This window comes from Oncorhynchus clarkii, chromosome 19 (genome assembly GCF_045791955.1).
Source record: "Oncorhynchus clarkii lewisi isolate Uvic-CL-2024 chromosome 19, UVic_Ocla_1.0, whole genome shotgun sequence".
Lineage (NCBI taxonomy): Eukaryota > Metazoa > Chordata > Actinopteri > Salmoniformes > Salmonidae > Oncorhynchus > Oncorhynchus clarkii.
Window position 1 is genome coordinate 57,520,788 of NC_092165.1, and position 62,436 is coordinate 57,583,223.

The 62,436-nt window shown below is 41.9% G+C and overlaps 2 protein-coding genes across 3 annotated transcripts; both read left to right on the top strand.

Annotated features, from left to right (window-relative positions):
• Positions 1-2,609: 2,609 nt before the first annotated feature.
• Positions 2,610-8,498, top strand: LOC139374365 (coiled-coil domain-containing protein 32-like). Of its 2 annotated transcripts, none has more exons than XM_071115403.1 (4): positions 2,610-2,904; positions 4,639-4,914; positions 6,825-6,978; positions 7,153-8,498. In XM_071115403.1, the coding sequence occupies exons 2-4, from the start codon at positions 4,653-4,655 to the stop codon at positions 7,334-7,336; spliced, it is 600 nt and encodes a 199-aa protein (XP_070971504.1). In that variant the 5' UTR covers positions 2,610-2,904; positions 4,639-4,652; the 3' UTR covers positions 7,337-8,498. The 2 variants fall into 2 exon arrangements, with proteins under 2 accessions (XP_070971504.1, XP_070971503.1); XM_071115402.1 differs by lacking the exon at positions 2,610-2,904 and adding an exon at positions 3,057-3,362.
• A 4,456-nt stretch (positions 8,499-12,954) lies between these two features.
• On the top strand, positions 12,955-14,175 carry LOC139374367 (prolactin releasing hormone 2 receptor). Its single transcript, XM_071115404.1, has one exon. The coding sequence runs from the start codon at positions 12,955-12,957 to the stop codon at positions 14,173-14,175; it is 1,221 nt and encodes a 406-aa protein (XP_070971505.1).
• The last annotated feature ends 48,261 nt before the right edge of the window (positions 14,176-62,436 follow it).

Sequence of the window (62,436 nt, forward strand, 5' to 3'; positions counted from 1 at the left end):
GATAGAAGCTGTTTTTCAGTCTCTCGGTCCCAGCTTTGATGCACCTGTACTGACCTCGCCTTCTGGATGATAGCGGGGTGAACAGGCGGTGGCTCGGGTGGTTGATGTCCTTGATGATCTTTATGGCCTTCCTGTGACATCGGGTGGTGTAGGTGTCCTGGAGGGCAGGTAGTTTGCCCCCGGTGATGCGTTGTGCAGACCTCACTACCCTCTGGAGAGCCTTACGGTTGAGGGCGGTGCAGTTGCCATACCAGGCGGTGATACAGCCCGCCAGGATGCTCTCGATTGTGCATCTGTAGAAGTTAGTGAGTGCTTTTGGTGACAAGCCGAATTTCTTCAGCCTCCTGAGGTTGAAGAGGCGCTGCTGCGCCTTCTTCACGATGCTGTCTGTGTGAGTGGACCAATTCAGTTTGTCTGTGATGTGTATGCCGAGGAACTTAAAACTTGCTACCCTCTCCACTACTGTTCCATCGATGTGGATAGGGGGGTGTTCCCTCTGCTGTTTCCTGAAGTCCACAATCATCTCCTTAGTTTTGTTGACGTTGAGTGTGAGGTTATTTTCCTGACACCACACTCCGAGGGCCCTCACCTCCTCCCTGTAGGCCGCCTCGTCGTTGTTGGTAATCAAGCCTACCACTGTTGTGTCGTCCGCAAACTTGATGATTGAGTTGGAGGCGTGCGTGGCCACGCAGTCGTGGGTGAACAGGGAGTACAGGAGAGGGCTCAGAACGCACCCTTGTGGGGCCCCAGTGTTGAGGATCAGCGGGGAGGAGATGTTGTTGCCTACCCTCACCACCTGGGGGCGGCCCGTCAGGAAGTCCAGTACCCAGTTGCACAGGGCGGGGTCGAGACCCAGGGTCTCGAGCTTGATGACGAGCTTGGAGGGTACTATGGTGTTGAATGCCGAGCTGTAGTCGATGAACAGCATTCTCACATAGGTATTCCTCTTGTCCAGATGGGTTAGGGCAGTGTGCAGTGTGGTTGAGATTGCATCGTCTGTGGACCTATTTGGGCGGTAAGCAAATTGGAGTGGGTCTAGGGTGTCAGGTAGGGTGGAGGTGATATGGTCCTTGACTAGTCTCTCAAAGCACTTCATGATGACGGATGTGAGTGCTACGGGGCGGTAGTCGTTTAGCTCAGTTACCTTAGCTTTCTTGGGAACAGGAACAATGGTGGCCCTCTTGAAGCATGTGGGAACAGCAGACTGGTATAGGGATTGATTGAATATGTCCGTAAACACACCGGCCAGCTGGTCTGCGCATGCTCTGAGGGCGCGGCTGGGGATGCCGTCTGGGCCTGCAGCCTTGCGAGGGTTAAGTCGTAGAGTTCCCAGTTGTTTTGAACAACGCATTACCATTAGGCAGAAGAGGCAATTGCCTCACAGACCTCACATCATCAAGGGGCCTCGTGAGCTTTTGGGTGATAAAACCTAAAGAGCATTCCAGAGCATGAGTTAGTGTTTCTGTTCTATACGGGACCAGGGAGAGATGGTTCCAGTTTGGAGTTGGAGGGACAGACAATAAAAACTGTTGACACAGCAGATACTGTCTGCTATGTATTATAGGTATCTTTCATACAAATCTTAACTATGTGACCCAATCTTTATATCTGTTGTTCGTCATGTAGGTTGAAAGGGGTGTATCTTGGCTATAAAAGACCTTTGTACTTTTGTCTCGCCGCTCTCAACGGATCATCAGAAACTATGATTCGTCGACCAGCCATTGATATTGCAAAGCTCTCACTATTAAAGATTTAGTTTAAGTATAACTCTGACTTGTGTGATAAGTTTGTCTCTCCTCATTTGATAGTAAAGAAATGAACCACCACAGTGGTTAGTACCTGTCACCTGACCAGAATGGATAAGGGAAGAAGGTATTTTGGTTATTTATTTTTATATACAAAGAACACCTCCCTATGCATTTAAATATATATAAGGTGCCACAGGAGGGGTATATAAGGTAAAACAGGAGGAGTATATAAGGTACCACAGGAGGGGTGTATAAGGTACCATAGGAGGGGTATATAAGGTAAAACAGGATGGGTATATAAGGTACCACAGGAGGGATTTATAAGGTACCACAGGAGATTGGTGGCATCTTAATTGGGAAGGACAGGCTTGTGGTAATGGATGGAGCAGAATTGGTGGAAGGGTATCAAATACACATTAAACACATGATTTCAATTCCATTCACCATTATTACGATCCGTCCTCCCCTCAGCAGACTCCGCTGTAAGGTACGGAGTAAGACCATTCGTCCCCAAAATACTACAATGTAAAAAAAGTGTAAAGAATTTGGCAGTGTGGCAAATGTGTATGCAGAAGATTGGAGTGAAGAAGGTCAGTGCTGCAATTGTGGAGTAGAGGATGATGATCCAGAGTTCCTGTAAGGGTGAAGGAAGTCGAGGTGGGGAAAGTCAGGACGTTCTATCGGATCTCCTATGTGGAGGTAAAAGGATGATGTGCCGCCCTCAGGCTCCTTGAAGGTTTTGTTTTATTTTTGCGATCTTTTTGTTTTCATCCCGCACAGTAGGTGGCGGCAATTTACCTTTTGGGGTATAGTCTGCCAATGAAGATTGAAGGAGAAAAAATAATAATAATAATAAGAAGAAGAAGAAGATGGAAAAGGAAGAAGATGATGATGATTTCATTTCGCATCAGCTGTAGCATAGATATTAGAGAAAGGCATATCTGGCTGTAGGCCAGACAAACCTAATCACACTGATAACCTTATTTTTGTGATCTTTTTGTTTTCATAAGTAAGTTGTGGCAATTCACCCTTTGGAGTGTCGTCTGCCAATAAACCTTGAAGGGGAAGAAGAAGAAGATAAAGAAGATAAAGATGATTTAATTTGGCCTCAGCTGATGCAGAGATATTACAGAAATGTATCTCTGGCTGTAGGACGGTAAAACCTAACCCTAACCACAACGCTAACCTTATGCCTAAGCCTAACCATAAATTAAGACCAAAAGGCTTTCTTTTTTTAAACGATTTAACCTATTTTGACTTTGTGGCTGTAGTAACTAGAGACAACCATGTAGGACCCAGCTGCAGGACACACTTCCTGGTCCCCACAGAGCTGGCCAATAACATTGGGATTACATAAATCAAAGCCAATAAGCATCCATAGAACCTCATAATGACTTGACAGGCATCCATAGAACCTCATAATGACTTGACAGGCAGTTAGTTACCTTATCTAGTCAGATCACTCAAAACACGCCAAAGAAGGATTGCCTTGTTTGGATTTTGTTTGGGATTCTTCCAGCTAGAGGAGCAGGCTAACTAGCTAACGTTAACAAATTAAAGTCCTAGATACTACCTGGTAAAATACAGTTTAGCTGCTCTAAATTGAAGTCGAAGGTAAGACACCAATAAACATATTTAGCTAGCAGAGTGAATGTTTACCATTTATTATTATAAATTCCAATGACAAGGTGATTATTTTAGTTGCAGCTAGCTAACTAAATTGGCGTTAGCATTAACTAGCTAGCTACATCTAAAGTACGGTAATATCCTAGCTAACAAATAGGAACATTGATTCATTGTTGCAGCTTATCTCATTTCTAATTTGGTGGACAGTTTACCAACACCTTGGGTTTGGTATACCTTCAAACTTAATTGCATTGCTCTTTCTAGCTGTAATTTAATGTATTATTTTGCTTGCTATTAGTAGTTCATAACTTTTTTCCATGGTAGAAAAAGTACTAAATTGTCATACTTGAGTAAAAGTAAAGCTACCTTAATAGAAAATGACTCAAGTGAAAGTCACCCAGTAAAATCTCAAAATATTTGGTTTTAAATATACTTAAGTACCAAAAGTAAATGGAATTGCTAAAATATATTAAGTATCAACAGTATAAATAATTTTAAATGCCTTATATTAAGCAAACCAGACGGCACAATTTTATAATTTTTTTAATGTATTTACGGATAGCCAGGGGCACACTCCAACACTCAGACATTTACAAATTAAGCATTTGTGTTTAGTGAGTGCACCCGATCAGAGGCAGTAGAGGGATGACAAGGGATGTTCTCTTTATAAGTGTTAATTGGAACATTTTCCTGTAAACATGTAGTGAGTACTTTTGTGTGCGAGGTAAAATGTATGGAGTAAAAAGTACATTATTTTCTTTAGGAATGTAGTAAAGTAAAAGTTGGCAGAAATATAAATAATAAAGTCATGTACAGATACTTTAAAGTACTACTTAAGTATTTTTTTGGAGTATTTTTACCTAAGTACTTACTTACTTACTGACTTTATTGTCCCCATGGGGAAATGTTGTTGCAGTGTCATGTACACATTTAAAGTGGTGTTTAAATACAAAACAAGATTGACAATACAACTTTAACAGTTACATACCAATAAAACTAATAATAGTAAGAAATAAGAATAGTTTTTTTTTTTTTAAAGAAGAAAAGACTAGCCTGCTGGCCTTACGGGGTCAATGGGAACATTCGCCCGAGCTATTTAGGAGGGATATCACACCTGGCACAAATTGTCTCGTTCTGTTTTTCCTGCTGAGGGGTGCCCTATACCTGCGCCCAGAGGGGAGTAATTCAAAGTCCAGGTACATGGGGTGGCTTGGGTCTAAAATGACAACACTGACTATATTGTTGATGATGCTTGTCTCAACAGATCACTGTATCTACATGAAGATGATTGACGATTTCGAGAGTCATAAGGCCCGGTCCAGCAGAGATCTGTGGTCAGAGATCTGCTGGAGCCTGCCTGACGTGCAGGTGCAGGAGGAAGATCAAGGCCGAGGAGAGGATAATGCTGCTCTGTTCAAAGATTCATTCCAACCTTCACATGTTGGCAATGACCTGCAATCTAATGGCATGTCTATGAGTTTCTCCTCTCACAGCTTCTGGGAACCTATGGAAGACTCGGATGTCTACATTGCTAGTTTAGGTAAAGTCGACCTTCTGTTTTGACTCACCCTTATCTATGGCCCAGTTGATGCCATCAATAGGGCTGTGGCGGTCATTACATTTTGTCAGCCTGTTATTGTCATGCATAAGGCTGGCAGTCTCACGGTAATTGATCATTAATTAACAGAAACATGTTTAGCAAATGCACTATAATTGTAGGCTAAATCTGAATTTGTTTATTTTAGGATAGACAAATTATTTACCAAATATCGTAAATCAGTATTTTGTTTAATGTTTTTCTGCCATGTGTAATTATGCGGTTGGCTATGTATTGTATAATGGCACAATCATTATTTTAATTCAGCTTTTGAGGGGGCTTGGGCTCATATATAGACTTGTGCTTATGCATTACCTCTAATATGCATATGGCAGTTTTGAATTAATCATCACCTTAGAAAGCGCTGACCACTTCGTGGTCAGGCTTTGAAACAACATCCACAAGTACCATGTTTTCCACTCATGTCAGAGTGGTTAGCAGGACAATAGAGCCCTGAGTAACCAGGCCATTAGCGACCTGATGATCGTTAGCGAATTGGGTAGGCTACTACTAATGCATGTCCAGAATGCATAAAACGAGATTTCCGTGACTCAACTGTCATGTAGAATTTTACTGCAGCCGTTGTGATAATAGAGTCACCGTTAACAGTGCTAGTCATGACTCATGACTGCAGGTGTGGAGGTAATATAGTCACCGTAACAGCCCTAGCCATCAACCCTGGTCCTTGCTAGTATGGAACAAAAGCCTGTATACCCAACAGCTACCTAGGACCAGTGTTGGTGACCATCACTGCTTTACTGTAGTTAAGAGGGTCAGTCTTCTTTCCATTCTTGATGTTGGATTGACTCTGTACCGGTACCCCCTGTATATAGCCTCCACATTGACTCTGTACCAGTACCCCCTGTATATAGCCTCCACATTGACTCTGTACCAGTACCCCCTGTATATAGCCTCCACATTGACTCTGTACCGGTACCCCCTGTATATAGTCTCCACATTGACTCTGTACCGGTACCCCCTGTATATAGCCTCCACATTGACTCTGTACCAGTACCCCCTGTATATAGCCTCCACATTGACTCTGTACCGGTACCCCCTGTATATAGCCTCCACATTGACTCTGTACCGGTACCCCCTGTATATAGCCTCCACATTGACTCTGTACCGGTACCCCCTGTATATAGCCTCCACATTGACTCTGTACCGGTACCCCCTGTATATAGCCTCCACATTGACTCTGTACCGGTACCCCCTGTATATAGCCTCCACATTGACTCTGTACTGGTACCCCCTGTATATAGCCTCCACATTGACTCTGTACCGGTACCCCCTGTATATAGCCTCCACATTGACTCTGTACTGGTACCCCCTGTATATAGCCTCCACATTGACTCTGTACCAGTACCCCCTGTATATAGCCTCCACATTGACTCTGTACCGGTACCCCCTGTATATAGCCTCCACATTGACTCTGTACCGGTACCCCCTGTATATAGCCTCCACATTGACTCTGTACTGGTACCCCCTGTATATAGCCTCCTTATTGTTATTTTGTGTTACTTAATTTTTTTTATTTAGTTTGTTTGGTAAATATTTTCTTATCTCTTGAACTGCATCGTTGGTTAAGGGCTCTGAAGTAAACATTTCACGGTAAGGTCTACACCTGTTGTATTCAGCGCATGTGACAAATAATTTGATTTGATTTGATAGGTGTAAGCTGTAGTTCATGCAGAATATTTTATGTCCAGAAAGATAATGAATTGGGAAAGTATCCAAACACAGGTTTTACTGTTAATCCTGGTCTCCCCTTGGCTATTTGGAATGATTGTGAGTTAGCCAGAAATCAAGGTCCCATATTACTAATGAAATTCATTCTAAATCCTGTCTTTCAGAGAATCGTCTGAAGAGAATAAAGGGCCAGTGTACTGAGGTGACGTCCAGGGAGATGCTGCGCTCCCTATCTCAGGCCAAAACAGAATGCTGGGATAGATTCTTGCACGACGCTCAGAGCTCGGAAATCTTTCAGGAGGACGAGCTAGATCAGAGGTGAGTAGAAGAGCATCATTTGTTGTACAGGCAGAAGTAAGTCTATAAAACTCACTATCACTGAGCAGCTTTGAAGGCTGAGCTTGTAAAGTTTATTACAGGCCCACTGATTGTTCTGTTGTCAACCTTGCCTCTTTGTGTAATGATAGGATGTGTGATAACTTTCCTTCACAGTACCCTGGAGCATCTAAAGCGTTGGCTGGTACCTGAGAAAGTGGCCATCAGCGCTGAGGAGCTGGAGTGTCTCCTCCTGCCGTCACTGAGCCGAGAGCAGACCTCCATGGACCAATCACAGAGCAGACCAGAGGCAGCCGCTCGGAACCCTGAAGAGGACAAGAGTCCCATACCTGAGAAATAGCTTCCTGTTCACCGCAGACATTTTTGTACGTTATCATGTGTTATTCATGTTCAGAAACATGATTGAATTTCCTGTACTGTCATTATTAGGTTATGTGTATTTGTCTTTATTATTGAGGAGAAAGAATTCGGTGACATATCGTTGCAAATATTGGATCGGTCCATTTTTTTGTCATGTTACTCCCATCAAATGTTGTTGATTTTATGATATGGTTAGAATAAAAAGCAGTTAATTGTTGGGGTAATATCCCGAAACCACACCGGTTGCATTTTTGTTAGGCTACTACCCTATGTTGGTCTATAATGTTGTAACGAGCTTTGCCACTGCTTTAAGATACCAGTCCAATCAAGAGTATTAATAGCTCAGATGAAATCATTATAAATGTAGCTACTATATGTTCATTACCATGTATGATAAATATACTTATTTCATTATTATGTATGGTAAATATATACTTTCATTTTAATGTATGATAAATATACTACGTTCATTATTACAATGTATGATAAATATACTACGTTCATTATAATGTATGATAAATATACTATGTTAATTATTAGCATGTATGATAAATATACTACGTTCATGACCATGTATGATAAATATACTACGTTCATTATTACTATGTATGATAAATTTACACGTTCATTATTACCATGTATGATAAATATACTACATTCATGACCATGTATGATAAATATACTACGTTCATGACCATGTATGGTAAATATACTACATTATAATGAAAGTATATATTTACCATACATAATAATGAAGGTAGTATATTTATCATATATATATTTATATTATTACCATGTATGATAAATATACTACGTTCATTATTACCATGTATGGTAAATATACTACGTTCATTATTATGTATGAAAAATATACTACATTCATTACCACGTGTGATAAATATACTATGTTCATTACCGTGTGTGATAAATATACTACGTTCATTACCATGTATGATAAATATACTACGTTCATTACCACGTGTGATTAATATACTACGTTCCTTACCATGTATGATAAATATACTACGTTCATTATCATGTGTAATGTACTGTGCTAGATATTTTAGATTCTGTAAGTTGGATGAGAGATTCATTTTTATTACGGAAGCATTTGAAACAAAGCTAATGAACTTGAAAAAAGTATTTCTCTACTTGTCTTTCTTTCAAGTTCAGAAAATACTCCCAAAAATCACTGGACATGCACACTACATGATACTCTATAGCCTCCACTGTATATCCTCTACTGTATAGCCTCTACTGTATATCCTTTACTGTATATCCTCTACTGTATAGCCTCTACTGTATAGCCTCTACTGTATATCCTCTACTGTATAGCCTCTACTGTATATCCTCTACTGTATATCCTCTACTCTATAGTCTACTGTATATCCTCTACTGTATATCCTCTACTGTATAGCCTCTACTGTATATCCTCTACTGTATAGCCTCTACTGTATATCCTCTACTGTATATCCTCTACTCTATAGTCTACTGTATATCCTCTACTGTATATCCTCTACTGTATAGCCTCTACTGTATATCCTCTACTGTATATCCTCTACTGTATAGCCTCTACTGTATATCCTCTACTGTATAGCGTCTGCTGTATATCCTCTACTGTATATCCTCTACTGTATAGCCACCCCTAGATGGCAGCATTGTGATCCACAAAATAACTTAGACGTAAATAAATCCGCACAGCCAAATAATATGTTGACTGAGAACTAGTAGTGAGTGACATTCAGAATTATATAAACTTTCTTATGTACTTCATTTAATAATAGTCAGCAGTGGCGACTCGAGCAAATGAAATCATACGTCTGTGGAGCCCCCCCCCCCCCCCCCCCTAGCAGTCAGATTGCTCCTTATTCAGATGCAGCAGTGAAAAGGTGGACTACTTGAAGGGAGACATTGACGGAGGGAGCTGTGCAGATATCCTTCTCACAAGAGTTGCTTTGAAGAATCTCTCTTGGATCTCTGTTGAAGTTGCTCAACTACAACAACAAAAAAGGTCAATATATATTCAATGTGTTTTTGTTATATATTTATAGAAATGCTGCTTCCGAAGGGAAATGAAAGAATATAGGATATTTCAAACGTGGATTGTAAAATAAGTTGGGATTTTTCTTTGACATTAAGTGTGCATGCTTTTGCGTAATATAATTATTGCATTTTTTACTAGATGATATTAATTCTGGAATACATTTATTTCACACTATGACCATGGACTGTAGTTGATTTGATACAAGACCACTATACAGTATGATACAGAAAACATCTTGTTTGCATGTCAACTGATTTAAATGTTTGAAATTTAAGCCAATTTATTAGTCAGGTGAGTGAGCATTAACATTTTTCCACAATGGAACAACAACTATAGGCAAAGGCACCGACTTTATGGTTTATACAGTCTTCCTAGACTAGTGGCTATGTTAGTAGACAAGTATGCATGGACAGTAACTCTAGTCGTGAAGAGCTACGGGTCTAAAACTTAATTAATTAAACCATTCATTCATCCAACAATTTATTCATCCATCCATCTCTTCATTAATTAAACCATTCATTCATCCAACCATTTATTCATCCATCCATCCATCTCTTCATTAATTAACCACTCATTCATCCAACCATTTATTCATCCATCCGTCCATCTCTTCATTAATTAAACCATTAATTCATCCAACCATTTATTCATCCATCCATCCATCTCTTCATTAATTAAACCATTCATCCAACAATTTATTCATCCATCCATCTCTTCATTAATTAAACCATTCATTCATCCAACCATTTATTCATCCATCCATCCATCTCTTCATTAATTAAACCATTCATCCAACCATTTATTCATCCATCCATCTCTTCATTAATTAAACCATTCATTCATCCAACCATTTATTCATCCATCCATCCATCTCTTCATTAATTAAACCATTCACCCAACCATTTATCCATCCATCCATCTCTTCATTAATTAAACCATTCATTCATCCATCCATCCATCTCTTCATTAATTAAACCATTCATTCATCCAACCATTTATTCATCCATCCATCTCTTCATTAATTAAACCCTTCATTCATCCAACCATTTATTCATCCATCCATCTTTTCATTAATTAAACCACTCATTCATCCAACCCTTTATTCATCCATCCATCTCTTAATTAATTAAACCATTCATTCATCCAACCATTTATTCATCCATCCATCTTTTCATTAATTAAACCACTCATTCATCCAACCATTTATTCATCCATCCATCTCTTAATTAATTAAACCATTCATTCATCCAACCATGTATTCATCCATCCATCTCTTCATTAATTAAACCACTCATTCATCCAACCATTTATTTGTCCATCCATCCATCTCTTCATTATTTAAACCATTCATTCATTCATCCATCCATTTATTCATTCATCCATCTATCTCTTCATTGATTCATTAATTAATTCATGATACATTTTCCTGAGATATCATACTCTTGAGTCCCGTACAGCCCTGATAAATATGAAATCATGAATGATATGGTTCTCCTTCACAGATGCATTTATTATGTAAAGGACTTACCTGATTTATGTCTCTATCTGTCTTTTTGAAAATGGATTAGGCTAACATGATGAATTTTCTTCAAGTTTACCCATGGTCCAGTTCACACCAAGGTCCCCCTGTGGTCCACACAGAAACACAGTCACCTCAGACTCGTGTTTTCTCTGCACCAAGCTCAGAAATACAGTTTGACTCATATCTATGAACACATTGAGCTTTCCCACTTTTATTATTGACCCATATTGTCATTTGGAGAATCTGTTTAGCCATGACCTAAATACACACATTGTGGTCTATCCGTGTCAAATCTGAACATGATTTAATCGTATTATTTAATAGTCCAGATCAGATTCAGAACGTTTGCTAATACCATTTGGAACTTGCCTTGTCCCCCCCCCTCACCCCCCACCCCTCACCCAACATTAAATTGAATGTAGCTGTGGACTTTTGAATGGAACATGTTTATTTTTGTAATGGCGGGCATGTTCTCTCTGCCCAACAATAGCAAAGGATAGAGGGGGAAATGTAGAAAGCAACAGAGTTCTGAATGTATTACTACATAAGACTGATATTGTCCAGGGCAAAGTGCACCTCATTGTCAGCTCAGGTCAATCCAAACGGGGCAGCAGGTAGCCTAGCAGTTAACAGCGTTATGCCAGTAACCGAAAAGTTGCTGATTCAAATGCCAGTGCTGACAGGTAAAAAAAAATCTGCCGAGGTGCCATTGAGCAAGGCCCTTAACCCTAATTGCTCTGGATAAAAGCGTCTGCTAAAATGTAGAAAATGCAAATAACCTCTATTCAGAAAAACTCTCTGAATACCAACAAGTCTCAATCATTTCACATTTCAACTATAGACTAATCACATAGCCTGCAAATGAGAGGCAAAGTGTTGAAGAGGCATAGTTCATTTTCAAAGGTTATCCCGACTGATATTTCCGTAGGTGTTGTTGAATATGGAAGATGATAATTAGCCTTTTAAATATCATTATTCAGAACTTTACCACGCTATGAGAGACTATGATGAGGTGATGAAATAGACAATGAATGAGATATCACAATTACACCATTGATAATATGCGATTTGACAGCCAAAGTACCCCTTAACATTAATTCAAGGGTAAAATTTGGTTTCTCTTTTTACTGACCTGCATTTCTTTATTGTAGTACGATTTAGCCCTGATGATGTTTTCTCTGATGATGTTTTCTCTGATGATGTTTTCCCCGATGGTGTTTTTTCTGATGTTTTATCTGATGATGTTTTCCATGATGATGTTTTCTCTGATGATGTTTTCCCTGATGTTGTTTTCCCTGATGATGTTTTCCCTGATGTTGTTTTCTCTGATGATGTTTTCCCTGATGTTGTTTTCCATGATGATGTTTTCCCTGATGTTGTTTTCTCTGATGATGTTTTCCCTGATGTTGTTTTCCATGATGATGTTTTTTCTGATGATGTTTTCTCTGATGATATTTTCCCTGATTATGTTTTCTCTGATGATGTTTTCCTCGATGGTGTTTTTTCTGATGTTTTCCCTGATGTTGTTTTCCCTGATGATGTTTTCTCTGATGATGTTTTCCCTGATGATGTTTTCCCTGATGATTATTTCCCTGATGATGTTTTCTCTGAGTTTGTTTTCCCTGATGATGTTTTCCCTGATGATGATTTCCCTGATGATGATTTCTCTGATTATGATTTCTCTGATTATGTTTTCTCTGATGTTGTTTTCCCTGCTGTTGTTTTCTCTGATGTTGTTTTCTCTGATGATGTTTTCCCCGATTATGTTTTCCCCGATGATGTTTTCCCTGATGATGTTTTCTCTGAGTTTGTTTTCCCTGATGATTATTTCCCTGATGATTATTTCCCTGATGATGGTTTCTCTGATGATTATTTCCCTGATGATGGTTTCTCTGATGTTGTTTTCCCTGATGTTGTTTTCCCTGATGTTGTTTTCCCTGATGTTGGTTTCTCTGATGTTGGTTTCTCTGATGTTGGTTTCTCTGATGTTGGTTTCTCTGATGTATTCCCTGTTCTGTTGTGTTTTACAGGGATGGACAACAGGGAGTTTTCTCTGAACTGCTCTTGGGTAGAGAACACATCTCTCCCTGCCTACTCCTCATCGTCCTCCTCCTCCTTCACTGGGTTGGATCTCCTATTTGACCTGAAGCCCCTATTCATCCCTCTCTACTCCATGGTGATCCTGGTCGCCTGCTCTGGCAACCTCCTGCTGCTCTTCCTCATCGGGTTTAACAAGAAGAGACACAACACCACCAACTTCCTGATCGGCAACTTGGCGCTAGTCGATTTGGTCATGTGCATCTTCTGCGTGCCCCTGACGGCCTCCTATGCCTTCGACAAGCGAGGGTGGCTCTTCGGACGCTTCATGTGCCACTTTGTCACCTTGATGCAGTCGGCGACGGTTTTCGCAGCCGTCTTGTCACTCACAGCCATTGCAGTGGACCGGTACGTCGTTGTGGCCTATCCCATTCGCAGACGGTTGGGTTGCCAGTTTTGCTGGGGTTTGGTGGCTGCCATCTGGTTGTGTAGCCTTGCGTTCTCCACTCCCACGGCTCTCCACATTGGCTACCTGGACCTGAGCGCCACCGGTCTCCACATGGTCGTCTGTGAGGAGTTCTGGCATGGCCAGGAGCGGGGACGCCTTGTCTACTCCTGCTTTGTCCTGCTCTTCTCTTATTTTGTGCCACTCGCCGCTGTGTCTGCATCCTACCTCGCTATCTCCTACCACTTGAGACAAAGGAACATTTCTGGTTTGATGGCGGCGGGTCCTGTTTCCAATCAAATGAACTGGGGGCGAAAGAGAAGAAAGACTTTCTGCCTCCTCCTTGTGTCGGTGCTCTGCTTCGCCTTCTCCTGGCTCCCTCTTCAGGTGGTCAATCTCATCCGCGACCTGGATACTGACTTCACCATCCTGGGCAAGAGCCACGTCAACGTGATCCAAGTGTCGTGTCACCTGTTAGCTATGAGCTCGGCGTGCTACAACCCATTTATCTACGCGTCGCTGCACGACAAGTTCCTGTCCTGCCTGTGTCATCGCGACCTCTTCCCCCGTCACAGAGGAGTGGGGGGTCGAGGGCCAAGGGGAAACAGCAGCAGCTTCATGACATCCCACCGACTGCACCGTGTGAACACCTTCTCCACCCTGGGCGACATCCCGGTGGTTCTGGGGAACAAGATGCCACAGGAGAGCTGGCCGTTGCGGCAGGCACATAAGTCCTCAACCACTACAATAATTGACCATAATTACATGTAGTTGGAGTTTGAATAAGGAAGCACCTTATGGCACATGGGCCAGAGCACTGAAAGCGAAGGATGTATCTGAAAGATCAATTTCCTCCCCTTTGACCTCATCCTCTAATTAATTCTGAGAAGGACGCCAGGAGAGAGTAATCAAGAAAATACTATTGAGATAGAGTCCCTATCGCTGAGAAGTCAACCAACAAAACATTTGGAAATCAGGTGGGATGAGGTTGGCACCAATGTAGCTGACAGCTGCACCTGAACGAGCACGGATCCATGACAAAACAATATATTTCTGAGCTTACAGTCAATGGTAGTCATTGGTAGAAGATAACTGCCAAAATAAAGGAAACACCAACATAAAGCGTTGGGCAACCACCAGCCAGAACAGCTTCAATGCACCTTGGCATATATTCTACAAGTGTCTAGAGCTGTATGGGAGGAATGCGACACCATTTTTCTATAAGAAATTCCATAATTTGGTGTTTTGTTGATGATGGTGGAAAGCACCGTCTCAGGCGTCGCTCCAGAATCTCCCATAAGTGTTCAATTGGGTTGAAATATGGTGACTGAGACAGCCATGGAATATGGTTTACATAATTTCATGCTCATCCAACCATTCAGTGACTACTAATGCCCTGTGGGTGGGGGCATTGTCATCCTAAAAGGGGCTAGCAAAATAATGGCCTGCCCAGCATTTTTCATACATGACACTAAGCATGATGGGATGTTAATTGCTTAATTAACTTAATTAAGCACCTGCTTTCAATATACTTTGTATCCTTCATTTACTCAAGTGTTTCCATTATTTTGTCAGTTACCTGTATATCTATGAAAATAAAATTTATGCAGAATTATTTTTAAACAGTTTTGTTGGCCACACAAAACGAGTGTACTATGAAGCAGATCAGAAGGTGGTCATTATCTGTCATAATAAACAGGGTAGTTTGGGTCCTGAATGCTGGTTGGCTGAAACAGCATTCCAGCGGTGTGTATATCAGACAATATACCACAGCTACGACACAAGTTCTTTTTTTACTGTTATATTTATGTTGGTAACGGGCTTATAATAGCAACAAGGCATCTTGGGGGTTTGTGGTATATGGTCAATATACCACTGCTAAGGGCTGTATCCAGGCACTCCGCTTTGTGTTGTGCATAAGAACAGTCCTTAGGCTGAGTATATTTAAGCAATATGGCCCGAGTGGGTGTGGTATATGGCCAATATACCATGGCTAAGGGCTGTTCTTAGGCACGACGCAACCCGGAATCGTGGTATATTGGGCATATATCACAAACCCCCTAGGTGCCTTATTGCTGTTATAAACTGGTTACCAAGGTAATTAGAGCAGTAAAAATAAATGTTTTGTCAAACCCATGGTATCAAATCAAATTATATTTGTCACATGCGCCGAATACAACAGGTGTAGACCTTACAGTGAAATGCTGACTGACAAGTCCTTAACCAACAATGCAGTTTTAAGAAAAGTAAGTGCTAAGAAATAATTTAATAAAATAAACTGAAGTAAAAAAATGGAAAAATAACAAAAAACTAAAGAGCAACAACAAAATAAGAGTAGCGAGGCTATATTCAGGGGGTACTGGTACAGAGTCAATGTACAGATTAGTCAAGGTAACTGATGTAATATGTACATGTAGGTGGAGATAAAGTGACTATGCATAGATTATAAACAGAGAGTAGCAGCAGCGTAAAAATGGGGGTCGGTGGTGGTGGGTGGGTGGGGGGGGATGCAAATAGTACAGATAGCCATGTGATTAGCTGTTCAGGAGTCTTATGGCTTGGGGGTGGAAGCTGTTAAGAAGCCTTTTGGACCTAGACTTGGCGCTCCGGTACCGCTTGCCGTGGGGTAACAGAGAGAACAGTCATTCAGTAAATGGTTGTTTATTTGACACTACAAGACACTATAAGACACTATACCGTCTGATATACCATGGCTTTCAGCCAATCAGCATTCAGGGCTCAAACCACCCAGTTTAAAATGGCCAACATACCACACCTTCTCAGGCCTTATTGCTTAAATAAACATAGGAATCAAATAAACAGCCATTTAATGAATAGATTGTGGTGTCAATATGCTTCACTGATTGGATTATGGTGTCAGTGTGAATAGATTGTGATGTCAATATGATTTACTGAATAGATTGTGGTATCAATATGATTTACTGAATGGATTGTGGAGTCAATATGCTTTACTGAATGGATTGTGGAGTCAATATGCTTTACTGAATACATTGTGGAGTCAATATGCTTTACTGAATACATTGTGGAGTCAATATGCTTTACTGATTGGATTATGGTGTCAGTGTGAATAGATTGTGATGTCAATATGATTTACTGAATAGATTGTGGTATCAATATGATTTACTGAATAGATTGTGGAGTCAATATGCTTTACTGAATGGATTGTGGAGTCAATATGCTTTACTGAATACATTGTGGAGTCAATATGCTTTACTGAATACATTGTGGAGTCAATATGCTTTACTGAATACATTGTGGAGTCAATATGCTTTACTGAATGGATTTTGGTGTCAATATGAATAGATTGTGATGTTAATATGCTTTACTGAATACATTGTGGTGTCAATGTGATTTACTGAATGGATTGGGGTGTCAATACTATTTACTGAATAGATTGTGGTGTCAATATGAATTGGTCTCCTGAGTGATGCTGTGGTCTAAGACATTGCGTCTCAGTGCAAGGGGCATCACTGCAGTACCTGGTTCGAATCCAGGCTGCGACAGATCCGGCTGTGGTTGGGAGTCCCATATGGCGGCGCACAATTGGCCCAGCGTCGTCCGGGTTTGGCTGGGGTAGGCCGTCATTGTAAATATGTATTTGTTATTAACTGACTTGCCTAGTTAAATTTTAAAAATATATTGTAGTGTCTAAGGGGCTGATTCAGACTTAAGAATGTATACCTTTCCTACGCACTTCTCAGTATTTGGTATTCAGACATATCTTATTCAGTCGCATACCCTGCGTGCTCTGAATACATTTCATTCACACGCTAACAATCATCCCACTTGCTGGCCAACATATTTTAATAATAATATATGCCATTTAGCAAGATGCTTTTATCCAAAGCAATTTACAGTCATGTTTTGATACATTATCCCCTGTGTATTTATACCTGTGTTTTCTGTCTGTCTGTTGACAGTTCGTCTTGTTTGTTCAAGCCTACCTAGCCCTAACCCTAACCCAACAGACATTTACTGAATAGATTGTGGTGTCAATATGCTTTACTGAATAGATTGTGGTGTCAATATGCTTTACTGAAAGGATTGTGGTGTCAATATGCTTTACTGAATAGATTGTGGTGCCAATATGCTTTACTGAAAGGATTGTGGTGTCAATATGCTTTACTGAATAGATTGTGGTGTCAATATGCTTTACTGAAAGGATTGTGGTGTCAATATGCTTTACTGAATAGATTGTGGTGTCATATGATTTACTGAATAGATTGTGGTGTCAGTATTCTTTTCTGAATAGATTATGGTGTCAATATGACTTATTGAATAGATTGTGGTGTCAGTATGCTTTACTAATTGAATTGTGAGTGGATTTCCTTGTCGAGTTTTCATTCAGTAGGGTTTACAGTACATTTAAATACGGTGTACCTTTTAGTTAGAATTTCGGTCGACAGACTCACTAGAATATATCGAGAGAGCGGGTTCAGAATATTAATGATTAATGAAAGACATCTAAATATATGCGTATTCATCTCCGTTTCAGTACCAATTAGTCGATTTAAAAAATACTCTGATCTTGAAGATTATTTAGGTTTAGGAAAACATTTCTGAATCATAAAAAACAGGTTTGGAGAGCTTTTATGCACGAGAGAAAGAAAACGGGGGTTTGATTCATTCAGAAAATGTCCACATTCCGTTCTTTAAGCCATGGTAATGGTGTAAGATTAGTGTACATAGAATTCTAATAGGGAGAATTGTGTACAATAGTTGGCTATACCCTCGTCTATTACCTGCACCTGCACTATCTTTAAAAATATATATTATCAACTTTTGCTAATGATCCTCAGTAACAACCACACGGCCGTGATGGCGTTTACAGAGGAAGCAAATTAAGGTAAACAAAACAATGTTATTTAAATTGAATGATAATGTAGGCTACACCAACTGAAGGGGAGTAACAGTATATTGGCAGTAGAATATGTGTGGTTATTAGGCCTACTGGCGGTCGATACTGATAGTGACTAATATTTAACATGATAAAAATAGGAAACAGAGACAGTCAGGGTAGCCTATAATTAAGACATTAGATTACTGTGGGAAAGTTGATATGTTGATATGCTTCAGTTTGCTGCCATATGAATGGTTTCACATTTGTCTCCAGTGATATTGAGGTAAAATATATCTAAAAACAAGTGTCATTTATATTTATAATTCCTTTATCCAAACGGATTACTCATTCACCCAGCTCTTCTTAATAGCTCTTATCCAGCTGTAAATAGCGGTGCAGAATAAAGTAGGTGGTGCAATCTTTTATTCAATTCCCACCTCAAACGAATAGTCGCTGAATAGCATGCTATTATCATGCTCAAGTGTTTGGTCAGAAGACGCATAGAGAGAAAAGTCTAAAAAAAGGTAATTACGTTCCATTTACACGTGCGACTCTCAAACCCGGATCCGGGAGCGTAACGCAGCAGACATAAATATCCCTAGAAAATCTTCCTATTCATGAAAATCACAAATGAAATATATTGAGACACAGCTTAGCCTTTTGTTAATCACACTGTCATCTCAGATTTTCAAAATATGCTTTACAGCCAACGCTAGACAAGCATTTGTGTAAGTTTATCATGGCATAATGATATGCTAGGCTCTGCTGGCAGCAGGCAACATTTTCACAAAAATAAGAAAAGCAACCAAAATAAATCATTTACCTTTGAAGAACTTCGGATGTTTTCACTCAGGAGACTCCCAATTAGATAGCAAATGTTCCTTTTTTCCAAAAATACTATTTTTGTAGGCGAAATAGCTCCCGTTTGTTCTTCACGTTTGGCTGAGAAATCGACCGGAATTAGCTCCATAATATCGACAGAAACATGGCAAACGTTGTTTAGAATCAATCCTCAAGGTGTTTTTCACATATCTATTCGATAATATATCCGTCGGACAATTGGTTTCTAATTAGAAGCGATTGGAATAATGGCTACCTCAGTAATTTACGCAAGATTTTCTGCGGGAGCCATCATGTGACCACTTTCTCAATGTGGTCCCTTAAGGCTATTCTTCAACATAAATGCGCAAAAAGACATCACAATGCTGTAGACACCTTGGGGAATACGTAGAAAACGTAAGCTCATTCGTAGCCCATTCACAGCCATATAAGGAGTCATTGGCATGCAGCGCTTTCAAAATATGGGGCACTTCCTGATTGGATTTTTATCTGGGTTTCACCTGTAACATTAGTTCTGTTGCACTCACAGACATTATCTTTGCAGTTTTGGAAACGTCAGAGTGTTTTCTATCCAAAGCTGTCAATTATATGCATAGTCGAGCATCTTGTCGTGACAAAATATCTTGTTTAAAACGGGAACGTTTTTTATCCAAAAATGAAATGACGCCCCCAGAGTTCCAAGAGGTTTTAACTCGGGTCGGAATACCCAATATGGATAAATTGTCATGTCAATAGGCTTTACTGAATGGATTGTCATGTCGATATGCTTTACTGAAAGGATTGCGGTGTCAATATGCTTTACTGAATGGATTGTGGTGTCAATAAACTTTACTGAATTAATTGTGGTGTCAATATGCGTTACTGAATTAATTGTGGTGTCAATATACTTTACTGAATGGATTGTGGTGTCAATAAACTTTACTGAATGAATTGTGGTGTCAATATGCTTTACTGAATGAATTGTGGTGTCAATATGCTTTACCGAATGAATTGTGGTATCAGTGTACTTTCCTGAATGGATTGTGATTTCAATATGATTTACTGAATGGATTGTGGTGTCAATAGGATTTGCTGAATGAATTGTGGTGTCAATATGATTTAGTGAATGCATTGTGCTGTCAATATGATTTACTGAATGGATTGTGGTGTCAATAGGATTTACTGAATGGATTGTGGTGTCAATTTGATTTAGTGAATGCATTGTGCTGTCAATATGATTTACTGAATGGATTGTGGTGTCAATAGGATTTACTGAATGGATTGTGTTGTCAATATGATTTACTGAATGGATTGTGTTGTCAATATGATTTACTGAATGGATTGTGGTGTCAATAGGATTTACTGAATGAATTGTGGTGTCAATATGATTTAGTGAATGCATTGTGCTGTCAATATGATTTACTGAATGGATTGTGGTGTCAATAGGATTTACTGAATGGATTGTGGTGTCAATAGGATTTACTGAATGAATTGTGGTGTCAATATGATTTAGTGAATGCATTGTGCTGTCAATATGATTTACTGAATGGATTGTGGTGTCAATAGGATTTACTGAATGGATTGTGGTGTCAATTTGATTTACTGAATGAATTGTGTTGTCAATATGATTTACTGAATGGATTGTGGTGTCAATAGGATTTACTGAATGGATTGTGAATGAGACAGATGTTCAATTTGTTAGCAAATGTTTGAAAGATTTCCCTAAGACACTTTACTGTACATATAGCTTATGCAGCTCAAGAGATTGAATATCATTGATGATGTGTATGGAAATATTATAATCCTCAAGATGAGCAAATGTTTAATGTTGTAGTCCCATTACACTACTACTCCAATTTGAATCAATATTCATAAATGTTAATGTGAAATGTAATATTGTGTAGATCTTTGTTTCTTTAAATGTTGTGTAAAATTAACAATTTGTTATGTTGTTTTGTCTATTAGATTATGACAGGATGAACTTGATAATGAACATACCATTGTATAGTATTTTAGATTGTCATGCAGCATGTTGGTTGTGTTGCTCTTAATGTTAAAGTTCAACATTAAAATAACATTGAAGGACCTGTGGATTGGGCCACTCTGAGACTAATACTTACTGACGCTTAATTTGAATAAACAGATGCTTTGGAAACCACTCCAACTACTCAATATGTCTGTCTTGATTACCATGAAGCCATCAGCCAGGTGTCTGAGAAGATTTTCAGATAGCTTATGCACTTTGCAGTGCTTAAATGTAAGTTTGATTTGTGCAAATTAATTCACAACCCTGAATATCTAAATGTCACGTTGGTATGCAACTGATGAAGTCAGAATCATCCGATATGTTTTATTTCCAGGGACCTCATGATACGATATCATCACAATACTTTGGTGCCGATATGACATGTATTGCGATTCTCACGATTCTAAACTCAGCAAAAAAAGAAATGTCATCTCTCTGTCAGCTGCGTTTATTTTCAGCAAACTTAACATGTGTAAATATTTGTATGAACATAACAAGATTCAACAACTGAGACATAAACTGAACAAGTTCCACAGACATGTGACTAACAGAAATGGAATAATGTGTCAAAATCAAAAGTTACAGTCAGTATCTGGTGTGGCCACCAGCTGCATTAAGTATTGCAGTGCATCTCCTCCTCATGGACTGCACCAGATTTGCCAGCTCTTGCTGTGAGATGTTACCCCACTCTTCCACCAAGGCACCTGCAAGTTCCCGGACATTTGGGATTGAGATCCGGGCTCTTCGCTGGCTATGGCAGAACACTGACATTCCTGTCTTGCAGGAAATCACGCACAGAACGAGAAGTATGACTGGTGGCATTGTCATGCTGGAGGGTCATGTCAGGATGAGCCTGCAGTAAGGGTACCACATGAGGGAGGAGGATGTCTTCCCTGTAACGCACAGAGTTGAGATTGCCTGCAATGATAACAAGCTCAGTCCGATGAGGCTGTGACACACCGCCCCAGACCATGAAGTACCCTCCACCTCTTAATCGATCCCGCTCCAGAGTACAGGCCTCGGTGTAACTCTCATTCCTTCGACGATAAACGAGAATCCGACCATCATCCCTGGTGAGACAAAACCGCAACTTGTCAGTGAAGAGCACTTTTTGCCAGTCCTGTCTGGTCCAGCGATGGTGGGTTTGTGCCCATAGGTGACGTTGTTGCCTGTGATGTCTGGTGACCTGCCTTTGCAGACAGTCTGAGCGCTCGCTGATGGAGGGATTGTGCATTCCTGGTGTAACTCGGGCTGTTAACTCTATCCTACCAGGCTACCTGTCGCCCCTACTGACTACTACTACAGTATAATATGATGAATCACTGCAAAGACAACATTTATTCCACTCACTAATGAATTCAGTGACTTATGCAGTGAGAAAGTATAAACAGTAGGAGTGGGTAATAATTATACCAAAATCCATAGATTTGTTGATGACAATGGTGCTTGTCCCCCCAACACGGATGGTTATTTTACTAGGCTCTGTCTGTCGTGCTGAAATGGTAAAAAGAGGATCGGTTCATGATCAGTAGGCACCACGTGAAAAACAGACTCAAACAGGGAGAGACTTTAACCATGTATCTGGAAAATCAAATTATCAATTCAATCTATTATTCATCATCATTAATTATTACCTTCTACTTGTCCAATAGGAAACTTTTTTTTCCCCATTGCAAAATGAAACATTTTCAGTTGCTTGCCCCTAATGAACCCAGACCAGAACATGATACATCATCCAGTCAAATACAAACATCTTATTCTTAACACATTGCCCAGATAAAGGCGCACAAGATGTGAAGGAGACCAGCACAGCAGGTAAAACCATCCCCAGTGAAATTCCATTAAAGAGCTGTACAAATGACATCAGTTGGTGCAGTGTTGTGATTCCATCTCCACCGCCTTCACCATTACACGTACACACGTGTTTAACTGAGTGGGGCATGAATCAAATCTCTTCAATGCTTACTTCAATGAAAAGGCAATCAAGGTGACGTATGAATAGATTTTTCGTTACTCCACTGTTTTCACATGGACTGAGGTCAAAGAAATCACTCAATACTTCCTAAGGAGATCCTGGTGTTATGCTTTAACTGACAATTTATAATTAGGCTACAACATACAACTACTTATGACATGACTTCACTGACATCGATGCTATACGGGGAACACTCAATTAACTGTGGCCTTTGACGTGTAATTGTATTTTCAGAAAGGAAATGACATTCAGTGGTATTTTTATTTGTATTTATTATGGATCCCCATGAACTCTTCCTGGGGTCCAGCAACATTAGGGCAGTTTCTACAATCTTAAAAACATTGCAATACATTCACAGATTTCACAACACACTGTGTGCCCTCGCGCCCCTTACTCCACCACTGCCACATGTCTACAGTACTAAATCCATGTGTATGTATAGTGCGTGCTCGAGCGTGTGTGTGAATAGGGTGCCGTTTGGGACCCGGACGAGGTCTGCACTCTGAAAAGGGCATCCATTATAAAAAGCTGCAGCACTCATTCCTTCCTTCTCTCCAACAGCCCCCAGATTCCTGGGCCATTGTTAGCCTTTCTTATGATGTACCTTCATTGTCATGCAAATACCAGGGGTCAGGTGCTGTACCTTTAGGCTACGCACTACGCTCATTTATACCATCATTTGTGGAGCGGGGAATAGAGATTGACAAAGGTGTTGCCAACAATATATAGAATTTAGAGGGAAATTATGGGGAGAGTGGTTTTGGGGCATCCCCCATGCACCACAACCACCCACCCCATTTTGTCATTGTCGTATGTTCAAGTATTGCGTTTAGTATTGTGTATAGTATTGTCTTCCCGGACATATGTTCCCGATACACTTGGCATTCACAGGCGATCAGGAACAACACTTCAATGAATTTCACGTGGCAGATCAGCATGGGATATCAAGCTGATGCACATGATGATGTTTTCATTATGTTTTCCTGATTTTAAAATGTCCTCTTTCACTTTCAAATATACACCCACTCTCAAAAGATGTGATGGGGCATCTCATCATAATTAGGTATTAAGGATAATTATAGATTACATTGTTGATAAACCATATCAGGAACTCTGAAATCATTTTGAGAGGCAACACAACAACCCCAACACCCTCCAAAAGGCATGGGAAAGAACAGTCAACCTGGCCATCACCCAGAATGTTTCCATAATTTTTCTCCAGATAAATCTACTTCTGCCGTGTCACATCGAATTACATAGTTTGTCATTCTGCATAAGTAATCAGTAAAAACTCTATGCATTTGTAATTTTCAAGCAATCCAACTGAAAGGAGAGTATCATGGGGGTTTCTGAAATATGTACTTCTCAAACTCATCTGGCTTTATGATATTTAGCCATTATGATGTAATATAAAATCCATCATGTTAGTTGAACCTGTTGTTGTGTCCCAAGTGACACCCTAATCCCTATGGCTTTGATAAAAAGCATGACACTAAATAGGGAATAGGGTGCCAAACTCTGAGCGTATCTCAATGGTCTAAGGGCTCTGACACACTGACATTTTGTATCAGACAATTTCGTAAAGAGCCAATGCTTTTTAAATGGTAGTCAACCATTGCTGGACGAACGACAGCGAAGATCCATTGTCTGACAAAAAAAATTACAAAAATGTACAAACTCCGTATTGTCCAACCCATCATGTCTTGAAATATACAGACAGACAAATTACAAGTAAATTTAATTTGCAATACCTCTGACATCCATCTTTCCAACTCCGCCCATAACTTTTGAATTTTGTAACATTCCCAGAAGGCATATTGAGTAATTAGTATTTTTACACGTAAGACATGACTCTGCCATTGTGCTGAAAAATTTGTGAATTTTATCTCTAGTTTTTTACATTCTATACATTCATTTATACTGGATTAAGCATACATTTTCGTTAACTGTAATCTCGTGCTAATATCTTTTACCGATATCAGTTATATTTAAATCTTAGTTCCAATAGCTTTTATTTTTTAAAGAGATTGTCAGTTCTGCAAGTTTTTGTGTATCTTACCTATCATATGAATATTCTTTCAGAACTCAATTAGGATTCCCTCAAGAATGCTCTGATGTTCAAAAGATTTCTAATAGAAATTTGTGATATAAAACTTTTAAGTTGGATGCATTTGAATAGGTTTTTACATTGGTCAACCCAAAATGGCTTTTTAAAGCTGTCATGGAAATTAACACATTTCCTATTTTCAAGTCATTTAGGGTTTCTATGCCTTTAGTTTTCCATGTGGGCCAATTTATAGATGATTTCTAAATAGCTATCCATGGTACACTATATGACCAAAAGTATGTGTACACCTTCTAGTCGAACATCTTATTCCAAAATCATGGACATTAATATGGATTTTGTCCCCCCTTTAATGCTATAACAGCCTCCACTCTTCTGGGAAGGCTTTCCACTAGATGTTGGAACATTGCTGTGGGGGCTTGCTTCCATTCAGCCACAAGAGCATTAGTAAGGTGGGGGGGACTGATGTTTGGCGATTAGGCCTGGCTCGCAGTCGGCGTTCCAATTCATCCCAAAGGTGTTCGATGGGGTTGAGGTCAGGGATCTGTGCAGGCCAAAACATCCCCAGACCATTATTCCTCCTCCACCAAACTTTACAGTTGTCACTATGCATTTGGGCAGGTAGCGTTCTCCTGGCATCCGCCAAACCCAGATTCGTCCGTCAGACTGCCAGATGGTGAAGCGTGATTCATCACTCCAGAGAACACATTTCCACTCCTTCAGAGTCCAATGGCAATATGCTTTTCACCACTCCAGCCGACACTTGGCATTGCACATGGTGATCTTAGGCTTAAGTGCGGCTGCTCGGCCATGGAAACCCATTTCATGAAACTCCTGGAGAACAGTTATTGTGCTGACGTTGCTTGCAGAGGCATTTTGGAACTCGGTAGTGAGTGTTACAACCGAGGACAGATGATTTTTTCGGGCTACGCACTTCAGCACTCGGCCGTCCCGTTCTGTGAGCTTGTATGGCCTACCACTTCGCTCCTAAATGTTTTCACTTCACAGTAAAAGCACTTTTGTTGACCGGGGCAGTCGAATGGGGCAGCTCTAGCAGGCCAGAAATTTGATGAACTGACTTGTTGGAAAGGTTGCCTCCTATGACGGTGCCAACGTTGAACGTCACTGAGCTGTTCGGTAAGGCCATTCTACTGCCAATGTTTGTCTATTGAGATTGGATAGCTGTGTTCTAGATTTTATACACCTGTCAGCAACGGGTGTGGCTGAAGCAGCCAAATCCACTAATTTGAAGGGGTGTCCACATACTTTTGTATATATAGTAAAGCCTTGGGTAGCAAGTTGATACAATTCCAAGTCTGGAAGGTTAAAACCACCTTCAGACTTTGGAAGATTTAAAACTTGGGCCCCCGAGTGGCGCAGCGGTCTAAGGCACTGCATCTCAGTGCTAGAGGCGTCACTACAGACACCCTGGTTTGTATCCAGGCTGTATCCCAACCGGCCGTGATTGGGAGTCCCATAGGACGGCACACAATTGGCCCAGCGTTGTCCGGGTTTGGCCGATGTAGGCATTAATTGTAAATAGGACATTTTTCTTAACGGACTTGCATAGTTAAGTAAAAAATTAATTAAACTTAAAAAAACATTCATTTTTATTCTATGCATTTTATTTGCACATATAAAGTCTGTTATGACCGAGTATACTTTTCTTCAGTGGGGTAATAAATAGAAAAACAGCCATGACATTTTAAAGAGGTTTATTCTACCTATAATAATTATGGGAAGATTATTCCATTTAATTAGATCTGCTTTCACCCAAAAAGTTACATATTTCATCTTTAATAAGCGAAAAAAGTCAATTTTGTCTATATTCTGAAATCTCTGAAATCTGTGCCATATTGCTTTCACCTCTATGACAGATGAAGGACAGTTTAGACTATTGAGATGCAACTCATCTGTGGGTTTTTATCAGGGTGTTTTATAATCTCTCACAGGGCTGCCCATTCGGAAGACCCTGACAAGCGGAGTCCCAGGCTACCAGTGGGACTCCATTCTAGGGCTTTACAATCACACATTAGAATGGAAACACAGGTAGTTGCCATTGAGTGGCCATGACTAACACCTGTTCCTTCACTTTCCATGGCAGCAGGAGTCTGTTATAAGGAGAGAACCAGTGAGAGCTGGCTGGGGTAGAAAGGGCATGGAGAGAGAGAGCACACGGAAAATAAATCCATACCAATTTGTAGCAGTCACACAAAGAGCTCCCAGGGAATAATCTTTCAGTCATTCCATTTTAACTGTGTTGGTCACACAGTGGCATAATACCTGACAGAAGATGATATTGACAGCTTTTATCTGGCTTGGCATAATACCTGATAATGACAGCTTTTATCTGGCATAAAATGACATGTTATAATTTTTGTCTTTCTTTCACAAGGAGCCAGAGCTGGACCATTGGGGATGGATTGTAGTTGGATTGACTTTTTAGTCATGTAGCAGACGTTCTTATCCAGAGCGACTAGGGTTAAGTGCCTTGCTCAAGGGCACATCGGCAGATTTTTCACCTAGTCAGCTCGGGGATTCAAATCAAAGATTTTTTGGTTTCTTGCTCTTAATCACTATGCTACCTGTTTGATAATGGAAATTAAATAATAATGCATTCTCTGTTGAGGCTGAGAAAGCAGAGAACAAAGATGGAGCCTATCCTTACCTATTTAAAAAAACATTTTCTTATTTCAACCATAGATTGTAAACTGTCATGGTCAAAGCATATTGATGCAGTGGTAGCTAAGATGGGGAGAAGTCTGTCTATAATTAAAGCAATGCTCTGCCTTCTTAACAACTCTATCAACAAGGCAGGTCCTACAGGTCCTAGTTTTGTCACACCTGGACTACTGTTCAGTCGTGTGGTTCGGTGCCACAAAAAAGGACTTAGGAGAATTGCAATTGGCTCAGAACAGGGCAGCACGGCTGGCCCTTGGATGTACAAAGAGAGCTAATACTAATAATATGCATGTCAATCTCTCCTGAATGAAAGTGGAGAAGAGATTGACTTCATCACTACTTTTATTTATGAGCGGTATTGACATGTTGAATGCACCGAGCTGTCTGTTTGAACTTCTGGCACACAGCTCGGACACCCATGCATACCCAAAAAGACATGCCACAAGAGTCCAGAACAGACTTTGGGAGGCACACAGTACTACATAGAGCCATGACAACATGGAACTCTATTCCACATCAAGTAACTGACACAAGCAGTAAAATTAGATTTAATAAACAGATTAAAAAAAACACCTTATGGAACAGAGAGGACTGTGAAGCAACACAAACATTGGCACAGACACATGCACACACACACACACACACACACACACACACACACACACACACACACACACACACACACACACACACACACACACACACACACACACACACACACACACACACACACACACACACACACACACACACACACACACACACACGATAGCATACGCACTATACATACGCATGGATTTAGTACTGTTGGTATGTGGTAGTGGTGTAGTAGGGGCCTGAGGGCACACAGTTTGTTTCGGAAATCTGTGAATGTATTGGATTGTATAAAATTGTATAAACTGCCTTAATTTTGCTGGACCCCAGGAAGAGTAATGGGGATCCATAAAAATTACAAATACAAATACCTAACATGTCAAATACTTTCTTACATGTAATACAATACAATTGTAAATGACCTCCGTTGTCATTGAGTTTCAACTCTTCAAATGAATTCAAACATCAGTACATACTTTATCACCACTGTCCGTATTGCCACAGGGTCACCGTGACGATAGGCACTTAACTCTACCTTGGGAGCACCATTCACATAACTCCCGCCGTGAGCATGGCCTATGGACATGCTGCACCATTAACTTTATGTTTTAACCTTGGTGCTATGGATTATCATAGTCCTTATCAGACATGTAATCAGACATAGGAAATAAATCAGGTAAATAGGGTTCTGAGGCGTCTCCTTCAGGGGTCAGTAATGGCATGGCAAGAATAGTCTCAACGGCTTTGCTGCACAATTTCTTAACACAAGTTATAATCAGCATTATTGTAAAAAAAATATATATATAACTAAGCCAGTAAATCAACCAATGAAATATTACAGCTCCCATACCACCAAATAATGACTGAACCCATCCAAACAGATTCCAATCACCACTGAGCTCTTTCAGATGCTCCACTACAATAGTTAAGTTACCCTCACCCTGGGGTATGAATGTACAGCAATGGTCACCAATCATTTGGCACACTCTTATGCAAAACATTCTGTCCCCGTATGTACTAAGCCTCTGGCTACAAATACATTTTGCACAATGAATCATTCTATCTAATTCATAGCACGTTAGTCACTACTGCTAGTCTACTTACATAGTTATAAACATAGTTAAAACATGCTCAAGTCAATTGTACTGTATCATCCAGAAAGCCATGTGTATTGATACACTTTAACATTGGAATTATGATAGCATGGTCAAATAAAACCCCTAGTAACAATGTTATTCAACACAAATGTAGTGCTCCGCGTTGAGTCTATCACTCAAATTCAAGACCATCAACTTAGCACACACTAATACAGTTAGATTGTAAATTTACAAAGGGGATCATATATAGATAGTTTTTACTACTTATTACCAGTATTAACTTTGTTTTACATTACAGACCCCGTTTATCCCTGTCTTACACTGCCGTGAGCGGCATGTTAATGACAGATCGGTCTCTCAATCCATTCTTAGTCTAAAATAATTATACATTTTGCAGGGTGCAGACCCCCACAATCAACCCGACACCCCAAATAAATAAATACAGGCACGGTTGACCTCCCCCCTCCTCCTCCTCCTCCCGGCACTCCTCCTTCTGTTGTGTCTTCATTGGTTCTTCTTCAGATAGCTTCATAGTTCAAAGTGGATGGCCAATGATAATGTCTCGATTTCAATGTCTCACCTGGGCCGCCACCACCTTCACCACCCCATTATGTCTTGTCCATATGTCAACCAGTATACCAGCAACATAAGATATGTTTTGGAACAGATCTCTCTCCATGCTTACACTCCTGAGTGAAAAAAGCATGAGAGAAAAAACAGTTGATAGCTTCGATTGGATGCTGTACGTCGATTTCTGGCTCGGACTCACGTCTCTCTCGGGAGCAGTGGTGAGGACAGGGCTGTATTGAACACCTTTGTCACTCTTCTTCAGCCGTTTAGAGGGGGTTTTGAGGTTCACACACGTTCTCGGGCAAATTATCCCTGCTATGCGTCAAGACACCATCTGGCGTCACTTTTCACGATAACAGAACAACAGTTTAGCTCAGATCATTTCTGATTTAGGAAATCCAGACAAACATTTGACTATACTACAAATGTGCACTTCTACAAATTATTCTAAATACCAATGCCTAAACATATGTGAAAGAGGATAACACATTCTATTGAAACAATTTTTTCAAATTGGCTTATACTCCCCATCACACTGTCAACCTCATCGCAGAGTCTCAAGGTCAGGAAGTCAGAGGACTAATCCTTAGGGAGTAATCTCGATCATCCAACAGACCCAATCTGGTGAGATTAGTATTGAAACAAAAACAAACGCAACAATTACACTCCTTCGTATATCACTTGATACACTCCTACATATCACTCAATACACTCCTACATATCACTCAACACACTCCTACATATCACTCAATACACTCCTACATATCACTCAATACACTCCTACATATCACTCAATACACTCCTACATATCACTCAACACACTCCTACATATCACTCAACACACTCCTACATATCACTCAACACACTCCTACATATCACTCAATACACTCCTACATATCACTCAACACACTCCTACATATCACTCAATACACTCCTACATATCACTCAACACACTCCTACATATCACTCAACACACTCCTACATATCACTCAACACACTCCTACATATCACTCAACACACTCCTACATATCACTCAACACACTCCTACATATCACTCAACACACTCCTACATATCACTCAACACACTCCTACATATCACTCAATACACTCCTACATATCACTCAACACACTCCTACATATCACTCAACACACTCCTACATATCACTCAATACACTCCTACATATCACTCAACACACTCCTACATATCACTCAATACACTCCTACATATCACTCAACACACTCCTACATATCACTCAATACACTCCTACATATCACTCAACACACTCCTACATATCACTCAATACACTCCTACATATCACTCAACACACTCCTACATATCACTCAACACACTCCTACATATAACTCAATACACTCCTACATATCACTCAATACACTCCTACATATCACTCAACACACTCCTACATATCACTCAATACACTCCTACATATCACTCAATACACTCCTACATATCACTCAACACACTCCTACATATCACTCAATACACTCCTACATATCACTCAACACACTCCTACATATCACTCAACACACTCCTACATATCACTCAACACACTCCTACATATCACTCAACACACTCCTACATATCACTCAACACACTCCTACATATCACTCAACACACTCCTACATATCACTCAACACACTCCTACATATCACTCAACACACTCCTACATATCACTCAACACACTCCTACATATCACTCAACACACTCCTACATATCACTCAACACACTCCTACATATCACTCAATACACTCCTACATATCACTACACACTCCTCATCATCAACACACTCCTACATATCACTCAATACACTCCTACATATCACTCAACACACTCCTACATATCACTCAACACACTCCTACATATCACTCAACACACTCCTACATATCACTCAACACACTCCTACATATCACTCAACACACTCCTACATATCACTCAACACACTCCTACATATCACTCAACACACTCCTACATATCACTCAACACACTCCTACATATCACTCAACACACTCCTACATATCACTCAACACACTCCTACATATCACTCATATCACTCAACACACTCCTACATACACTATACACTCCTACATATCACTCAACACACTCCTACATATCACTCAACACACTCCTACATATCACTCAACACACTCCTACATATCACTCAACACACTCCTACATATCACTCAACACACTCCTACATATCACTCAACACACTCCTACATATCACTCAACACACTCCTACATATCACTCAATACACTCCTACATATCACTCAATACACTCCTACATATCACTCAACACACTCCTACATATCACTCAACACACTCCTACATATACTCAACACACTCCTACATATCACTCAACACACTCCTACATATCACTCAACACACTCCTACATATCACTCAACACACTCCTACATATCACTCAACACACTCCTACATATCACTCAACACACTCCTACATATCACTCAACACACTCCTACATATCACTCAACACACTCCTACATATCACTCAACACACTCCTACATATCACTCAACACACTCCTACATATCACTCAACACACTCCTACATATCACTCAACACACTCCTACATATCACTCAATACACTCCTACATATCACTCAACACACTCCTACATACTCAACACACTCCTACATATCATCAACACACTCCTACATATCACTCAACACACTCACTCAACACATCACTCAATACACTCCTACATATCACTATACACTCCTACATATCACTCAACACACATATCACTCAATACACTCCTACATATCACTCAATACACTCCTACATATCACTCAACACACTCCTACATATCACTCAATACACTCCTACATATCACTCAACACACTCCTACATATCACTCAACACACTCCTACATATCACTCAATACACTCCTACATATCACTCAATACACTCCTACATATCACTCAATACACTCCTACATATCACTCAATACACTCCTACATATCACTCAATACACTCCTACATATCACTCAATACACTCCTACATATCACTCAATACACTCCTACATATCACTCAATACACTCCTACATATCACTCAATACACTCCTACATATCACTCAATACACTCCTACATATCACTCAATACACTCCTACATATCACTCAATACACTCCTACATATCACTCAATACACTACTACATATCACTCAACACACTCCTACATATCACTCAACACACTCCTACATATCACTCAAGGTGTGAAAACATAAATTCAAAACCTCAGAGGACTGGTAACTCCCCCATTTTGACAATGTGAGTCATGTGAAACAAAACACCACCACTAATGGTTAACAAAAACAAATCGAATAAGAATCACTACCTATAATAACTCTATAAAATAAAATAATTGTACCCATACAGTCATAGGAGAATAGACTTAAAACAGTTTACCCTTAGTCAAAGGCAACGCCCTCTTCTTCTTCCCATTGGTCAGAATCACAAATATGGCTATGAACTGTAAACTTCATAATTACAGTATAATCATAATTAGCATAATTATCAGTATTACAAGTTACCTTAACCCTCCTGTTCTGATCGTTTCATGTTAATTCATTCTGTGTTCCCGGTCCAAAATGACCTCCCCATTATAGCTGATTATAAATCCATAATAATACAAATATTATCACCTAATGTTGTGTTACATCTTTTTATCAACTTAAGTTCTTGTGAAAATTGCATGTTTTGAACTTTTATTTGCTATTTATGGCCTGTAGGCCTCATTGACCTGAGCTCAAACAACTCGTTGAGTAATAAAAGCATAACGTATGGATTGTTTTGACTATAACAAATACTCAGATAAAACATTATTGTGCTATTTATCACAGACTATTTTGTGTCAAAGTTTAACAACATCTCTCTCCTCCTCACCGGTGTTATGATCAAAGATATGATCAAGAGCCTCACATACAGTATATTGTTTGGTCATTGTGCTGCCACAGAATGAATTGTGAGAAAGGCTTCAAAAAAGCTTTATATACCAGAGCTGCGAGAAAAGTTCTATATATTATTGAAACAATGTTGCGACTGTTTGTGAGAATGCCAACAGGTCTGGTTCCCATGGGGGAAAGATTATATTTGGGAAAGGTTCCCGTGGGGGATGCCATGGAAGCCAAGAAGGGGAGTGAGGTGTGAGTGTGTGTGTGTGTGTGTGTGCTCAAACACACATGCATGTGGGGGTCTGGGAGAGGAAGTGTGTCCATCTGATGAATGGGCATGTGCCCGAACTTAGATTTATGCACTAATTGTAGTCTCACCCATTCACCTCAAATGACCCGTCATTAGAAATGACCATAGGTGTACAAAAGTTAAATAAAACACCCAAAATGTAATGAAAATCATCCAAAATGTATTTTGTGTGTTCAGATGCCCTGCGTGGACAAAGTCATGGAACCTTATGACAATCAGATTAAAGAGAAAACGTGTAAATTGGTCCAATTCGACCAGATCACAGAAGGAGGGTTAAATTCATCATCCAAATGTCTTTCCAGTGAGGGTGATCAAACCACACAGAGGTCATACAGAGGTCATACAAAACCTTCAAAGAAACGTTTCTCATTATATTAGACTGATTAATGAAAAACAGTCAAAACATTTCACACATTTCGTATCCCAGGTTTACATTTAGTTTCCAGTACATTTCTTATCAAAATAATTCACGTGTTATATTAAAACTCATAAAATAAAGACTTTAGAAAATGCCATGTGTGTGCCCCTTTAAGATACCAAGGCACTAACCCATGTTCATAACCAGTAAGTTGTGTGTGCATGCTGGTGTGTGTGTGTGTGTGTGTGTTAAATCAAAAACAAACAAAAATGGCTAACACTCATTTAAGTTTACATCAACCCTTCTTATCAATGTCTTTGTCACTGTCACCCATCGTAAGGTGAAGAAAATTAAAGAATCCAAACCATGATTGTTCTCTCCTTACTAGAAGACAATGTTTTCATTGTAGTCGAACATAACAATATTACTCTATATTTTTAATACCTGTTGGATATTTCCTTTCTGCCTCACACTCATTAAACGTCTATTATTATAAGATTAACATATAATGCACCAAATCCACAAAATACATCAGCCAATTCCTGAGGGAAAAGATGCATTTCGATGGGAGTTAAAATAGTTCACAATACCTGAGCCTCTTTCTGCCCTCAACTTAAATTCAGTCAGTAACATGGACCAAATGCTATTGAAATTACCAGTAAATCCCGCAAATAACCCAATTATAATCGTTTGTTGTCTTAACATCTGGCACATGATAACGACACAATTACCAGAAAATAGCCTAAAAGTTCATCCAAGTGTTTCTTTGCAAATATTTCACATGCGCAAAGGGGATTTAGCAGTCAACAAGTTGAATCGACATTCATTGATCTGGAAACAGATCTGGCAACAGATTGTATTTTTCGTTGCGACATAAACTATCAGTAATTTAATGGGTATTTACCAACGTTTCGGCATCACTGTGTCTTCTTCAGGGTAATGTCATGAATACTTTAACCAGGTTAAGAAGACAAACAGTGCAATTAGTGCAACCAATGACAATAGTGAGGGGTGTGTCATAATGATTAAGGTAATTAGAATGCATTAGTGAAACTGTTAAAAAACAATAGTTTATGGCATATTAAAAACACTGCTCAAAAAAATAAAGGGAACACTTAAACAACACAATGTAACTCCAAGTCAATCACACTTCTGTGAAATCAAACTGTCCACTTAGGAAGCAACACTGATTGACAATACATTTCACATGCTGTTGTGCAAATGGAATAGACAACAGGTGGATATTATAGGCAATTAGCAAGACACCCCCAATAAAGGAGTGGTTCTGCAGGTGGTGACCACAGACCACTTCTCAGTTCCTATGCGTCCTGGCTGATGTTTTGGTCACTTTTGAATGCTGTCGGTGCTTTCACTCTAGTGGTAGCATGAGTCTTCAACCCACACAAGTGGCTCAGGTAGTGCAGCTCATCCAGGATGGCACATCAATGCGAGCTGTGGCAAGAAGGTTTGCTGTGTCTGTCAGCGTAGTGTCCAGAGCATGGAGGCGCTACCAGGAGACAGGCCAGTACATCAGGAGACGTGGAGGAGGCCGTAGGAGGGCAACAACCCAGCAGCAGGACCGCTACCTCCGCCTTTGTGCAAGGAGGAGCAGGAGGAGCACTGCCAGAGCCCTGCAAAATGACCTCCAGCAGGCCACAAATGTGTATGTGTCTGCTCAAACGGTCAGAAACAGACTACATGAGGGTGGTATGAGGGCCCGACGTCCACAGGTGGGGGTTGTGCTTACAGCCCAACACCGTACAGGACGTTTGGCATTTGCCAGAGAACACCAAGATTGGCAAATTCACCACTGGCGCCCTGTGCTCTTCACAGATGAGATCCTCAGACCCCTTGTGAGACCATATGCTGGTGCGGTTGGCCCTGGGTTCCTCCTAATGCAAGACAATGCTAGACCTCATGTGGCTGGAGTGTGTCAGCAGTTCCTGCAAGAGGAAGGCATTGATGCTATGGACTGGCCCGCCCGTTCCCCAGACCTGAATCCAATTGAGCACATCTGGGACATCATGTCTCGCTCCATCTACCACAGACTGTCCAGGAGTTGGCGGATGCTTTAGTCCAGGTCTGGGAGGAGATCCCTCAGGAGACCATCCGCCACCTCATCAGGAGCATGCCCAGGCATTGTAGGGAGGTCATACAGGCACGTGGAGGCCACACACACTACTGAGCCTCATTTTGACTTGTTTTAAGGACATTACATCAAAGTTGGATCAGCCTGTAGTGTGGTTTTCCACTTTAATTTTGAGTGTGACTCCAAATCCAGACCTCCATGGGTTGATAAATTTGATTTCCATTGATAATTTTTGTGTGATTTTGTTGTCAGCACATTCAACTACGTAAAGAAAAAAGTATTTAATAAGAATATTTCATTCTTTCAGATCTAGGATGTGTTATTTTAGTGTTCCCTTTATTTTTTTGAGCAGTGTATATTAGGCTATTGTTATCATATAGAAACATAATTGAATATTGTACATAATATTAGCATCCACATACATAATTGTTAACATATTTAATTGTTTCGTATTTAATTTCACATTTTCACATTTGTTACATGTCATATTTTGGTTCAACCTTAATGCATATTAATGCATCATCAACAGGAGGAACATTTTAGGTGTACGCTAATAATCTGTGGAAAGAACATGAAAGAATTGTTCATAAGAAGGGTCTGAGATCAAAGTCCATATTCAGACCACTAGGGGTCAATGTTTTAAGACAGGATATCCAGTAAGCCTCCCTTTGTAGTAGTAGGATCTCGATGTTACCTCCTCTCCTTGGTTGAGAAACATACTCAATGCCTGTGTATTTGAGGGAGGAGATTCCTTCATTACGTCACATTTACTCCGCAGTGATTTTTTTATTTGATGGAAACCCTAAATTATGGAACCCTAACACTAAGTTGTTACTAGTTATGTCTACATTCCGTGTTAATTCTCCCTAACTCACACTGCGGGAAAAAATAAATGTTTCAAGCCGTTTAATGTACTAACCAGACCGAGAAAATCCCATTGTTTATAGTTTAATTGGTTAGGTAATAAGTGAATTCCCCATACTTTCCTATCACAAATGTAACAAATATTGCCCCTACACTCACTTTTCGAATGACTACAGGGCCCACACATTACGCTTCTGTATTTTTCTGTTACCCCCGCAATTTTTATTTATTTTATTTTTATTTCGCCTTTATTTAAGCAGGTAGGCCAGTTGAGTACAAGTTCTCATTTACAACTGGAACCTGGCCAAGAGAAAGCAAAGAGGTGCGACAAAAGCAACAACACAGAGTTACACATGGGATTAACAAACGTACAGTCAATAACACAATATAAAAATCTATGTGCAGTGAGTGCAATTGTAGTAAGATTAGGGAGGTAAGGCAATAAATAGGCCATAGTGGCGAAATACATCCTGGAGTGATAGATGTGCAGATGATGATGTGCAAGTAGAGACACTGGGGTTCAAAAGAGCAAAAATAAATAACAATATGGGGATGAGGTAGTTGGGTGGGCTATTTAGAGACGGGCTGTGTACAGGTGCATTGATCGGTAAGCTGCTCTGACAGCTGATGCTTAAAGTTAGTGAGGGAGATAAAATTCTCCAGTTTCAGTGATTTTTTGGAATTCGTTCCAGTCATTGGCAGCAGAGAACTGGAAGGTAAGGCGGCCCAAAGAGGAGTTGGCTTTGGGGATGACCAGTGAGTTATACCTGCTGGAGTGCATGCCACGGGTGGGTGTTGCTATGGTGACCAGTGAGCTGAGATAAGGCAGGGCTTTACCTAGCAAAGATTTATAGATGACCTGGAGCCAGTGGGTTTGACAATGAATATGAAGCGAGGGCCAGCCAACGAGAGCATACAGGTCGCAGTGGTGGGTGGTATATGGGGCTTTGGTGACAAAACGGATGGCACTGTGATAGACTACATCTAATTTGCTGAGTAGAATGTTGGAGGCTATTTTGTAAATGACATCGCAAAAGTCAAGGATCTGTAGGATAGTCAGTTTTACGAGGGTATGTTTAGCAGCATGAGTTAAGGAGGCTTTGTTGCAAAATAGGAAGCCGATTCTTGATTTCATTTTGGATTGGAGATGCTTAATGTGAGTCTGGTAGGAGAGTTTACAGTCTAACCAGACAGCTAGGTATTTGTAGTTGTCCACATATTCTAAGACAGAACTGTCCAGAGTAGAGATGCTATTTGGGCGGGTGCGGGCAGCGATCGATTGAAAAGCATGCATTTCGTTTTACAAGCGTTTAAGAGCAGTTGGAGGCCACGGAAGGAGTGTTGCAGGGCATTGAAGCTCGTCTGGAGGTTTGTTAAACACAGTGTCCAAAGAAGGGCCAGAAGTATACAGAATGGTGTCGTCTGCGTAGCGGTGGATCAGATAATCACCAAAAGCAAAAGTGACACCATTGATATATACAGAGAAAAGATTTGGCCCAAGAATTGAACCCTGTGGCACCCCCATAGAGACTGCCAGAGGTTCGGACAACAGGCCCTCCGATTTTACACACTGAACTCCATCTGAGAAGTAGTTGGTGAACCAGGCGAGGCAGTCATTTGAGAGACCGCATAAGAATGCGGTGATTGACAGAGTCGAAAGCGTTGGCCAGGTCGATGAAGACGGCTGCACAGTATTGTCTTTTATCGATGGCGGTAATGATATCGAGTAGGACCTTGAGCGTGGCTGAGGTGCACCCATGACCAGCTCGGAAACCAGATTTTATAGCAGAGAAAGTACGGTGGGATTCGAAATGGTCGATGATCTGTTTATTAACTTGGCTTTCAAAGACTTTAGAAAGGCAGGGTAGGATGGATATACAGTGGGGAGAACAAGTAATTGATACACTGCCGATTTTGCAGGTTTTCCTACTTACAAAGCATGTAGAGGTCTGTAATTTGTATCATAGGTACACTTCAACTGTGAGAGACGGAATCTAAAACAAAACCCCAGAAAATCACATTGTATGATTTTTAAGTAATTAATTCGCATTTTATTGCATGACATAAGTATTTGATCACCTACCAACCAGTAAGAATTCCGGCTCTCACAGACCTGTTAGTTTTTCTTTAAGAAGCCCTCCTGTTCTCCACTGATTACCTGTATTAACTGCACCTGTTTGAACTCGTTACCTGTATAAAAGACACCTGTCACACACTCAATCAAACAGACTCCAACCTCTCCACAATGGCCAAGACCAGAGAGCTGTGTAAGGACATCAGGGATAAAATTGTAGACCTGCACAAGGCTAGGATGGGCTACAGGACAATAGGCAAGCAGCTTGGTGAGAAGGCAACAACTGTTGGCGCAATTATTAGAAAATGGAAGAAGTTCAAGATGACGGTCAATCACCCTCAGTCTGGGGCTCCATGCAGGACCTCACCTCGTGGGGCATCAATGATCATGAGGAAGGTGAGGGATCAGCCCAAAACTACACGGCAGGACCTGGTCAAAGACCTGAAGAGAGCTGGGACCACAGTCTCAAAGAAAACCATTAGTAAGACACTATGCCGTCATGGATTAAAATCCTGCAGCGCACGCAAGGTCCCCCTGCTCAAGCCAGCTCATGTCCAGGCCCGTCTGAAGTTTGCCAATGACCATCTGGATGATCCAGAGGAGGAATGGGAGAAGGTCATGTGGTCTGATGAGACAAAAATAGAGCTTTTTGGTCTAAACTCCACTCACTTGGAGGAAGAAGAAGGATGAGTACAACCCCAAGAACACCATCCCAACTGTGAAGCATGGAGGTGGATGTATCTCTATAGTACCTCAGGATCTTATTCTGGAATTGCTTTCATCAGGACTCTGTCCTGGTATCTATAACACGCATGACAGGATAGGTACTGTTTGGTGTAGCACAGAATTTTCAACCAACCTTAGATTGGCAATGCTGTCTTCGTCCTCAACTCGTGGATACAGGAGTCTCAAAATGTTCGTGTCCAGTTGCAGTGGGTCAGCATCGCCAAGCTAAGGTTGGTCTAAAATTCTGTGCTACACCAAACAGTACCTATCCTGTAACTCCCAGTAATGGTTGGGTGAAGATGAAGACAGTATCTCTGGTTGAATCACATTATCTGGTGTAACAGTCTGTAGCTAAGAGAACTAGTGATCAGCAGATGATGGGAGAGGTGGTCATGATGAAATTGCCAATCCAAAGAAACATACATTAAGTTCAGGGAACACTTGTTCAGCTGTGTGAGGAGTGTTGTCATGCCATTCAACTTCTCTTGGGTCATCTTCTGCTTGAAATCCAGCATAATGTCCAATCCATCGAGAGGGATACAGTTCACAGGATACAGTTCTGATACAATGACACACGCAGGCAAAGGAATTATGTTTCTCTCCAAGAATATAGGAACCACATGGTATTGTCTGTAAAACATAAAAAGATAATACATTAAACTCCATTGCACAGTTTGAACAACAGTTTAACTGTGCCAGTATAACTAACAGATTAGTTGAACATTCATACATGTGCATAGACACAGAGATTACATTTATAACACTATCTATCCCAATATAAATAAATATGGCATTACCCTCAACCTTTGCACAGTGACCAGACTGTACAAATGTACCTAGGTAGGTAGGCAGACAGTATCTAGCTACAGCCATGTCTACAAGTACGCTTAGGCACATCTTTTTTAAATATATTTTATATAGTAAAGCCAGATTATCAGTTTTAGAGTTTTACAATAGTTAAATTATTGTATTATTGTTTCTCCTCACTGTTAGCTAGTAAACTTAGCTAGCTAGCTAGCTTGCTGGATGTGTCTTCTGCCCTCTTGGTGATGGTGTCACGACTTCCTCCGAAGTTGGCTCCCCTGCCTGTTCTGGCGGTGCTTGGCGGTCGTTGTCACTGTCCTACTAGCCGCCACCGATCCCTTTTTCGTTTGTCTGTTTGTTTTGTCTTCTTAGTTTCACCTGTATTCTGTTGTATGGCTTAATGAGCTTCCCTATTTTAAGTATGTGTAACCGCCCTTGTTTTGTGCGGGATTGTCTTTATGTTACGCGTTTGCGTTTTAGGTAGAGGTGGTTATATTTTCTGGACTTGGCACCCTGTGTTTTTTGGGTAGTCACTTTGTTGTCCTCGACCTGTGTTGTTGGGCTTGTCATTTTTGTGTGCCGTATTAAAGAGCACTTTTCCCCAGTGGAACTCTCTGCGCCTGATTCCTTCACCCACCTAGTTCCGTGTGACAGATGACATCGGTTCTAGTTAAATCCAACTCTTTGTTTCTATATTCCAGTTGAAACGTTTATGGTTGAATGATGCCAAGTAGTAAAAATAATTCTCCATCATCAAATTCATGTTGATGAGAGGAATCACTTAAAGCCATTGTGGTGTGGTCAGTTCTTTCAGTTTTGCCCAAAGGATTGTGTTGTTAGCTCCCTTTAAAAAAAGTCTGCCTTTTGGGGAAGATGGAACCAGAGCGCAAAGCACCACCCCACACCATTTGTAGTCTTTCAGAGACTGGAAAAAATGGTGTCAGCTTGTATATTTAGCAATGAATCCGCTGATAGGAACATTGCAGAAAGACGTTCAATGGCTCTGTCATACAAAGACAACCAGATCTACACACACATAAAAGTATAGTGCGATCAGTATCACATAGTGCGTTCATGAATTGCCACAAAGCAGGACAACATTTATTTTCAGATCTCATCATAGGGTGCATCATTCAGAGCGCGAAGCCCAAACCTGCCTTCCTCCTGGGCAGTTAGGTGTGAAACACATCTCTGACCTATGAATGCATCAGACATAATGAAAACAAGCCCAGATTCCCCCAGGGTGAAATTCCCCTTTAAGCTCGGACTTCGGTACACAGTCGGGCACTCCAATATTGTAGGTGGTGGTAATGCACCATAACAACCACCAATAAATCCTGTTTTCCTGCAGTTCTGTTTACTAAGGCGAGGGCAGGTGTTCGGCAGGCGGGAGCGAATGACACAGTGTGGCAGGGGAGACACCGGTAGCTAACTAGCTAGCTAGCTAGGTCCCCCCAAAAACTGAGATAATACTTTTGATTCCCTTTTGACCAACATTTTAGTTGCATAGACAATCAGGGGAAATCAAGAACATCAGAAGTGTCACACACGCATGTAATGTGAACTAACTCACTTTTGTACATTTGTTATATAAATATTCATACACATAGCTCATATAAACAAAGACATTCCGTCGTAAGAACACATACACCCAGCCATAAGACTGACCCCCTCTTCCTTATATAAACACACATCTCATCTCCCTCTAACTGGCCGGTCCCAAGAGCAAAGAACTTTTGCTGTGCACCAATGGGGCCCGCTCTGGCTAGAGCAAGGCCCGCCTCCAACCCTCCGACCAGTCAAGAAGACCGAAACAACAAGACTCCACCTACTTTATTCTATGTATAAAAATGTATGTAACCATTGTATAGGTCTCTTTTTCACCTGGCTCCTTGACGAGTTATGTGAACTAGGTCCGTGCACGTAAAACTGCGGGACAAGATATCTCTGACTCATTAAAACTGTCTTTTGTTACAACTGAAATCCACTCTGTCCAGCGTCCGTGATTTGGTCTCAACTCTCCAGTATTTGAACACTAACAAATTGGTAGCAGAGGATGGTTGTTCTTGAATTCGATCTATTATAAGTTAGTGTGAGAGGACGAGACTGATCACGGCTAAAAAATCAGACGGAAGAGTGACTTCCCCAGCCATTCATCTTGCCTCAGGAAATCTGATCGGAGCGCTCTATATAAAGGTGAGCAGAGCCCGTTATATCGAAATCTGCATATTGTATTATAGCCTAAACCAAATTTTGATCAGAAAGTACTGGGCGTGAGTATGAATCGGGGCCCAAATTTTTTACATAAGAACCTAAGACATTGATTAAAGATATCTTGTTTTGTAAAAAATATATATATATATTCTTATTAATGGGCCTATACTCAGTTATTTTAATAGGAATGTGTGAATTGTGATTGACCAATGTGTTAAATTCCTCCAGGGACCCTATTTGTTCTGAAATCTGCATAGAAAACTGTCCTAATTATATATGTATTGGGTTGTGTATAGAGGTGACGTTAAATAGTGGCTGTGTTTTAACACGTAAAGGACACAATTATGGATGTTGGAAATTCAATGAGAATTTCATACGAATGAATGAATGATAGATGAACCGAATCTGCAAGTAAAAATGTTCTATACTATCGAATAAGGTCTTGTGGAGGTGTGGTTATAGATGAACCGAATCTGCAAGTAAAAATGTCCTATTTTTGATACGTTCTATACTATCGAATAAGGTCTTGTGGAGGTGTGGTTATAGTTTAATGATAGATGAACCGAATCTGCAAGTAAAAATGTCCTATTTTGATACGTTCTGTACTATCGAATAAGGTCTTGTGGAGGTGTGGTTATAGTTTAATGATAGATGAACCGAATCTGCAAGTAAAAATGTCCTATTTTGATACGTTCTGTACTATCGAATAAGGTCTTGTGGAGGTGTGGTTATAGTTTAATGATAGATGAACCGAATCTGCAAGTAAAAATGTCCTATTTTGATACGTTCTGTACTATCGAATAAGGTCTTGTGGAGGTGTGGTTATAGTTGAATGATAGATGAGTTTACAGAGTTTACAGTCTAACCAGACAGCTAGGTATTTGTAGTTGTCCACATATTCTAAGACAGAACTGTCCAGAGTAGAGATGCTATTTGGGCGGGTGCGGGCAGCGATCGATTGAAAAGCATGCATTTCGTTTTACAAGCGTTTAAGAGCAGTTGGAGGCCACGGAAGGAGTGTTGCAGGGCATTGAAGCTCGTCTGGAGGTTTGTTAAACACAGTGTCCAAAGAAGGGCCAGAAGTATACAGAATGGTGTCGTCTGCGTAGCGGTGGATCAGATAATCACCAAAAGCAAAAGTGACACCATTGATATATACAGAGAAAAGATTTGGCCCAAGAATTGAACCCTGTGGCACCCCCATAGAGACTGCCAGAGGTTCGGACAACAGGCCCTCCGATTTTACACACTGAACTCCATCTGAGAAGTAGTTGGTGAACCAGGCGAGGCAGTCATTTGAGAGACCGCATAAGAATGCGGTGATTGACAGAGTCGAAAGCGTTGGCCAGGTCGATGAAGACGGCTGCACAGTATTGTCTTTTATCGATGGCGGTAATGATATCGAGTAGGACCTTGAGCGTGGCTGAGGTGCACCCATGACCAGCTCGGAAACCAGATTTTATAGCAGAGAAAGTACGGTGGGATTCGAAATGGTCGATGATCTGTTTATTAACTTGGCTTTCAAAGACTTTAGAAAGGCAGGGTAGGATGGATATACAGTGGGGAGAACAAGTAATTGATACACTGCCGATTTTGCAGGTTTTCCTACTTACAAAGCATGTAGAGGTCTGTAATTTGTATCATAGGTACACTTCAACTGTGAGAGACGGAATCTAAAACAAAACCCCAGAAAATCACATTGTATGATTTTTAAGTAATTAATTCGCATTTTATTGCATGACATAAGTATTTGATCACCTACCAACCAGTAAGAATTCCGGCTCTCACAGACCTGTTAGTTTTTCTTTAAGAAGCCCTCCTGTTCTCCACTGATTACCTGTATTAACTGCACCTGTTTGAACTCGTTACCTGTATAAAATACACCTGTCACACACTCAATCAAACAGACTCCAACCTCTCCACAATGGCCAAGACCAGAGAGCTGTGTAAGGACATCAGGGATAAAATTGTAGACCTGCACAAGGCTAGGATGGGCTACAGGACAATAGGCAAGCAGCTTGGTGAGAAGGCAACAACTGTTGGCGCAATTATTAGAAAATGGAAGAAGTTCAAGATGACGGTCAATCACCCTCAGTCTGGGGCTCCATGCAGGACCTCACCTCGTGGGGCATCAATGATCATGAGGAAGGTGAGGGATCAGCCCAAAACTACACGGCAGGACCTGGTCAAAGACCTGAAGAGAGCTGGGACCACAGTCTCAAAGAAAACCATTAGTAAGACACTATGCCGTCATGGATTAAAATCCTGCAGCGCACGCAAGGTCCCCCTGCTCAAGCCAGCTCATGTCCAGGCCCGTCTGAAGTTTGCCAATGACCATCTGGATGATCCAGAGGAGGAATGGGAGAAGGTCATGTGGTCTGATGAGACAAAAATAGAGCTTTTTGGTCTAAACTCCACTCACTTGGAGGAAGAAGAAGGATGAGTACAACCCCAAGAACACCATCCCAACTGTGAAGCATGGAGGTGGATGTATCTCTATAGTACCTCAGGATCTTATTCTGGAATTGCTTTCATCAGGACTCTGTCCTGGTATCTATAACACGCATGACAGGATAGGTACTGTTTGGTGTAGCACAGAATTTTCAACCAACCTTAGATTGGCAATGCTGTCTTCGTCCTCAACTCGTGGATACAGGAGTCTCAAAATGTTCGTGTCCAGTTGCAGTGGGTCAGCATCGCCAAGCTAAGGTTGGTCTAAAATTCTGTGCTACACCAAACAGTACCTATCCTGTAACTCCCAGTAATGGTTGGGTGAAGATGAAGACAGTATCTCTGGTTGAATCACATTATCTGGTGTAACAGTCTGTAGCTAAGAGAACTAGTGATCAGCAGATGATGGGAGAGGTGGTCATGATGAAATTGCCAATCCAAAGAAACATACATTAAGTTCAGGGAACACTTGTTCAGCTGTGTGAGGAGTGTTGTCATGCCATTCAACTTCTCTTGGGTCATCTTCTGCTTGAAATCCAGCATAATGTCCAATCCATCGAGAGGGATACAGTTCACAGGATACAGTTCTGATACAATGACACACGCAGGCAAAGGAATTATGTTTCTCTCCAAGAATATAGGAACCACATGGTATTGTCTGTAAAACATAAAAAGATAATACATTAAACTCCATTGCACAGTTTGAACAACAGTTTAACTGTGCCAGTATAACTAACAGATTAGTTGAACATTCATACATGTGCATAGACACAGAGATTACATTTATAACACTATCTATCCCAATATAAATAAATATGGCATTACCCTCAACCTTTGCACAGTGACCAGACTGTACAAATGTACCTAGGTAGGTAGGCAGACAGTATCTAGCTACAGCCATGTCTACAAGTACGCTTAGGCACATCTTTTTTAAATATATTTTATATAGTAAAGCCAGATTATCAGTTTTAGAGTTTTACAATAGTTAAATTATTGTATTATTGTTTCTCCTCACTGTTAGCTAGTAAACTTAGCTAGCTAGCTAGCTTGCTGGATGTGTCTTCTGCCCTCTTGGTGATGGTGTCACGACTTCCTCCGAAGTTGGCTCCCCTGCCTGTTCTGGCGGTGCTTGGCGGTCGTTGTCACTGTCCTACTAGCCGCCACCGATCCCTTTTTCGTTTGTCTGTTTGTTTTGTCTTCTTAGTTTCACCTGTATTCTGTTGTATGGCTTAATGAGCTTCCCTATTTTAAGTATGTGTAACCGCCCTTGTTTTGTGCGGGATTGTCTTTATGTTACGCGTTTGCGTTTTAGGTAGAGGTGGTTATATTTTCTGGACTTGGCACCCTGTGTTTTTTGGGTAGTCACTTTGTTGTCCTCGACCTGTGTTGTTGGGCTTGTCATTTTTGTGTGCCGTATTAAAGAGCACTTTTCCCCAGTGGAACTCTCTGCGCCTGATTCCTTCACCCACCTAGTTCCGTGTGACAGATGACATCGGTTCTAGTTAAATCCAACTCTTTGTTTCTATATTCCAGTTGAAACGTTTATGGTTGAATGATGCCAAGTAGTAAAAATAATTCTCCATCATCAAATTCATGTTGATGAGAGGAATCACTTAAAGCCATTGTGGTGTGGTCAGTTCTTTCAGTTTTGCCCAAAGGATTGTGTTGTTAGCTCCCTTTAAAAAAAGTCTGCCTTTTGGGGAAGATGGAACCAGAGCGCAAAGCACCACCCCACACCATTTGTAGTCTTTCAGAGACTGGAAAAAATGGTGTCAGCTTGTATATTTAGCAATGAATCCGCTGATAGGAACATTGCAGAAAGACGTTCAATGGCTCTGTCATACAAAGACAACCAGATCTACACACACATAAAAGTATAGTGCGATCAGTATCACATAGTGCGTTCATGAATTGCCACAAAGCAGGACAACATTTATTTTCAGATCTCATCATAGGGTGCATCATTCAGAGCGCGAAGCCCAAACCTGCCTTCCTCCTGGGCAGTTAGGTGTGAAACACATCTCTGACCTATGAATGCATCAGACATAATGAAAACAAGCCCAGATTCCCCCAGGGTGAAATTCCCCTTTAAGCTCGGACTTCGGTACACAGTCGGGCACTCCAATATTGTAGGTGGTGGTAATGCACCATAACAACCACCAATAAATCCTGTTTTCCTGCAGTTCTGTTTACTAAGGCGAGGGCAGGTGTTCGGCAGGCGGGAGCGAATGACACAGTGTGGCAGGGGAGACACCGGTAGCTAACTAGCTAGCTAGCTAGGTCCCCCCAAAAACTGAGATAATACTTTTGATTCCCTTTTGACCAACATTTTAGTTGCATAGACAATCAGGGGAAATCAAGAACATCAGAAGTGTCACACACGCATGTAATGTGAACTAACTCACTTTTGTACATTTGTTATATAAATATTCATACACATAGCTCATATAAACAAAGACATTCCGTCGTAAGAACACATACACCCAGCCATAAGACTGACCCCCTCTTCCTTATATAAACACACATCTCATCTCCCTCTAACTGGCCGGTCCCAAGAGCAAAGAACTTTTGCTGTGCACCAATGGGGCCCGCTCTGGCTAGAGCAAGGCCCGCCTCCAACCCTCCGACCAGTCAAGAAGACCGAAACAACAAGACTCCACCTACTTTATTCTATGTATAAAAATGTATGTAACCATTGTATAGGTCTCTTTTTCACCTGGCTCCTTGACGAGTTATGTGAACTAGGTCCGTGCACGTAAAACTGCGGGACAAGATATCTCTGACTCATTAAAACTGTCTTTTGTTACAACTGAAATCCACTCTGTCCAGCGTCCGTGATTTGGTCTCAACTCTCCAGTATTTGAACACTAACAAATTGGTAGCAGAGGATGGTTGTTCTTGAATTCGATCTATTATAAGTTAGTGTGAGAGGACGAGACTGATCACGGCTAAAAAATCAGACGGAAGAGTGACTTCCCCAGCCATTCATCTTGCCTCAGGAAATCTGATCGGAGCGCTCTATATAAAGGTGAGCAGAGCCCGTTATATCGAAATCTGCATATTGTATTATAGCCTTGTCATGTACTGTCATGTTGTGTCTTGTCTCTGTCCTTTCCCTTCACCCTGTCTCCCTCTGCTGGTCGTTGTTAGGTTACCTTTTCTCCCCCAATTTCCACCAGCTGTGCCTTGTCTCCTCCTAACCACCTCGTCACCCCGTTTCCCACCTGTTCCCTTTTTCCCTCTGATTAGGTCCCTATATCTCTCTCTGTTTTTGTTCCTGTCCTTGTCGGATTCTTGTTTGTTGTGTTTCATGCCTGAACCAGACTGTCGTCATGTTTGCTGTAACCTTGTCTTGTCCTGTCGGAATCTGCCGGTCCGTCTGAGCCTACCTATGTTTGGTAATTAAAGAAGCTCTGTTTAAGTTAATTCGCTTTTGGGTCCTCATTCACTCACCATAACAGAAGAATCCGACCAAGAATGGACCCAGCGACTTCGGATCCTCTCCACTCAGCCGTCGGGATCCAGGGAGCGATGCTAGGCAGACACGAGCAGGAAGTGTCTGCTGCTCGACATGCCGTTGAGACCCTGGCCACCCAAGTCTCCAACCTCACAGAACAGGTTCACCATCTCCGCCTCGATCCACCGGCCACTTCCAGGGCTTTCGAATCTCCGGAGCCCAGAATCAATAACCCGCCGTGTTACTCTGGGGAGCCCACTGAATGCCGCTCGTTCCTCACCCAGTGTGATATTGTGTTTTCTCTCCAGCCCAACACTTACTCCAGGAGCACTGCTCGTGTCGCCTACGTCATATCTCTCCTTATTGGACGGGCTCGTGAGTGGGGCACGGCAATCTGGGAGGCAAGGGCTGAGTGTACTAACCAGTATCAGGACTTTAAGGAGGAGATGATACGGGTTTTTGATCGATCTGTTTTTGGGGAGGAGGCTTCCAGGGCCCTGTCTTCCCTATGTCAAGGCAATCGATCCATAACAGACTACTCTATTGAGTTTCGCACTCTTGCTGTCTCCAGTGGCTGGAACGAGCCGGCCTTGCTCGCTCGTCTTCTGGAGGGTCTCCGCGCAGAGGTAAAGGATGAGATTCTCTCCTGGGAGGTTCCTTCCAGCGTGGATTCCTTGATTGAACTCGCTATTCGCATTGAGCGACGGGTTGATCTTCGTCACCGAGCTCGTGGAAAGGAGCTCGCGCTCTCCGTCGCCCCCCTCTCCGCATCACTACCATCTTCCTCTGCCGGCTCGGGTGCTGAGCCCATGCAGCTGGGAGGTATCCGCATCTCGACTAAGGAGAGGGAACGGAGAATCACCAACCGCCTCTGTCTCTATTGCGGTTCCGCTGGTCATTTTGTCACTTCATGTCCAGTAAAAGGCCAGAGCTCGTCAGTAAGCGGAGGGCTACTGGTGAGCGCTACTACTCCTGTCTCTCCTTCAAGATCCTGCACTACCTTGTCGGTCCATCTACGCTGGACCGGTTCGTCAGCTTCCTGCAGTGCCTTAATAGACTCTGGGGCGGAGGGCTGTTTTATGGACGAGACCTGGGCTCGGGAACATGACATTCCTCTCAGACAGTTAAAGGAGCCCACGGCCTTGTTCGCCCTGGATGGTAGTCCTCTCCCCAGGATTCAGCGTGAGACGCTACCTTTAACCCTCACTGTTTCTGGTAATCATAGTGAAACCATTTCTTTTTTAATTTTTCGTTCACCTTTTACACCTGTTGTTTTGGGCCATCCCTGGCTAGTTTGTCATAATCCTTCCATTAATTGGTCTAGTAATTCTATCCTCTCCTGGAACGTCTCTTGTCATGTGAAATGTTTAATGTCTGCTATCCCTCCTGTTTCCTCTGTCTCTTCTTCACAGGAGGAGCCTGGTGATTTGACAGGGGTGCCGGAGGAATATCACGATCTGCGCACGGTGTTCAGTCGGTCCAGGGCCACCTCTCTTCCTCCACACCGGTCGTATGATTGTAGTATTGATCTCCTTCCGGGAACCACCCCCCCCCGGGGGAGACTATACTCTCTGTCGGCTCCCGAACGTAAGGCTCTCGAAGATTATTTGTCTGTAGCTCTTGACGCCGGTACCATAGTCCCCTCCTCCTCTCCCGCCGGAGCGGGGTTTTTTTTTGTCAAGAAGAAGGACGGGTCTCTGCGTCCCTGCATAGATTATCGAGGGCTGAATGACATAACAGTGAAGAATCGTTATCCGCTTCCTCTTATGTCTTCAGCCTTCGAGATCCTGCAGGGAGCCAGGTTTTTCACTAAGTTGGACCTTCGTAACGCTTACCATCTCGTGCGCATCAGGGAGGGGGACGAGTGGAAGACGGCGTTTAACACTCCGTTAGGGCACTTTGAATACCGGGTTCTTCCTTTCGGCCTCGCTAACGCTCCAGCTGTCTTTCAGGCATTAGTCAATGATGTCCTGAGAGACATGCTGAACATCTTTGTTTTCGTTTACCTTGACGATATCCTGATTTTTTCACCGTCACTCCAGATTCATGTTCAGCACGTTCGACGTGTCCTCCAGCGCCTTTTAGAGAATTGTCTTTTTGTGAAGGCTGAGAAGTGCACTTTTCATGCCTCCTCCGTCACATTTCTCGGTTCTGTTATTTCCGCTGAAGGCATTAAGATGGATCCCGCTAAAGTCCAAGCTGTCATTGATTGGCCCGTCCCTAAGTCACGCGTCGAGCTGCAGCGCTTTCTCGGCTTCGCGAACTTCTATCGTCGTTTCATCCGTAATTTCGGTCAGGTGGCAGCTCCTCTCACAGCCCTTACTTCTGTCAAGACGTGCTTTGAGTGGTCCGTTTCCGCCCAGGGAGCTTTTGATCTCCTCAAGAATCGTTTTACATCCGCTCCTATCCTTGTTACACCTGACGTCTCTAGACAGTTCGTTGTCGAGGTTGACGCGTCAGAGGTGGGCGTGGGAGCCATTCTTTCTCAGCGCTCCCTCTCTGACGACAAGGTCCACCCATGCGCGTATTTTTCTCATCGCCTGTCGCCGTCGGAACGTAACTATGATGTGGGTAACCGCGAACTGCTCGCCATCCGGTTAGCCCTAGGCGAATGGCGACAGTGGTTGGAGGGGGCGACCGTTCCTTTTGTCGTTTGGACTGACCATAGGAACCTTGAGTACATCCGTTCTGCCAAACGACTTAATGCGCGTCAGGCGCGTTGGGCGCTGTTTTTCGCTCGTTTCGAGTTCGTGATTTCTTATCGTCCGGGCTCTAAGAACACCAAGCCTGATGCTTTGTCTCGTCTCTTCAGTTCTTCAGTAGCCTCCACTGACCCCGAGGGGATTCTCCCTGAGGGGCGTGTTGTCGGGTTGACTGTCTGGGGAATTGAGAGGCAGGTAAAACAAGCGCTCACTCACACTCCGTCGCCGCGCGCTTGTCCTAGGAACCTTCTTTTCGTTCCCGTTCCTACTCGTCTGGCCGTTCTTCAGTGGGCTCACTCTGCCAAGTTAGCCGGCCACCCTGGCGTTCGGGGTACGCTTGCTTCCATTCGCCAGCGTTTTTGGTGGCCCACCCGGGAGCATGACACGCGTCGTTTCGTGGCTGCTTGTTCGGTCTGCGCGCAGACTAAGTCCGGTAACTCTCCTCCTGCCGGCCGTCTCAGGCCGCTTCCTATTCCCTCTCGACCGTGGTCTCACATCGCCTTAGATTTTGTCACCGGACTGCCTTCGTCAGCGGGGAAGACTGTTATTCTTACGGTTGTCGATAGGTTCTCTAAGGCGGCTCATTTCATTCCCCTTGCTAAGCTTCCTTCTGCTAAAGAGACGGCACAAATCATCATCGAGAATGTTTTCAGAATTCATGGCCTTCCGTCAGACGTCGTTTCGGACAGAGGTCCGCAATTCACGTCTCAATTTTGGAGGGAGTTTTGCCGTTTGATTGGGGCTTCCGTCAGTCTCTCTTCCGGCTTTCACCCCCAGTCTAACGGTCAAGCAGAACGGGCCAATCAGACTATTGGTCGCATCTTACGCAGTCTTTCTTTTCGCAACCCTGCGTCTTGGTCAGAACAGCTCCCCTGGGCAGAATACGCCCACAACTCGCTTCCTTCGTCTGCGACCGGGCTATCTCCTTTTCAGAGTAGCCTCGGGTACCAGCCTCCGCTGTTCTCATCTCAGTTCGCCGAGTCCAGCGTCCCCTCCGCTCAGGCTTTTGTCCAACGTTGCGAGCGCACCTGGAAGAGGGTCAGGTCTGCACTTTGCCGTTATAGGACGCAGACTGTGAGGGCTGCTAATAAGCGTAGAACTAAGAGTCCTAGATATTGTCGCGGTCAGAGAATTTGGCTCTCCACTCAGAACCTTCCCCTTAAGACGGCTTCTCGCAAGTTGACCCCGCGGTTCATTGGTCCGTTCCGTATTTCTCGGGTCATTAATCCTGTCGCAGTTCGACTTCTTCTTCCGCGATACCTTCGTCGCGTCCACCCGGTCTTCCATGTCTCCTGCATCAAGCCCGTCCTTCGCGCCCCCGCTCGTCTTCCCCCCCCCCCCCCCCCATCCTTGTCGAGGGCGCACCCATCTACAGGGTCCGTAGAATTTTGGACATGCGTCCTCGGGGCCGTGGTCACCAGTACCTCGTAGATTGGGAGGGGTACGGTCCTGAGGAGAGGAGTTGGGTTCCCTCTCGGGACGTGCTGGACCGTGCGCTGATCGAGGATTTCCTCCGTTGCCGCCAGGTTTCCTCCTCGAGTGCGCCAGGAGGCGCTCGGTGAGTGGGGGGGTACTGTCATGTACTGTCATGTTGTGTCTTGTCTCTGTCCTTTCCCTTCACCCTGTCTCCCTCTGCTGGTCGTTGTTAGGTTACCTTTTCTCCCCCAATTTCCACCAGCTGTGCCTTGTCTCCTCCTAACCACCTCGTCACCCCGTTTCCCACCTGTTCCCTTTTTCCCTCTGATTAGGTCCCTATATCTCTCTCTGTTTTTGTTCCTGTCCTTGTCGGATTCTTGTTTGTTGTGTTTCATGCCTGAACCAGACTGTCGTCATGTTTGCTGTAACCTTGTCTTGTCCTGTCGGAATCTGCCGGTCCGTCTGAGCCTACCTATGTTTGGTAATTAAAGAAGCTCTGTTTAAGTTAATTCGCTTTTGGGTCCTCATTCACTCACCATAACAGCCTAAACCAAATTTTGATCAGAAAGTACTGGGCGTGAGTATGAATCGGGGCCCAAATTTTTTACATAAGAACCTAAGACATTGATTAAAGATATCTTGTTTTGTAAAAAAAATATATATATATTCTTATTAATGGGCCTATACTCAGTTATTTTAATAGGAATGTGTGAATTGTGATTGACCAATGTGTTAAATTCCTCCAGGGACCCTATTTGTTCTGAAATCTGCATAGAAAACTGTCCTAATTATATATGTATTGGGTTGTGTATAGAGGTGACGTTAAATAGTGGCTGTGTTTTAACACGTAAAGGACACAATTATGGATGTTGGAAATTCAATGAGAATTTCATACGAATGAATGAATGATAGATGAACCGAATCTGCAAGTAAAAATGTTCTATACTATCGAATAAGGTCTTGTGGAGGTGTGGTTATAGATGAACCGAATCTGCAAGTAAAAATGTCCTATTTTTGATACGTTCTATACTATCGAATAAGGTCTTGTGGAGGTGTGGTTATAGTTTAATGATAGATGAACCGAATCTGCAAGTAAAAATGTCCTATTTTGATACGTTCTGTACTATCGAATAAGGTCTTGTGGAGGTGTGGTTATAGTTTAATGATAGATGAACCGAATCTGCAAGTAAAAATGTCCTATTTTGATACGTTCTGTACTATCGAATAAGGTCTTGTGGAGGTGTGGTTATAGTTTAATGATAGATGAACCGAATCTGCAAGTAAAAATGTCCTATTTTGATACGTTCTGTACTATCGAATAAGGTCTTGTGGAGGTGTGGTTATAGTTGAATGATAGATGAACCGGATCTGCAAGTAAAATCTCCTGTTGATACATATAACATCGAATAGGTCTTGTGGAGGTGTGGTTGGATTGAATGAATCTGCATGAAAAATGCCCTATTAAAAAAGCTGTGTATTATTTAATAGGTTTTGTAAGAGGTGTAGTCGAGTAGATACAGGATATGTAAGTTTGGCGTTCCACAAGACAGAGATCGGGAATGATGTGGCTATTGCACATCAAACAATAAACATAATATGAACCAGAGTTGACATTCCATGATTTGGAGATGGGGGAAATTAAATTGAAAGAAACGTTTGTCGCGGAGTAGGTTGGGATACGTAACTGGGCTATTAGGCACACGTGCTGAAAGACAAAGCCACCTTAGTATCGAATGGCCGTGCAACTTTGACAGCAGCCGGGCTGGAATACTGATTTTCGTTTTTTTTTCATTCCTGTTGATATTGCCTAAAGTTGAAAATTATTCTGACAATTGCTATAGAATCGCTGGAATTTACTGATATAAGTTCATAAAGGAACTTACTGAATTGTTTCTAGAAAGTATTTAAATAAGCCGCCGAGCTTAGTACAGACTTTGTTTGACAGACGCTAAAAGCTACACACTGATTTTGGGGTTTTTCTATTCTATCCATATTTCCTAAAGATATATAATTATTCTGACAATTGCTATAGAATCGCTCGAATTTACTGATATAAGTTCATAAAGGAATTTACTGAATTGTTTACAGAAAGTATTTAAATAATTCACTGAACAACTCTTAGTTGTCTAGAAATTCTATCTATATTTCCTAAAGAGCTAGAATTACTCTGAAAATTGTTATAGAACCGCATATATTCACTGATATATTGTTCCAAAAGGAAATCGCAGAATCATTTATAGAAAATACCTAAACGAATCGCTGAACAAATTCAAATAAAATACCGGTGAAATACACACGTGGCGGCGGGCGTCACATACTGATAACCCCCTTTGTCTCGACCAGGGACAGGCTAAGCATACAACGATAGAAATAAACACCACATAGTAAGGATTGAATATACCTAAATAACGCATTATACACATTATCAGACGACTTAGATAAAATGTCTGCAGCCATCACGCCCAAACAAATGATTGCAGTAGAAACTCAAGACCAAGGGGAGCAGCCAGATAACACTCAGATCGTGGCACAGACTGTCTCTCAGATGATCCAACAGCAGGCAGCCCCACCACCCCATTACCCTCCCCCACAGCGGTATATCCTGCAACGGCAACGGGCTCAACGAGGCCCCTACACTGGACCATACAGAGGGGGAAACTACCAGTGGTTTAACTGCGGAATTACCGGTCATTTTGCCAGAGATTGCATGAAACCACTCTCCCCGCAGCAACAGCAATGGAGAGCAAGAGGAAGTGGGGGAAACCCACCTCTGCAACATCAGCAACCAGGACCCACACCCATGCATCAGCAACAGCCAGCATACAACCACCCAGAATCTAGCCACATGCAGCAGGAGCAGCAAGATTACAACCAACCCTCCCACTTCAACACCTGATCACCCAGTAAGAATGATGAGGATGCCACTCCTGCCGATGACCACACTGTCTGAAGCCCAAGAAGTGTACTGGCTAAAATGCCTACCCACAGGGCCTGCCACCCCTCACATCCAGTTTAAGTTCAACCAACTGAAAGCTCAAATCTACACTCTGCACCCATATAAGACTCCCCAAGCTGAGATCCATTGCACACTCAATGCAACAGAAACTGATGACTGCCTCTACACTGCAGACTGGGACGAAGACATGATGCACCTGACCCCACCTATCAGGTGTTGTACCATTGGGTGTGGCCCAGAGGGGGTGGCAGCACCGGTCATCCTACGATCAAGGAACCTCCATGCACCCCTGGCCTGGACGGCTGAAGCATCAACAGCCATAGCACTCCTGAAAACAGATCTATCAGCGGCAGCAGCTCTGACTGCACCTGACTACAAGAACAAGTTCCATTTGGATGTTTCTGGAAGGGAAGGATTCACCTCATCCGTCCTATTCCAGAAACAAGAGGGGGAGAGAAGGGTCTTGATGTACTACTCTTCAAACTTGACCACATTGAGGTAGGACAGTCAACATGCTCCAGATACGTTGCTGCAGTAGCAAAAGCTATTGAAAAAACAGCTCACCTCGTGATGTCACCCTTCAATCAGCCATCATCCCTCAACCAGCATCGGCCAAATTAGCTGAAATCATCGGATTGACGCAGGTCCTCAGAGGAAAAGGAAAGACTGAATATCTATACAGACTCAGCCCATGCCCATGAAGCAGGCCACACTGATGGACCCAGAACTTTTATGAGAAACACATGGCCCCACACACGAAGGCAAACTAAAGACCCTCCAAAAAGGCCTCGCACATCTGGTGGCACCCTCACATAAAAAATATGACTGACTTATTTTATGACGATGATTTATTTTGTGACGAATGCAATGGTTGTGACAGACACAACCCAAAGAAACCATATCAAACACCAATGGGCTCATACGTAATACCTAATGCATGTTTTCAGGATATTAGTATAGACTACACCGACATGGGCCCCGAAAATTTATCTAAAGGCAAACTCTATCTCCTAGTCATAGTAGATAGGTTCTCCAAATGGGTAGAGGCAATACTAACAAAAGGGGAGGATGCTAGGTCAGTCTTTGAGTGGCTACAAACCAAACTAATACCCAGGTATGGCATCCCAAGACAAATCAAATTTGACAAATGGCTCACATTTAACAAACACCTGAGACAGGTGGAAGAAAGATTTGGCATAACCCACAGATTTGGATCTGTGTACAGGCCCCAATCCCAAAATCTGGTGGAACGTCAAACCAAAAGCAAAAGCTAAGATAGCTAAAGTATGTGCCTCATGGGATAATGACTGGTAGAGTCATGCATGGTCCACCAAGGGAGGGAGGTCATATGCCCGCCCTTGATGTACAACAAATTGTAATGTCTAATTATGTGAAAAAACTGACGGTTCTCGCTGCAGCACTCTCTACCCAGGTTCACAAGGTCCAGGAGGGGGAGCTGCCGGGGGACACGCCACTACTGAAGGTAAAGGTTGGTGACGGGGTGAGGGTTACAGTCCACAAGAGAAAGTGGCTGGAACCCAGGTGGACTGGACCGTACGAAGTGAAGGAGGTTACTTCACACTCAGTCCAGGTCAAAGGTAAATCAGGCACACCTTGGCACCGCCTTACACATTGCACCCCAGCCCCAATTCCTTCTAGAACACTGACTGAAGTCAGAGCTGATTTGAGCGGCCTAAATTCAATTCCAAATGAAGACACTCCTTCCTCAGGTGATGCGGCATCAAACTCCGCCTCCCCTGAGAAGGGAACCTCGCCCAGTTAGAGGGAAATTTCTCCCTCTCTGGGTGAGGCTGGGGATATCTGGTCCCTTATTTGTGATATTCCTACTGATATTTGGAGTAACCCTAGGACTTTCACATGGTTAATTGAACAACTATTTCACCCTGCCACATCACGTACACCAACCCCTACACATGTCCCTAACTCTTTTCCTGATATCACTCCCTCCAATCACTCCCGTCCCAAACGTAGCACTACACCTACAGACCCACCATGCAAACCAGACAAGGTTAGGAGCACCACCTTATGTATACCCACGATTGCAACCGCCACCTTTCTGCTATAGTTTTCACGTCTAATAGATGTGAAGAGGGGGATTTGTTATATAAATATTCATACACATAGCTCATATAAACAAAGACATTCCGTCGTAAGAACACATACACCCAGCCATAAGACTGACCCCCTCTTCCTTATATAAACACACATCTCATCTCCCTCTAACTGGCCGGTCCCAAGAGCAAAGAACTTTTGCTGTGCACCAATGGGGCCCGCTCTGGCTAGAGCAAGGCCCGCCTCCAACCCTCCGACCAGTCAAGAAGACCGAAACGACAAGACTCCACCTACTTTATTCTATGTATAAAAATGTATGTAACCATTGTATAGGTCTCTTTTTCACCTGGCTCCTTGACGAGTTATGTGAACTAGGTCCGTGCACGTAAAACTGCGGGACAAGATATCTCTGACTCATTAAAACTGTCTTTTGTTACAACTGAAATCCACTCTGTCCAGCGTCCGTGATTTGGTCTCAACTCTCCAGTATTTGAACACTAACACATCGCGCTGGTCCGTACAATTGACCTTTTGACCAAAAAAGGTCATACTTCCAGGTCAACTGTAATATAAATACCATTGTAAAACACAATTTCTCCCCTTTCCATCAAAATCAATGACGAGAACTTCATGATGCCCATCTCTGCATGATTCAAGAAGACAATGAGTTCCGTCGGGTCTTTTTAAAAATGGCGGGTGGGGAAGCGAAACCTATTGAGTGATAGTGAGAAGGAGCGATGTCGTGTGGGGAAACGGCTTTTTTCACTCGATCTGTCCAACTTATCACCTTATCACCTCTAAAATGTAAATAAAACAATCTAAAGAGTTTATATAAATGTGTCATTACATACCTATTTGAAGGTTTGTGTCGAATTTGAATCAGGTTTTTAGGGCGGTGCTAAAGTGATCTTCAGAAGTAAACAGCGGCTTTTGAGAGTCACGATAGCTTGCAGTGATGACGCAAAAATTGACTAGGTATCCCCCGTTACCCTGTTCCTGTCCCTTTCTTGTTTTTAAACGGTGAGAGAAGTGCTACACCTGGTGGAGAGAGGCTGTAAGACAGAATTAGTTGCTTTATGTGTGCTGTACGTTACGCACATGACATGTCACGATATAACGTACAGCGTCGGAGGGGTCAGTTTTTTCAATTTTTCTCCAATACTATAGAACCATTACCATGTCAATCAACGCTTGAATAGAAACGTAGTTCACACCCCAAATGTTGATGTCAACACAGTCGCTACAGTCCCATTAGTTTTCTTTGCAGCCTCGTTTGAATGTCGCGGTTGCCCACATTTGGGCGTTCATGCGGTGGTGGAAAAAGTATCCAATTTTCATACTTGAGTAAAAGTAAAGATAAATTAATCAAAATGACTCAAGTAAAAGTGAAAGTCACCCGGTAAAATATTACTTGAGTAAACGTGTAAAAGTATTGGTTTGAAATATACTTAAGTATCAAAAGTTTTATGCAAAAATATGCTTAAATATCAAAAGTAAAAGTATAAATCATTTCAAATTGCTTATATTATATATTTAAATGTTTATTGTTATTTTTGGACAGCCATGGGCACACTCACACATCATTTACAAAACAAGCATTTGTGTTTAGTAGGTCTGCCAGATCAGAGGCAGTAGGGATGACCGGGAATGTTCTCTTGATAAGTACGTGAATTGGACAATTTTTCTGTCCTGTTAAGCATTCTTTTGGGTGTCAGGATACATGTATGGAGTAAATTGTGACGTAATTTTTTTTTTTTAAATGTACCCCCTTTCCCTCCCCAATTTCATGGTATCCAATTGGTAGTTACAGTCTTGTCTTACCACTGCAACTCCCATACGGACTAAGGAGAGGCAAAGGTCAAGAGCCATGCATCCTCCGAAACACAACCCAACCTAGCCGCACTGCTTCTTGACACAATGCCCATCCAAACCGGAAGCCAGCTGCACCAATGCGTCAGAGGAAACACCGTACACGTGGCAACCTGGTCAGTGTGCACTGCGCCCGGCCCGCCACAGGAGTCACGAGTGTGCGATGAGACAAGGATATCCCTGCCGGCCAAACCCTCCCTAACCCAGATGGCGCTGGGCCATTGGTTTCGTCGTCCCATGGACCTCCCGGTCGCGGACGGCTGCGACAGAGCCTAGGCTCGAACCCAGAATCTCTGGTGGGTTTGACCACTGTGCCACCCGGGAGGTCAATTATTACATTATTTTCTTCAGGAATGTAGTGAAGCAAAAGTAAAAGTTGTCAAAAATATAAATAGTAAAGTACATATATCCCAAAAAACAACTTAAGTAATACTTTAATGTATTTATACTTAAGACCTTTTCACCGCTACGTTCATGCAGGGACCAATAGGATGCTCGAGAGGAACCAATGCCCGCATTCATGGCCGAGGCAAGGGGGGGGGGTCTTGTAAACAGAAGTAAATACAATGGCTCTCTAGGCGCAGCTGGCCACACATTTAAAGGTAGATCTAGTAGGTACCAGTTTATGCTAACTACATTGTTTGTTTAAGTAGTATTTATACAAGGCAGAAACATTGTTGCCTTACCGAAAAATATTTAGAATGCCAGTTTCAGCGAGAAGCATAGCTACATCGAGGTAACATTGTAATGGGTCACCCCGATTTTCCAAAGTCAAACCTGCCCATTAGTCGCTGAGTCTGCTTTAAAGATGCCAAAATAGAAAATGTTTTAAGTAATTGTTTTCAGTATCTTAATGTTGTTTTGTTTTGTGTTTTCTGATTGTTTCAGTGCATGCATTCAACACACTTTGGACAAAGGACTCCCACAGGGCCGGCATCTCCAAAGTTCCCTCAAAAAGGCAATAGTTCTGAACTGGAATTGATTAAGTTTTTGTTGTTTTAATTATTTAACTGTTTTTCATTCTCTTTTAAACTTCTATTGGTTGAAAGCTCATTGCTTAGTTTTCACATGGCTCATGTAAATTCTGTAGTTGCCCCATTAAACATAGTAAGGTTAAGATCCCTATAGTTTTCACATTTGTCTCATGTAAATGTCGGAGGAAGATAAAAAATATATAATAAACAATTTATTTGGGAAATATCCAGTCTTTTCTCTTTTCTTCATTAGCATGCTGATGATTTTAAGGTGTATTGTGAGACTGCATAATGTTTTCATTGTGAGATGGATCAGAACATTGTATTGGATTTATTTTGATCTGTTAAGACATTGAATGCATGTTGTTTAGAATATTTAGTAAATGCAGTATGTTACGTTTAGTTTTCTCTGTGAGAGGCAAGTGGATTTAAAGTTATATGTCATTTGGTTTAAGTAGATAAGACATTTCAATGTTGTTATACACAAAGTAAAAAAAAATATTTGAATATTCATGATGAGTTTGAAGCAAATTCGCAGCAAACAGTAGAATGTTAGCTAGAATTGTTTACCTGAAGTTCACAAGTCGCCGCAACAGTTTGACACAAAACTATTTTGCATGTGAAAATATGAGCTTGCTGCAAAATTGCCAGAGCTGTTTGCCAGAAGCAAGGGTTCTCTCTCAGGACCATATTGGAAAGTTATGACATTCTGGATTAAGGTGGCCGAATGCTAGCCAGGTATAGACCGCTGTTCAATAGTCCTGGCTCACCGGAATCTGTGCCCTCCAGCGGCTTTAGAAGAGACTTTTCTGTACTGTTTAAAGGAACTTCTATAGCAGGTGGTTCAATCACTGGTCCTCATGATGCTCATCGCAGACCTGGGACAATTTCCCATCCTGCTCTTACCACTTCCCGCCAAGTCTGTATGGTTTGTGAAAAGAGACTCATGGAGACAGTTAATCTAGTCTGAAATGTTATGAAGGATCTCACACCAACCCTTTTATTATAGAGCTGTCATTATGAGACACATTCAAAGACTGGTAGCCTATACCACCTGCCCTAGGGTGGACAAATAC

Excerpts from the sequence above, each read along its gene's own strand:
- LOC139374367 (XM_071115404.1), top strand. The coding sequence starts at position 12,955 with ATGGACAACAGGGAGTTTTCTCTGAACTGCTCTTGGGTAGAGAACACA.
- LOC139374365 (XM_071115403.1), top strand. The coding sequence starts at position 4,653 with ATGAAGATGATTGACGATTTCGAGAGTCATAAGGCCCGGTCCAGCAGA. Across the intron at positions 4,915-6,824 it reads TGTCTACATTGCTAGTTTAG|AGAATCGTCTGAAGAGAATA; the intron begins GTAAAGTCGACC and ends CCTGTCTTTCAG. Across the intron at positions 6,979-7,152 it reads GAGGACGAGCTAGATCAGAG|TACCCTGGAGCATCTAAAGC; the intron begins GTGAGTAGAAGA and ends TTTCCTTCACAG.